Raw genomic sequence first — 56,195 nt, 5'->3', positions numbered from 1 at the left:
ATTTGATCGGTTTTTAATCAAAATATCAAGTATTTAAAACTGGAGGGAGTATATCAGGGTAGAAGAGAGTAGCTTGGACGACATTGAAATTTGACTCTAGCGACAGCAAGGGGTCAGTGACCACTAAGACTATCCTTAACTATTTTCTCTTCATTTCGTTTCCTTTCTGATTCCCTTTCCTGAAGGAAATAGTGAAGGGAAAGAAGAGAGAATCCCGTTCTGAAGGAAATGACCTTGAGAATCTCTTCGTGACGGGGACAGTGAAAATAAACCGTTGGAGCGCTAAAGGGAACGAAAATTCTTTCGCAACGAGAATTTGAGCCGTGAAGAAAAATGCTTGAGCTTGATCTTAAAGCGTTGAAAGTAACGAAAATCTCATCATGAAAAGATTCAAATCTTTAAAAGAAAATCGTTAAAGATAGTCTGACAAATTAGTGCTACAGAGAGCACACCCTACATGCAATGCATGTGTTCCAAATGATACCGCGACAAGGCGACTGGCATCGAGAATAGCATCGCAGAGACTAATCGGAGAATCTGGCTAGCGACCGTGTGGGGCAGCCACTCTAACTGAATAGCATGTGTAAATAGTGCATAATTTTAAGTAATGAATATGTGAAAATCGAGCCAACTTGCCATTATACAAGTATAAAATATACTTGGGATCCGTTTGGTTTTGCATTCCACAATAATCTGATATTGGCTTCAAATTTTTGAAATTTGGGTTGAATTTTCGTGGCCCAAATTTAAAAGGTTGGAAATTTGAGATTCTAAATATATATAAAAATTTATATTTTAATTTAAATTTGATAACTTGAGGTTCAAACAAATAATGATTCGAAATATAAAATTTTAGGATCGAAATTTTATCAAGTTTAATGAAACACGAAATCAATCGAAAACTAAAACCGGACATGCAACAAGATGAATAACAAAAGAGAAATGAGAGATTATCAACATACCAACTTGCAAAACTTAATCTTTATTACTTAGATATATTCATGAGATGCCTCTTACAAGTATCTAAAAGATTCTTCACCAATTCCTAAAACCCTGCATGGATTTCTCCTTCTCTTTTTTCTCTCTGCCGTAAAACCGACGCCGCCGTCTGCTCTTCTGTCGCACGCCTCCTCACACAACAGCCTCTGTCTCCTTTTTATATTACCCAGCACCAACACCAGCCCCTGGGTCTTTTCCTATTCCATTACGAACAACAGCTGGCCACAACATTGCCTATACAATCACGTATGCATGCAACATGCAGCCGCCTTATTCTATTCGGTCAAGTCAACATCCTTGCCATGTCCTAACACGGACACCATCCATGCCAGGTAAGCCACGTCCGGTTCACACATCACACTCCGTCGCGCGACCCACAACCGAGTCCGTCCCGTGCCCGCGCCCAACTCCGCCCCGCACGTGACTCCATAGGACTGGACTCTGTGACTCGCACGCACCGCCATCATGTCTGACCATCCACGGTTGCATCGTTCGTGCAACATCTCATCGTGATGTCATCTGGTTGCGCGCGGCCTTACGTACATCAGATTTTACCATAACAATCTCATCGCATACATGTAATCTCGTCTTCACATATATTATTTTTTATCCGAACATCTCATATAATATCATTGATCATTAGAACCTTACTTCCTCCTTAAACCTGGTTTCGATCCCTGTTACTAACCATGTTCACCCTCGAGACACACTTACACATAAAAAATCATGTATGAGCGCAAATTATTCTTAACTTGACTAAAGATAAATACATACAACATCACTCACATAAGTGTATTGTATCTATATCAAATCTATATCAAAACCACAAATATGCTACCATAAGCACATAAATCATTAATACTATGTGTAGGACTGATTACTAACTAAAAAGGTAATTAGAGGGGGCGAATGATTATAGAAGTGAAATTCAAATGTTAATTCATCCTAATAAAAAAATCCAAGTTAATCTCATATTCCATTTCTAGACACACTGTAGACATGTTACTAAAAATGATGTAGAACTAAATCTGTTGATTGATCTCAAATTTTAATAACAGGAAAAACTTACAGAGCTAACCTAATAAGACTCACGTCAATTGGATATCTAGATAAATAGTTATGAACCAAAAAACAGACCGTGACATATGATTATAAATAATTTGATTAAACCCTAATTTTGTGATTAAGCAAGAATTACGAAAATTTAACCAACAAAACTTTTCAGAACTTTCACTAGATGCCCTAAGATGGTTTTGGATGGATCAAAACATGACAAATTACGTTAAACCAAAAGATCCATAAAAAACCAAAATCGGAAAGCAAAACGAAGAACGAGGATAAAAGAACCAAATCACCAACTCATTAACTTATGAAACTTGATCTTCATTGCATAGATGAGTTCACAAGATGCATCTCCGCAGCATATTTATAAGGATTTTCACAAAATCCCAAACCCTAGATGGGTTACTCTCTTCTCCCTCTCTCTAGACAGAATTCTCTCAATTCCCTCTCTCTAGATCGAAAGCAGCCTCCTCAAGCATCTCTCTCTCTAAACCTAATCCTTAGACTCTCCTCTGGGTCTCGGTGCCTTCCTTGGTCATGACCCCTTCTTTTTATAGTCCCCCAAACCGACCTTGGCTTGAAATCAAGAGATACAAGTCGAAACCGACTCAGATTGTGCCCAACGATCAGACCGTGCCTCCTGGTGGTAAGACCGCCAACTCACTTGCGGTCAGACCGTCAGCCACAAACAGAACCTCTGCTCTAGCCAAGCAGTCTCTAGCAGTCAGACAAACCCAATGGTAGTCAGACCGAACCACGCAAACATAGACTTTTCTTATCGGACTGCCTCCTACGGTCCAACCTGTCTCCTGACAGTCAAACCGCCACCTGGTAGTCAGACTCCTGACATAGTTTGGCTAACACCTTCCATCTTCATCTTCTCCAACGATAAGACCGCCACTACACCTGGTCAGACCGCTATGCCATCGGTCAGGCCACAGACTCCACACGCTCCTCTAATGCACGTTGCCTCCATGTGCATTGTTCTCTAGCCCGAACGGACCACATGACATCCTTGATCACTCGAACCTCAGTTCCTCCCTGAACCTAGCTCCGATCACATCATCGACAACGTTCGCCCTCAAGCAACACATGCATATGAGAACACATACAAGCACAAGTTCTTCCCAACTTGACTCGAGATCAATCCATGCAACATCACTCACATGAGTATATTGCATCCATATCAAAACTATGACTATGCTACCATAAGCGTATAAACCAACTATGCTACACTAGCATATCCAAGCAACATCTTAGCAACACATGCACATCACTCCTATGCTATTATGCTAAATCACTTTGCTTTACCAATTTCATCACTTAACCAATTTTTCATCACACATGATCTCACACTATGCTACTATGTACATGTCCAAACACGCTACCACGAACGTATCCAAGCAAAATATTAGCAACACATCATCCTATGCAATTATGCTAAATCACTTTGCTATGCTAATGCATTATTAAATCAATTTTTCATCACACATGATCCCACACTATGATACTATGTACATATCCAAACACGCTACCACGAGCGTATCCAAGCAAAATATTAGCAACACATTATCCTATGCAATTATGCTAAATCACTTTGCTATGCTAATTCATTATTAAATCAATTTTTCGTCACACATGATCTCACACAGCTGCTATATTCTCATGCTCACCATGGTGATTATAGGGGATCTAGAGTTCACCCCGGGCATCGCCTTTCAAGCCAAGGTGTGGTCTCTCCTCCTTAAGGATGATGAAATGCATCTTTAAGATAAAAACTAACTTTGTCCGCTACTATTGGATTTGTCGTCTCGTGATAGAGTAACATAGGAATTTTTATTCTCATTTTAATATGAAATGCATGTATCAATTTGCATATTGGAGTCTGTGTTAGTGTCGAGAATGTTATACATTTACAAACTTTGACCATTAAAACTGGTATTCTGATTGTGATCACCAAACTGCTCAAAGCCTTGATCCTGCAGGCATGTCTTTCCACTGTCATTTAGTAGCACTAGTAGACATACACGTGCGACACGCACGAACACTTGTACAACTATGGTTTCTGAAAAAGCGTAAGGTGGGACCATCCGAGGTCATGGCAATCGAGTAGACCAACCAACCATGCTAGTGCTTCGAGAAAAAGGACAGAAAGAAGGGCAGAGGCTACTACCCAATCCATCGTATAGACGCCCACGACCTGACTGAATGCAAGGTCATGCGGGGCATCATTGACAAAGAGCTTGGGGAACGCAAACCCAAGCACGACGACGATGGTGAGGACGAGGCCAACCCTGACCAGTCAGCGCTAGGTTTCCAACAGGCTGACCACATGGTTCACCACATGTTCGGAGGCACGACAACGTATTCCTCGAACATGGAGTACAAGGCGGTGGCCCGCAAAGTATAGGCAACCAGGCCAGACCCAAGTCCTCACCTGAAGTGGTCGGAGGTACCCCTCACCTTTAGCTAGGCGGACCACCCAACATACGTCAAGCACACTGGTCGTTACCCCATCGTGGTTGAACCCACAATGCAGAACATACGATTGGGTCGCGTACTGATCGATGAAGGGAGCTCCATCAACCTCCTCTTCGCTGACGCACTGGACACCCTGCAGACTTAGAAGAGTGTGTTGAGGCTGTCTTCTCCCTTCTTCGGAATTACCCTCAACTCCTCGGCTAGACCATTGGGGCATGTCGAGCTACCCGTCACCTTCGGCTCTCCGAATAACTTCAGGATCAAGAGGGTCATGCTCGATGTGGCTGACTTCGGGACCGCTTATAACGCGATTCCGGGGAGACCCGCGATAGCCCAGTTCATGGCTGTTGGCCACTATGCATACTAGCAATCAGGATCCCTAGTCTGACTGGGGCCATCACTGTTCTTGCGCAAAGACGGCCCTGCACTACGACAAGAGGAGCCTCGACATGGTCGAGCTGACTCCCAGGTCATAGCCCGAGGATGCCGAAACCAGTGGTTGTTCGGTGAAAGTCCACGTTGTAGCCAACCCAAACGATCGGTTAAAGGCAATTTGCCTAAACAACGCCGATCCATCCAGTATGGTCTAGATAGGGGCCGACATGGACCCCAAATAGGAACTCGCGCTCATCACTTTCCTCCGAACGAACGTGAACGTCTTCTCATGGAATCCGTCTGATATGCCCGGAGTCCCTAGGGACGTGATCGAGCACAAGTTATCTGTACGAACGGACGCGCGACCAGTAAAGTAGAAGGCGCGTCAGTTCTCCGCCGACTGAAGGGAAGCGCTTCGAGAAGAGGTCAACAAGCTCCTGGAAGCAGGCTTCATCCGTGAAGTACAGTATCCTGAATGGCTAGCTAACACAGTCATGGTCCGAAAACACAATGGTAAGTGGAGGATGTGCGTCGACTTCACCGACCTCAACAAGGCATGCCCAAAAGATCTTTTCCCTCTACCCCAGATTGACTAGCTTGTTGACTCAACAGTTAGCAGTGATTTGATAAGCTTCTTAGATGCTCGCTCAGGGTACCATCAGATTAGCATGTGTAGGGAAGATGAGGAGAAGACTACTTTTGTAACTGCGCTTGAAGCCTTCGCCCGGTGTGCGAAGCATCTCTCAACTCGTGATTTGGTGGAGAAGTTTTTGGCGGCCGGGGTCTGGCCTCTTAGCCATGGCTGGGCTATTCCGGCCTTCGGGGAGAAAGGGCTCGAGGGGCTTTGCCGTCCTCATCCTACTATGGAAGGCTTCGCAGGTACCCTTGACCGTGCATTCTTACTTAATTTAAATCTTCTCGTCTAAGAGTTGTTAATTAATATTTTATTTTTTATTTTTTTTAGATTTGTCAGTAGCCGAAGTGGAGGCGAAGGCTGTGATGCTAGTTGGCAAGGTTACTCCCGGCGAAGCGCAACTGTGCACCGACCAGGGACTTAACCGTAGGTTGAACAGAATCTTCGACTATCGTGGTCTATCGTATGATGAACGGCCGAAGATTTCCGCTGTTCTGCAAAGCAATGCGGGAGGCTCCCCAGCAGCGGAAGCGGGCGAAGAACCCGCCGCTGGCCCTCCAACGAAAAGGAAGCTCTCAGAGCGATCGCCAAAAATGGGCCGTACCAAAAAAGCTGTTGCCATCCGTAAAAAACCACGCAAAGCCGCGCCCGAGTCTCACGCAGAAACGTCTCCGGAGGACTCCGCTGCTTCGCGTGACCTGACCCGTCGGGAGAGTTCCGAAGGAGCGCAGGAGGCCCAGGCGCCGAAATCCCTGTTTTGCTCGCGCGTCGATCTTCTAATGTTGATTCTGAGCGACGATGAAGAATTGACGGAGACAGGCGCAGCATCCGAGCCCGGTGTTCCAGAGGAGCCTGTAGACGAAGGTGGCGACAACGTAGAGGTGGCGGCGCACTCGTCGCCCTCCTCACCTTCGAGCTCATTTTCTGAGAGCGAAGATTCCACGGCAAGTGCGCCCCGCCGCAGAGGGAAGGGCTTGATGGGGCTCGGCGGGCTGCTCGACGCGAAGGCCCTTGCACCCAAGGCTTTGCGGCCCGCCGCCTTTGATCCGAGTGTCGGGGAGGTCAGCGATGCGAGGAAGATTTTTGGAACCTTCGTTCTTCTTGAGGTCGAAATCCCGCTTGCTCAGAAGTCTTCAAGCGAATTGATTGATGCATCCGACGTGGCTATAGCGAAGGTATATCGAATATTTTCTTACATTGACAGAAAGAAAACCTTGTATTTTACTAACTTGTATTTGACATTTCAGGTTTTGCTTCTCTCCCGAGCTCAACGTAAGCAAGCAGAAAAGTTCGTAGCCCGTGCCTGAAGCGCTCAGGCCCAGATTGACTTGCTACAAAAACGGGTGGAAAAAGCTGAGGGCCAGAAGCGCGAGATGTCGCGGTGTGCGAAGGATGTAGAGTTACGATTGGAGCGGCTTGAAATGGAGCTCGACGCCCTTTGCTCGGCGAAGGGGATCTCTGACAGCGAAGTGAGTTGCCTTCGACAGAATCTGCAGTCCTCCGAAGCGCATGTTTGCGAATTGCAATCACTTTGCGCGTTAGAGAGAGAGAGAAAGTTGAGCGGCTGTAGATTGAACTAAGTGAAGCAAAGGCTTACAATGACGATGCCCTTAATGTCATTGGGGAGCTTGAGCCGAAGGCGGTTGCCGCTTGCGAAGCAATCAGCCGTACCTTCGAAGGTATAGGCGCCTCGGCGACTCCTCCATCACTTGAACTCGTCGGACTGGGTGGGCTTATCGGTTGGATCAATGAGACCAGCAGTAGCCTCCTTCCGGTTGCACAACTTTACGGTGACTTCTGCGCCATGGTTGCCTCTTGGAGTCTCGTGCAATCTGTGGAGATGACGGGTTGCGACCATCACACTGCTCTCCAACAACCTTCCTTCCAGTATCCTTCGGATCTGTCAACTTCGGCTGTTACAAAAGCATCGAAGAGCACTGCTCGATCATTCACCACCAATTACTGGTGCAAGCATGGCCGCGAGGTCGCTCTTCGAGAGGCCGAATTGAACCGGCAGAGGGTACGGCTACCAAACTTTTGTTTTCTCTTGTCGAAGGTTATGAAAGTGGTTATATGTGGCAATAATGTATTTATTGTTATTGATTTTTTTTCAGGCCAAGGCGAGGGATGACACCTCGTCGAAATCAACGACTATGGCAGCCGAAGATACTGGGAAGGTGGGATGAATTGGCACGAAGGGTCGTGTTTATGCTTTTGTTTTTGTAATTAGCGATGTGACACACTGGCTGTGTAATACATTATGTATTCATATCGAAGTGTTATTGACCTTTTTGCGCTCCCTGCGCAGGTCCTTGCTTCGGACACTGCGCAGGTAGCCGAAGAAGCTGTGCCTTTGACTATGATGAGGGATAATTTTTATGTGTCCTGGTCCTGCTGGGAATCATTTCACCGACGTCATGCTAATATCGACTTGGAGCGGTACTGGCATGCGAAGTGTAGATCGTATGACGATATGAATGCTAGAACGAAAGCATTTTGGAAATCTGTTAGTCCTTCGACGCTAGTTAGTCGACGAGCTGAACGAAATCTGCGCCGTGCGGTGAGAGGGGACGTTGATGGCACATCGGTGCTCGTTGAGCCGAAGATTGAACCTCAAGACGAGGAGCCATTTTCACACAGACCCCAATTGTGCTATCGGCGTGGTCCCTCTTCGCAAGTAGCTAGGCGAAGTGGTAGTGATGGCGAAACTCCTATGTCGCCGTCATATTGTAATCGAGTTGGGGCCCATTCGGCCCCATCGTCGCGTTTCCATGCCAGCGAAGGCATCGATTATCAATTTTCTTTCAGTCGTTTGTATAAGCATTTTGTTGATCCAGACGTTGATTTTGATGCGGAATAAATTGGGTTTGTGTTGTGATTTGTTCTTTTGGTACACCTTTACCAGCATGACGCGCGAAGCATTTTTTTTTGGTGCGATGTGCTCTGAACCTATGTTGGATTCTCCGGGTTAGACTTTCTTGACGAAGGCCATCCCCCGATTTTCACCGTAGTTTCCTGCGATTCTATTGGGCTGATATTTTTCTTTTTATCATTGTTATTTTTGCGAAGCGCCGTCCCCCCCCCCCCCCCCCCCGACTTTTACTCGCAGGTAACTTCGGCCTGGTGGGAGGCAAGCAATCTTGGCCTCTGACATCTAGCTTTGAAGGTTTTTGGCTTCAACTCGCTGGACGGTTGATATTTGGGCAGGCACTCTTAGCCCCCTGCCCTTGACGAAGTGCGCTGCCTTTTAGTTGGCTTAGGGACACTTCGTTTTTTTTTTACCCTTTGGTGCGGGGGCAGGCACTCTTAGCCCTCAACTTTCGGCAAAGTTCGTTGCTTTTTCTTTGGCTCGGTGATACTTCGTTTTTGTGAAGGTTTGTTTTTCCCTTCGGTGCGGGGGCAGGCACTCTTAGCCCCCGACTTTCGGCGAAATTCGTTGCCTCCAACTTTTGGCGAAGTTCGTTGCCTTTTCTTTGGCTCGGCGATACTTCATTTTTGCGAAGGTTTGTTTTTCCCTTCGGTGCGGGGGCAGGCACTCTTAGCCCCCGACTTTCGGCGAAGTTCGTTGCCTTTTCTTTGGCTCAGCGATATTTCATTTTTGCGAAGGTTTGTTTTTCCCTGGCGGTTTTTATAATTCTGCGAAGGTCGCAAGTGTACGCTTGCTTGCCTACACTTCGCACCGCGTTCTAGTCGTCGATCGGTGCGCCAATCTCTTAGTTTGGCGCACTTCGACAAAAAGTACTACTACTCAAGACAAGCAATATTTTTTGGGGGGCACTATCATTGTTCACATGGGTTCCTGCCTCGTTAAAAACCTCACCCCTTGGCGAAGGGGTCCCCCTGTGAGGAAAAGAGTGCAGTACCCTTACAATGCGATTACAAGAACTACTACGAAAATTAAAAATTACATTGGAGTCTCGGACTCTAGTTGCCGATCTTTAGGCGTAGAACTTGCGAAGGTTGTCTGCATTCTAGGTGTGTGGAAGCTCTTCACCTTCCATATTGGCTAGATGATAAGAACCAGGTCTCAGAGATCTTTTAACTATGAAGGGGCCATCCCATTTACTCTGAAGTTTGCCAAACGATGCTGCTGTACCAAATCTTCGCAACACCAAGTCTCCGGGTGCGAAGGTCTTTTCGGATATATTCCTATCTCTCCATTTTCTTGTCTCTTTTTGGTAAGTGGCCAGGTTTTTTGCGGCTTGCAATCTTACTTCTTCGAGGGCATCTTTCGATGAAAATTCCTCGCATTGTTCTAGTTCATTCCCGACCCTGAATGATTTCGTTTTGCATTCCTCTAGAGTCATGGCCTCTTTGCCAAATAGTAGGCGAAATGGCGTGTATCCTGTTGGTCTTGCAACCGTTGTTCTTAATGACCATAGTACCTTGGGCAATTCTTCGACCCACTTTCCTTTTGGAAATCCTTGCAGACGCTTCGCAACCCCTGCGAAGATGATGCCATTTGCTCTCTCAACTGCGCCATTAGATTGTGGGTGGTAAACTGATGCAAACATTAATTTTATGCCCAGGCCATTACAGAAATCTCTAAATCCCGCGCTATCGAACTGAGTACCATTGTCCACGGTTACTTCGCTTGGAACCCCGAAGCGGCACACAATATTCTGCCATAGGAATTTTTGTATGTTTTTTGACGTTATGCTCACAAGTGGCATTGCTTCTACCCATTTTGAAAAGTACTCTACCGCCACCACCGCATAGCGCAAATTTCCTGGGGCTGGCGGCAGCTGCCCGACAATATCGATTCCCCATCGCCGCAATGGCCAGATCGGCGGAATAAGTTGTGTCTTCGTTGTCGGTCTGTTTGATCCCTTTCCCCAGAATTGGCATTGTTGGCAACTTCTTACCAGCTGGTCCGCATCACTTACAGCTGTTGGCCAATAAAAGCCATGTCTGTATGCTTTTCCTACCAAAGCCCTTGTTCCGATATGTGAGCCGCACAACCCGCTGTGAATTTCACTTAACAGTTGTTGGCCTTCTTTCTGAGATATGCATCGCAAAAATGGTGCGCAGACTCCTGCTTTGTACAGATCTTCGTCTATAACTTTATAATTTCTTACCCTCTGAGCCATGCGCTTTTCTTCAAAGCGAAGGGTCCATGATCAGCATTTACTCCGTGTCCACCCGTAGTGTGTCGTCATGTCGGCCATCGGCAGTTTGTTGTGGCACTGTGTCAACTTCGCAATGCTGCTCTTGTGCGGCCGAAGCCCCCCCCCCCCCCCGGCCGAGGCATTGCCTGATTCTGGTACCGCCGAAGTGGTTCTGTCGGCCGAAGGTCCGACCACGGCTCTGTCGGCCAAAGGTCTGACCACGGCTGGGAGTTCTAGTAGCGCCTCCGCTCCTCCAGGTGGCTTCGCTTTCTTCTTGGGTGGCATGCCTTCGTGGGTTCGATCCCGCAGACGGCGCCAACTGTTGGGATCGGAGTCCCAGACAAGGAGGGCCTTCGGGGGTGGAGGTGGCGAAGGTCCCTTATAGTGATGTGTACTGGAAGTAGAACAGTTTTTGATTACCTTTCACGGTTACACTGTGGCTCTATTTATAGCCCGTACCCGGCGATCACGGGCCCGGTTTACATATATTACCCCCTAACCTGCTACATTCCCGGAATATCCGGGGGTAATATGGTACAAATGAGCATGATCCCATAATTACAATCGTGCCCAGGACAACTGGACCCACTGTCAAACTGGTCGTCCAACCGAAGGATATCGAAGCCCTCTTCGTCAGACCTCTTGACGAGCTGCCTTCGCCGCCTCCTGGCGAAGGCCTGGTCTTGTCTTCGCATGGTCCTAAGGACGCGGGACGCGAATTAGGGTTTCACCCGACAATCAAGATCGGCCAGCCTTCGCATGCGCCAATCCGGTGAGAAGAAAATGCTTGGACGCTTCGCATGTACCAATCCGGTGAGAAGAAGATGCAACCAGCGCGACAGCTGTCCCGCAGCACCTCCAACTAACTTCGCAGTTGTCTTCGAGTGCGGGGATGGCGGGAGATGATCCCCAACATCAGCAAAGCCTCAGACACTACAACAACCACAAGGTGTGGGAACGGACACTGATCGTAGGTGACCTCATCCTTAGGAAAGCCTAGAATAAGGAAGGCTGAAATAAGCTCTCCTCCAAGTGTGAGGGACCCTACAAGGTGTTGGCGTCACCTGACCTGGTGCGGTCAGGTTAGCCATGGAGGACGACTATGAATTGTCCACGTAAAATACAATTAATCAATAGCTAAAATTCATAATAATAAATAATAATAAAATCAAAATTTTTATTAAGATAATAGATTAAGAAGCACCTTGTAGCTCAATATCGTCGCATCAAGCAGGCAGCAGGCATGATAAATATATTCAGATTTTGGTTTGGTTGCCTATACTTGACACATGATTTTGGTAGTTGATCAAAGCATATATAAATCGAACCAATATATGTATACAATTCGGGTATAAGTTTGGAGCATAAATAATTTTCTCTACCACTAACAATATATAATTTTCTCTACCAATATATCTCTTGTTTTAATTTTTTTATTTTGTAACTAAATGACACTAACCTCATAAAAAATCTAAAGAGACTAATTTTTACTCAAATGTTATCGTGATAAAATATTACTGCGAGACCACCTTGCTAGTTTCTTAATGCAGACGGTGCTAAAAGAGCCATACTAGGTGTCCTAGCCCCTTGTTTTTGTTGAGAAACTATTGCTACCGAGCGTAGTCCAACGGTCCCCCGAGAGCGATTGCAAAAGAAGACACAAGCGTAAGGGAAAAGCTGTCTATTCTTTATTCATCTGTTTTTCTGTATATTACAATGAGGGGTCTCCCCCCTAATATAAAGAATCAAAAACCCCTAAGAGTTGGACTCCAATCCTACTAGGATTCGAGACGGGTCCACTTCAATACGTAACCTGTTAGGTTTCCTAACACTCCCCCTTGGGCACTTCTCGCAGAATACATTTGTCTCATCAAAACTCTCCAAAAACCCAGTGGGAAAAATTAATAGAAAGAGTACATAGCTCGCGATATGGTCACACGAATTGCCTCATTAAAACCTTTTCATGAGAAACTTCAGGAAAACTCATATAAGGGAAAAAGAGTATAATTCACCCAAATGCTTCAAGTAATCTTCATGATTAACCTTGGTTACTTAATCTTCTTAACTAAGATTTAATTCTTCTTATCGGTATTATGTGAAATATCTCCCCCTGAACTATGCAACTCTCTAAGCCTCATCATCCCAATGCCACGAACACATCTTTCAAAACTAGATGCAGGGAGAGACTTAGTGAACAAATATGCAAGATTCTCACATGACTTGGAATGCATTACCTTTATTTTGTTCATTTTATGCAATTCATGAGCATAAAAGAACTTGGGGTTGATATGCTTCGTTAAGTTGCTTTTCACATATCCCATTTGCACTTGTGCGACACATGCAGCATTATCTTCATAGATAATGGTAGGGGTGTTAGTAGTGTTCAAGCCACATGACTGCTGGACGTGATTGATAACTCTTCTAAGCCATGCGCATTCTCGTGCGGCTTCATATAGAGCTATTATTTCTGAGTGGTTCGTCGAAGTAGATACAAGACTTTGCTTCGACGATTTTCAGGATATTGCAGTTCCACCACATAAGAAAACATAGCCAGTCTGTGATTTCGCTGTATGCGGGTCGGACAGGTACCCAGCATTCACGTATCCAACAAGACTTAGATTCTGATTCTTTCTGTAAAATAGGCCCATATCTTTGCTACCTTGCAAGTAGCGCAGAATATCCTTCAAGCCCTTCCAGTGTCTTTTAGTGGGCTCTGCACTGTACCGTGCAAGTAGGTTTACCGCAAATGCTATATCTGGCCTAGTGCAATTAGCCAGATACATCAGTGCACCTATTGCACTTAAGTATGGGAATTCCGGTCCCAATACTTCCTCCCCCTCTTCTCTAGGTCTATAGGGATCTTGATCTGCTTGTAATGATCTTCCGACCATGGGGGTTTTAGCGGGGAATGATTTATCAAAAGCAAACCGCTCTAACACTTCCTGAGTGTAGTTTGACTGATGTACAAAGATTTCATCTGCCACATGCTCTAGCTGCAGGTCCAAGCAAAATTTGGTTCTACCCAAATCTTTCATTTCGAATTCAAACTTCAGGTATGAACTTGCTTCTTTAATATCTTCTTCTATACCGATGATATTCAGATCATCTACATATACAGATATTATGCAAAATCCATTCTGGGACCTTCTTATGAATACACAGGGACAATCTGTGCTATTTGTGTAGCCTCGTTTTTCAAGAAATTTACTTAAACGATTGTACCACATCCTATCTGATTGTTTCAACCCATACAGTGACTTCTTCAACTGTACACTATAAAGGTGTTTATTTCCTCTATCATGATTCGACAGTGGTATTCCTTCAGGTACCTTCATATAAATGTCCGAATCTAGGCTCCCATAAAGATATGCTGTCACAACATCCATCAACTTTATTTTCAATTCTAGGTTGACTACCATCGAGATTAAATATCTAAAGGTAATTCTGCCCATCACCGGGGAATAGGTTTCTTCATAATCAACACCTGGTCGTTGAGTGAAAACTTGTGCCACTAGTCGTGCTTTGTACCTCACAATTTCATTCCTTTCATTCCTCTTACAAACAAAGACCCACTTGTATTCCACTGGTTTGATGTGGGGAGGTGTGCGGTATACTGGCCCAAAGACCTCTCTTTTGTTCAGGGACAATAGTTCAGCTGTTATTGCCTTCTGCCAGTCTTTCCAATCTGACCTTATTCTACATTCAGCGAGCGATGCAGGCTCAGGGTCATGATCTATGACTGTGGTAATTTTATTTGCGAAGTATGTGTCGACTATCGTGGTTGCTCTATTCCAGGATTCCCCTGAATTCACATAGTTTATTGCTATTTCATCATGGGCTGCACTTTTAGGTGCTTCTTCATCTTGCTCTTCATGATTTGGGGCAAGGGCCTTTAGTTTACCAGCATTGATTTCAGTGCGCGCATTTTCGCTGGTTTCTTCCTGCGTAGGAAGATTCAAATCTGGTATGCCTACTTTCTGAGGTTCCATACCATCGCCAAGTCTCAATTGGCTCCTCTTCTTTTTCCTTTGGGGCACTTTTGTGATCAGCCGTGGTAAGCTCTCATTTCCCACTTTCGCCAGACGTCTCCGGCTATTTGGGACTTGAGTAACCGGATTTCTTGTCCTTTTCTTATTTTTTGGAGCTCCTAGGATAAGATGAGGGGTACCTTCTTTTGGTACTTCTACCCTCTCCAGTGCATTGCGTGAAGGCACATGCGACTTAATCACGCTCTTCAAATCACAAAAATGATCAGGCAGATTGTTTGCTAATTTCTGTAAATCGATGATTTTCTGTACTTCATCATTTGCTTCACTAGTGCGAGGATCATGTGCCGTAATTCCTTCAGTCTGCCATATAATTTCCCGGTATTTCTCATCTAAGGGTTTATTTTCTCCCCCTAATGATGGAAAATTATTTTCATCAAAAATGCAGTCAGCGAAGCGGGCCGTATGCAGATTTTCAGTTGCTGGTTCTAAATATCGGATTATGGATACAGTCTCATAACCGACATAGATTCCAACTTTCCGCAAAAGCCCCATAGCAGTCCGCTGTGGCGGCGGTATCGGCACATAAACCATACATCCAAATTTACGTAAATGGGAAATCTTCGGGATCACCCCTTGCACTAGTTGCATAGGTGAATGGATGTTGTAGGAGGAGGGCCTGTAATTAATGAGGGCTGATGCATGCAAGACTGCGTGTCCCCAACATGTAGCAGGTAAATTACAGTGCTGCAATAACGGTCTAGCAATGAACTTTATTCTCTTGATCAGTGCTTCGGCTAGTCCATTCTGAGTGTGGACATGCGGTACAGAATGTTCAACTTTAATCCGCATGCCAGTGCAATAATCATCGAACGCTTTCGAAGTAAATTCTCCGGCGTTGTCCATTCTAATGGACTTCACTCGATGATCCAAAAAATTATTCTTGATTTGTATGATCTGCGGGATCAACTTTGCAAATGCGTGGTTACGGGTAGATAATAAACATACATGCGACCACTTCGAGGACGCGTCTACACCATAAAGTACCGAAACAGGTTAGAAAGCGGCTAAATAGGACCACAGATATCCCCCTGGATTCTGTCCAAGAATGCAGGGATTTCATCCTGTACCTTTAAGACAGATGGTCTCACTATTAATTTCCCGGTAGCACATGTAGGGCATACAAAATCTTCATGATTCGGGAAATTCTTCACATTTGTGCCATAACCTTGTGAGTTAGTAATTATGTTCCTCATCATTCTAAGACCAGTGTGACCTAATCTATCATGCCATAGAGAGAATAATTCCGCACTACGAAATACAGTCTTTAAGGTAGTGAACACTTCAGGTGCCCTAATACGAGTGTAGTACAAGCCACTGCTCATGGAGGGAAGTTTTTCTAATATTCTTTCTTCACTATCACGCTTAGTGATGTATAGGTACTCCCTATCATTTTCTTCACCAGTTTCTACATGGAAACCGTTAGCGCGAATGTCTTTAAAACTTAAGAGATTCCTTGTAGATTCAGGATACAACAATGCTTCTTCAATGTGCAAAGTAGTTCCCATAGGTAGTGTGACTGTGGCTCTTCCAGATCCAACTATGTATTTATCACTACCAGTGACAGTCATCACTTTTCCAGAGCTATTTCTGATAGAAAGGAAATACTTCTTTTCTCTTAAGATTGTATTTGTGGTTCCACTATCCACAATACACACTTCCTCCATGCGGGCACCACACATATTCTATAAATAAAGCATTCAATCATTCATATGCAAGAAAGTAGCACAAAGACTAAATACTTTATATATACTATTGAAAAAAAAATTATTTGCAGCTAAGATCCGCTCTTCTAGAGCTTACATTTATTCAATCCTCCTAAATTCAGCAACTAACTAAATAAATGGTTAATTACTCTAATTTTAGATAGAGTCTGCGAAACATCTGGCCACTTCATCTTCAATGGCTTTGTTTTTCGCTTCATTCATTTCGGCATCTACTATGGCAGTGGAAGAGGGCAAAGTGGAGGCCTCTGCATTATCCATTGGGAGGTCTTCCACTACCAGTTCTGAAGTGTTATCAACTTCCATGAGATATGCTTTCTCTTCAGAGACTGGTGCTTTGTCCACTTCTATCCCCACTGCTATGGTGAGGTGTGCTTCTGGTTGATCCTTCTTCTTCTTCCGGTATGCTTCCACAACATGCTTAGGTGCTTTGCAAATGCGGGACCAATGACCCCAAACACCGCACTTAAAGCATGTCTGGTTTTGCTCACCATAAGGCTTGACTTCTTTCTTTATCTTGCCTTTATTATCACTAGGCTTGACTTTGCCTGTCACCACTTTCTTTCCTCCCTTCTCCAGCTTCTTATTGCGGATCTTGCGCGCTTTGAAAAAGAGTTGATTGACTTCTAGTCCACTACTCCTTCCTTGCGGCTGGGATAAGAAGTTCTTGTTTATGACTTCGTCATGAACTTCATTGAGTTGCAACACATCAATCAATTCTGAATACTTCTTGTAATTTGATTGACGGTGATTGCGTGCGGACTCTGCCGCATTCGGGTGGAAAGTGGAGAGAGTCTTCTCAATTTTCTCCTCTTATGTGATCTCTTTCCCACAGAGACACGGTAGTGTGCATATACGGTGCAACGCGGAGTTGTACTCTCTGACATGCTTAAAGTCACAGAAACGGAGCCGGACCCATTCTTGCTCTGCTAGAGGTTTGATGGTGTACTTAAGGCACTCAAAACGCTTCTTCAGTGCTTCCCATAGTGCCTTAGCGTTGGTCACTGCCATGTACTCATCCTTCAGAGTGGGGGAGAGATGATGGCGGAGAAAATGAAGTGCTTGATCATTCTCATCCTCTGTGGGAACTGTTGCACTGCTTGTTCCCAGACCAATTGCAGCGCGGAGCCTCTTCGCTCCAAGTACTATCTGGACATCCGATGCTCAAGTGAGATAGTTGCGGCCATCAGCACTCAGCTCAGCGAACTCCTTGTTCGTGATGCCAACCATCTACATTTTTTTAATAACGCAAACATTACTACTAGTAAAGTTGCATCATATTGCTAAATTGAATTGCTGCAATTTTCGATATTTTCTATGCTATTATGTGAATTTTACTGAATTTAAATGCATAACAGGCAATTTAAACAACAAAATAAATACTGCATAATGGCTAAAACATATGCAAAAATCAAATTGTAGCGATACTTTCATGCAGGAAAAATATTTTCAGGATTCTCCATAAAGACCGATGTTTTATACGCAAAATTCCAAAATTTGCGTAATTTTCAGAAACCATAGGGTCTAATATGCAAAGTCAGAGCCTCTGGATAATTTTCAGAACAACCAGGGGCCTAAACGCAAAATCTAGGGGTTGCGCTTAAATACTGGAAAACCCAGGGGCTAAATGCAAATTCGGATTTTCTTTTATTTTTCTTATTTCCTACTGTTTTCACCCTTAATGGGCCGGCCTGCTTAACATTTGGGTCGGCCCGGCCCAACTGGCCCGCCTGCCAGCTCTATATATGGGGGCGGCGCGTCTTAGTGGCGGCGCGTCCTGGCGGCGGCGTGTCCTGGCGGCGCTCGCATGGGGCGGGAGCGGCGGAGCCGGCGGCGGTGGACGGCGTGGCGCGTGGCAGTGCTCGGGCAGGAGCAGCGAAAGCCGGCAGCGGCGGACGCGGTTCCGGCGGCACTCCTATAGGAGCGACGGAGCCGGCGGCGGTGCGACGCACGGCTGCGCTCCGGCGGGGGTGACAGAAGCCGGCGGTGGTGCGGCGAGGGCGGCGCTAGCGGTCGCTTCGAGCGACGGCGGCGGTGGGAGGTGCAAGGCCCACCGCAGGAGCTGGCGGGGGTGCAGCGGCGCCGCTCCGGGAGGTGGTCGGAGGGGCCGGCGTCAAAGCGCGACGTGATGCTCTTGCGTCGGGCAACACGTACGGCAAGCAACGACACGTGGCGGCGGTGCTCATGCAGGAGCTGCGGAGGCCGGTGAGGCAGCAGCGCGGCGGTGTCACGGTGGAGGCAGCCGGAGTGGGTGAAGGGGGACGACGGAGGAGGCCGTCGGCTACATGCCGGTGTTTTGCCCTTGTATTTTTTTTCTCTGTGTTGGTGGCCTTCGAGCCACCTTGTTCCTTACAAGGGAGGGCCGGCGGCTTGGCGGTCGACGGATGCGAGTCCCACCTACTCGCTGTGCGAATCTGTGTATATCAAATTCTCTAGCTACTGTTCATCGCGCTACGGGCTACTGTTCATCACGCTAGATCAATCTACAGAACGACGATCATACGATATTGCTAGTACTCGCTACTGTTCATGCGTTACCGATCAATTTGACGCAAAGAAAAACAGTAGCAACGAGTATACATACCAATCAGATCGTACCTTTCAATCCTTGCGAATGATTCGTGCCGCGTAGGGCATATAGGCTAGGCTAAAGACCTGCCCGCTTGACGACGATGTCAATGCAGTGCAGATCGGTCGTAGGCAGATTCGTTCCGCTAGCTTGTTCTCCGGCAGAGCCTCGTGCTGATAACGTGTTGAGAAACTGTTGCTACCGAGCGTAGTCCAACGGTCCCCCGAGAGCGATTGCAAAAGAAGACACAAGCGTAGGGGAAAAACTGTCTATTCTTTATTCATCTATTTTTCTGTATATTACAATGAGGGATCTCCCTCCGTATATAAAGAACCAAAAACCTCTAAGAGTTAGATTCCAATCCTACTAGGATTCGAAGCGAGCCCACTTCAATATATAATCTATTAGGTTTTCTAACAGTTTTGGCTCCTCCAAGAACACAATCAAGGTGGCCTGACCCAGTTGTGCCCCGACGATCCTCTGACGTATTACACGGCTACTGCATGCCCGCTGCCATGCGACCCGAGCCCTACGTTTCAGCAGGCGTGCAATACGTCTGTCGTGCCCTCCATGCCCAACTCTTCGATCTGGTTGAACCAAACCAGGTTCGAGACAGTCCCAAGCCAGTCCAAACCTCATCTACCTCGAACTAGTGAGACCATTTGATCTAGTTCTTGATTTATTCTTAACTGTTACTGCAGTGGAAACATAGCTCAAAATTCAGTTATACAAATGCTAGGGCCTTGCCTGCAACCCACTAAGTTTATTGCTATAATAACAATCCAATTGCCCTGAAAACATGCAAATTACTTCAGGACTCATCTTGGTTCCAGTTCTGTAATTGACACCTCATTCATTGACATGGCCTCTGACTTAGCGGTGGACTGGGAAGCTGTAGGATATGATTCAGAATAAACCCTTGAGTAGGCGCCGCTCTTGGGAATGAAAAACAATGGCCTCAATGGAGCCTGGAGAGAGACAGTGCCGCTGCTAAGCATGACGTTTACTGTTGACATCATCGGTCTATCTACCGGGTTATCCTGAACACACAATAGCCCGATATGAACACACTTCAGCATCTGTTCTGCAGGAGCATTGCCTCTCAGAGATGAATCAATGATCTCAACAATTGTTCCTGTGCTCCAATGCTCCCACACCTGCATCAAAGGCATGTGTTAGCATTTTTGCAGCAAGTTGCTTGTGTAGAGAGTTTGGGAATAATTTTAGACTTGCCAGATTTAAGAGATCAACATATTGCTCGATGTTAAAGGAGAGATCAACAGATTGCTCAATGTTAAAGGAGCTGCTTCTTCTTCTTCCAGTTAAGATTTCTAAAATCAAGACGCCGAAGCTGAAGACATCTGACTTTATAGAATAATGGCCACGCATGGCATATTCTGGTGACATATACCCACTGCAATACGAAGAGAGAGTCGCTATAGTTAATGTGCCATTATATTGTCTTCAGGGTATTTTATTTTGGACTATACTTACTATGTTCCGACAACACGATTTGTGACCTCCCATGATTGATCTCCTCCAAATAGTCTAGCCAAGCCAAAATCTGCAATCTTAGGAGTATAATCAGAATCTAATAGGACATTGCTCGCTTTCAGGTCTCGGTGAATAATCATCAACTGAGAATCTTCATGGAGATACTGTAAGCCTCGAGCAATTCCATTTATTATCTTGAATCTCTTTCGCCAATCTAGCTCCTTACTTTTCTCATGATCTGGCAGTTGAACAAGAAACCTCATGTCATGAATGTTCAATTTTTGTAGTACTTATGCTACTGAAAACAGATTATCACAAAATAGTACCAAAAAGAATGGTATCGATGCTTCTGTTGGGCATGTATTCATACACAAGCAGTTTCTCATGTTCTTGCAAGCAAACACCAACAAGCCTAACAAGATTCTTGTGTTGAAGCTTGGCAACCAAAACAAGCTCATTTTTTAGCTCTTGTATTCCTTGCCCTGAACTTTGTGAGAGCCGCTTCACTGCTATTTCTTGACCATCAGGAAGAACACCCTGCATAAGTGTGAACCTTCAGTTGTTGAAACCGAAAAACTTTATGAAGTGAAATGGTATGAGTGGCACCTTATAAACTGCACCAAAACCTCCTTCACCAAGCCTATTGCTCTCGGCAAAGTTATCAGTTGCAGCACGTAGTGTTGATATATCAAGAAGAAGTGAGTCGATGTTTTCAATGTTCTCAGGATTATTTGAATCTGTCAGAAAATTAGAAAAAACAAGTATATAGTGACAGTTTATAAAGGAACTGAGAAATTTCTGTAATATATAAACTCCTTTGAATTCACGAGTTAATAAATGTAAAATAGGCAAAGAAAACCAAGTATATGAAAGTACTATCTAATGGTGATCCCTATTAGTATGTCAAATAGCCTAGAGGTTCATTCATTATCTTGCGATCTGTTCACAACTCCAAATTGTCAAGGCAACTTACAAGATGGTGTATGCTCTCTTGCTGGTATTCTCCTCCTCAAGAAACAGAGACAAACCATAGTGATAACTAGCACTGCAGCAACTGTAGGCAATGCAATTGCTAGAACAATTCCCGTTTTGTCTCTCGTTCTTCCTGTAAACAGAAAACTCTAGATGATGACAGAATGCAGCATAACTTAATAAGAACTCAACAATCATCTGAACTACTTGGTAGAAAATTGTCATGGGTCAAGATCCAGCCCATAGCCCAATAAGACCGGCCGGCCCAAAAGCCCAACCATGGGTACTGTAGCACCAGCCGGGTTCATGCTGTTTCTTGGCCGTTAAGTAGATTAGGGTTTTTCATAACTTTCAAAATTATAATAGACTATTTAGGGACCAAGTTAGCTTTTCTATATAAAAAGAGACAAATTATCAATAAAAAGATAAGCAAGAATTAGAAGGAAAACCCTTCTTCTTGCCATCAAGGCTCCTGGCGCCTAGCCGAACCTCGTTTTCTCTCTCTCACACCGCCGCCTCCATGCGCCTAAACCCTAGCCGCCGGCGAACTCCATGGTCACCATTCCCCTCCTCTCCTCCCACCAATAAACAACCATCATTACATCTGGTATCAGAGACCACTCTGACGTCATGGATTTCGTCGGAGGATCGATCCTGCAGTCAACTCAAGATCTACATACGTAGATGCGATCGCGAAGGGCTGCATCGACCTCGACACGACAAACACGGGCCTGTTCCTCACGTGGAAAGTACCTGTGGTACTCTTCATCGCGTAAACAATACCGCGCAACAGTTCATCTGGTGAACAGTGCCCGTGTCGTTGTTCTGTCCGTAAACAATACCTATGGCTCTCCAATTTCTTCCGATCTTCATGCTCTCCTCGTCACCAATCCTACGCCTTCATCACGGGATTTTTGCAGTCAATTTGAGGAATTTCGTTGTGAATGCTGACAATGTGTCGATGAGTTGTTCACCGTCCTCAACATTCCTTGAGATCCAAAAGAGGCGCCTAAGCTTCCTTCCTCCTTACTGTGTCGACCACCAGCCTCAGATGCCTATACCAACAAGGATGATATGTAGCAGGCTGCTTCATCGCCGACAACCGTCATCCTGCCAGATGCCATCGTCCCATCAACAGCAACTTCATCGGATGTCATGACCAACACTTCTCGACGACCACTGGCAGATGAACACTCCTGCAATATCGCCTACACGTCGAACATCAGTGTTCCCTCTACGCCGATCTTCCACCCTATCTCGACACCAAGTGGTGCTGCCCATGTCTCCCTAAGTGTGCCCGACAATGACTCCTCCACCAACATCGACATTGTCCTCCACGATATTTTCTCCGATATGCACCGTGTCATCTCATCTGCTTCTCCAGAATCTGCAGAGGATGTGACCAGAGACTTCCTTTCTGCAGGTTTCGCCGTACCATCTGCTCTCTCCCATGACCTAAAAATTTTCTCTACAAATGGTCAGATCACGCACAACAAAGAACCTATTATTATGGCAGCCCCTAGTGTTCAGGAGGAACACACGGTCGTTATACAGGATTTTGTGGTGTTTGCGGTCACAACGTCCCTCACCAAGGCTTATGGCACTTCAGCAGCCGCGGACTCTCGTTTGCCATCTATGGCCGACTTGGAGATCACGCCTGGGGTAGGAGGCCCTAGGGCATCTCCAAATGCTGACCCCACAGGACTGTTACCGATCAAGTGCTTCACTAGAAAGGAGAATATGGAGATGTGGTATCTCAACATTTGCCCTCAGTGTGACGAGGAGATAAGCGACAATCATGATTGCAAACACCACTTCTTCATCGTGGTTGATCGTGACTTCATCAATAATGATCCAGACCGCACGGTACTAGCAGCAGCAGCAAGCCGTGAAGTTGCTGCAAGCAAGACCAACGACGCCCAGCTCCATGGCATGGTGCTCCACGGTGCAGCCGCAACTGTCTACAATGTTATGACGGTGGGAGCTACCAGTTCCTCAGCAACCATGACTTTGTCAACACCAAGTCGAGCATCGCTACTCCAACATCCACTTCAAGTTGCGAGGATTACTCTGTTGTCGCCTGCCGCATTCCTTCGTACACCGACGGCCACACCATTGCACGGGCGACTGATCCTGGTGGACCGAATGATGTGGTTGTCACCAGCTCCTCCATCTCCACCACGACCAATCTAGCGACCACGGTTGCTCGACCTCCATTGCATCCAGCAGCCATCAGCATTCAAGAGAAACGCACGTCTACCCTTCCCGTCCACACCATCTCTAACAAGGTCATCGGCATCGTTACGCAACATGATTTGGAGATTGTTGTTCTACCGACGATCCTGCCTACAACCATCATGTCACCAATCGCCGCCATCCGAATGTTACGCAATGCACCAACCTTCACCTGTCGGCCATTCACTGCCCTTAGAATGGTTCTCTTCGCCTACCTGCTTGTCTCATTCCCATGGGAACCAGGAGGATTGTGTGTTGTGTGCAGGATCTCCAATTCCCCTGCCCAACAGTTGACGTACTACCAGTGCGTGATAGATATCAACACCCACAAGGTACACATTAACTCTGTCTTGCAGGAATTCAACAACGGGCACAACAACGATGTATGTGGATTTCAACGACATCTCCAACACAAAACACGACGTCGTCATGATCCCCGTCTTCATAACGCTCATCGCCGAGTCTACCTCCTTCGCCTACATAAATGGTGATACAATCATCTACGCGCTCCTTCGACTCCAGGCCACCGACGTCATCATCAACACAAGGCGAATGGAGTTCTTCATCAACTGTCTCAGGCCCTGCCTCATCACGCCAGGGACCCGCATGGGAGCAGAACTCGTTCTTCAACATGAGGCTTCCTCGAGCTTCAACCATAGCCCCCACATTGCAGCATGCAGAGCTTTCCCCAATTAGCAATTCGAGGATGAGCTAAGGGTGAATAGGGGGAGAGATGTCATGGGTCAAGATCCAGCCCATGGCCCAATAAGACTAGCCGGCCCAAAACCCCATTCATGGGTACTGTAGCGGTGGCCAGGTCCACGCCGTTTCTTGGCCGTTAAGTAGATTAGGGTTTTTCAAAACTTTCCAAATTCTAATAAATTACTTAAAGGCCAAGTTAGCCTCTCTATATAAAGAGACAAATCATTAATAAAGAGATAAACAAGAATTACATGAAAAACCCTTCTTGCCGTCCAGACGCCTGGCGCCTAGCTGACCCCTCTCTCTCTCTCTCTCTCTCTCTCTCTCTCTCTCTCTCTCTCTCTCTCTCTCTCTCTCTCTCACGCCGCCGCCTCCCTGTGCCCAAACCCTAGCCGCCGGTGAACTCCATGGTCGCCATTCCCCTCCTCTCCTCCCTCCAATAAACAACCACCATTAAAAAATACATTTAACTACAGTCAAGCTTCTTTTCAAAAGATAAATAAACCCAAGCATTAAGAAGCTTAGTGCAGCTAGGCCGATACATTATGGAAAGAAACTAGCAGTGTGGCATTTGACAATATATTATTCAAGATAAGTTCCAACAGACGAAAACAAAGATAACTTTATCACACAATTTTAACTTCTGCAGCCCTTTTCCGAATTAGCAAATCTTGGACGAAACCATGGGATCGTATAAACATTTAACTTTCTATTGTGCCTACATATGCACATTGGAAACGGAACTAACCACATTGCTTTGTAGAGTCCGACCTCACCATACTAAAATAGAAAAAACATGCAGCAATGCAGAGTGCGCCCGAAATGTTAAGGTCAAGTGGGCAATTTTTGCTACATGATTTCTACTAGAGTAATTTACAAGGGTTCGCGGGGGGGGGGGGGGCTTGTGGTGTACAAGGTTGCTTTTTGTTCTCTCCGAAATCAATCATGGTTCCTACATATTTTCAATATTTTTTCACATTCCTAGACTATCAAGATGCATAAGGGCACGTACAAAGGGATGATGTCAGCTGTCTATAAGGATTGCCACCTAGGATTTCTGATGATGTGGAGGGTGTTTAATGAAGAGAGAGAATAAGATTCTTTTTGAGCAAGAGACAATCTATAGCACGCCAAACAAAACCAAATGTCATTTATTATGGGTAGAAACTAAAAGACAGTGGATTGCATGAGTTATCTTTTAAGTTGTCTCTAAGTTATGTAGATTGTGTTATAGACATCGGTTGTCTCAATTGTTGTACATGCCCTAAGGCCACTCCTAATGCTAGTATCTTAGACATTAATTAGGTGCCCACCTAAGTAAAAAGATGATGTGGCAAGTAATTTAAAGATAAAAGAGAATGAACTTGTTTCTTATGGAAGAAGCTAGCTCTTTGAGCAATCCTAGATGATTGTGAGACAATAAATTATTTTAGAAGATTATAAAAAACTAGCAAGACATATGTATTGTAACATCCTAGTTTTTAGTCAAAATTCAAATTTCAAAAATTATTCAAAAGAGATCCATTCAAACCTATTTCAAACCAAAATCTCAAAACTTTTTTCTCTTTTCTCCTCTTATTGGGCTCAATCCACCTTCTTCTCTCAACCCAGCCCACCCTTCCTTTTCTTTTCCTTTTCCTTTCCCCAACCCGTTTCTTTCTTTTCTTCGGTCGGCCCATACCTCCCTCCTTTTCTTTTCCCATGGCCCAGCTCATCCTGGCTCTCTCTCTCTCTCTCGCTAGCCCAGCCCGGCCGCGCCCCTTTCTTCCTCCTCGCGACCAGCAGCGGCGGCAGCTCTTGCTCCCCCACGCGCGCCTGAGCCCCGACAACCTCTACCGCCCGCCTACCTCTTGCTGTGTCGCCCTCGCCGACCGTGTCTCCTCTAGCATCTCTGCAAGGTCACCGCGCATAGTGCCGGCGACGAGCGCTCAGGGCCGCCGAGGACCGCTCAGCGTATGGTCGACCGAAGGTCACCGCTGCCGTGCCGCCCTACATCCTCTTCTCCCTCTCCCTTTCTCTCTCTCGCTCTCTGTGCAAGCTCGCGCGCGAGGCCACTGGCACTCGTTGACATCAACCCCACCCTTGCTTAAAGAGGTTCGCTGTGAAATCCGGCTGGTTGTCGTGCCTCTCTCTCTCCCTCCTCAGCATATAAAAGTCCAGCCAAAGCCGCTCCTCCTCCCTGCAGCTCGTCGCCCACACCGAGCTGGTAAATCCCCCTCCTCTCTCTACTCTCCATCGCCGAGCAGACCACCGTTAGCCCCTCCCCCTCGATCTCCTTGGCCGGACCAAATCCGTAGCCAATGAGCCGTCCCAATCACCGCACCGAACCCCACCACTCGCTCCATCACCCATCTCCCTCTCTCATGCTCTCTCTCGAGCTCCCCACGAGCTCACTGACCCGCAAGCCATAGCGGCTCGCCGGCGGCATTCCTCCACCCATTTCTGCAGCTTAGGAATCCCCAAAATGGATTCCCCATTCTCCCCTCGTGCCCCCGATGCTCTCGCCATCGTAAACGGCGGCCGGGAAGGCATCTCTGTTGACACTCCAGTGTGTCCGCCGCCGTGTTTCAGCGATCGAGCGGTGACGCCGCCTGTGGCCGTTCGGCCCGTGACACTGTCCATCCCGCCGTCTCCCTCTCTCTCTGTGTTAACCTGATGGGTGGGCCCAGCTACGACGCCGTCACCCTCCCGTTGTTACCCCCCTCGGACCAGAATGGGCCGCCTCGGCCCATAGGCCGACCCACTAGTTGATGAGCCCAGCTGAAGCCCATACTCAGTGAAAAGGCCCACATACACAGTAACCTTTCTCCTTTTTTCCCGAACATTCAATTTTTTGGAGAATATTCCTTGGAATATCCCCCTTTTCTTTTTTTGATTTAATTTGCCGGCCAACTTCTGAAGCTTATATCTCATCCATTTCAACTTCGATTTCGATGATTTTTTCACCGATATTTATCTAAATTCAAATACTATCTTTACATACCAGTTTCATATTTATTTCAAATTTATTTATATTTTATTTAGTTGTGTGTGTTGTTTGTGTGCTACGTTTTAGAAATCGGAGAGTTCGTAGAAGAGGAGGAGGAGGAGCCGGGAACACAGGACTTTGAGCAGGACCCTCTCAAGGATTTCAATGAAGGAAAGTCCCAATCCGTTTCCCTCGTTAATCATATTGAACATAGATTTTATCACCACAACCCGTAGCAGCCGTTTTCCACCAAATAATTGCATGATGTATTAATTGTCGGCTTAATTTAAATTGTTGATCTAGTTATGACCTATTGTAGATTAGCCGATCAAATTGTTATCACCTTGAGTATAATCTTGGTAACCCTAGGATATTTGTCTCGGCTACTTTATTTATGATAAGACGATTATCTTGTTACTAGTCTGCTTAGGACAGTAATCTTTACTGCTACTTCATGTTTAATCACAAATAGCTTTTCAAAATGTGTGAAACTTGGTATCTTGGTGTTGCGTGGGTTGTGGGATGGGAAGACTTGTTAGACAATGATAATAACTGAGAACCTGTTAGAGCTGGGGCAAATCAGGGTTTTCGTGGGAAATGGCTTGTGAGTTTGAGTGCTGCCTATGTGGCAGACTCGGTGTGAAGATGTTTTCCATGGTTCGATTAAGGATCAAGATGATGTGACATCATACCTAGTCTTTATCGTACAGCCACTCGATCCTGTATGTGGCAGGGTTTAGTCTAAACCCCGCCAGCTAGTCTACTGGTCGTCTAGAGGCAGAAGTGCAATGGGAGGCTATGGAGCAGGTGCAGGCTTGGCGACCCGGTTGGAGGCCTAGTTAAAGGTCAGGAATCCCCGGTTAGCTCCTGTAGAGGGGCTAGTGAGATGATGCTTGGGTGAGTAATAGCTTTGTTGAGTCGCACTGCCACGACGGTGGCATGTCGCTAAACTTAGCTTGTGGGTAAAGTATATCACTTTGTATAGGTAAAACTATCTGAATAACTGTGTCAACGGTCATGGACGAGTTATGGTTCGGTCATAGCAACTAGCATGTGTTGTGTGTGTTTTCTTGGAGTGTGAGTCGACAAGGTGTGCCCGTTTTTGAAAAATAGGTCTGGCAATGTGTTGTGGGTTGCTGCAGATAAAGTGTTCAACAACATTAAAACTTAGGTCTTGGTGACCTTCTATCATGGCCGAAACCCCCCTTTATTTAATAATATTGATATAATGCTTTCACAAAAACTTGTCTTATGAAAAACGAACCTTTGCATGTGCAAACTTGACAATTCCGTAAAAGTTAACCATACAACTTTATCCATGTTGATACCATATGCATGTATTTTTACCCCGTTACCGTAGGGCAAAGGTTGGGACTTGCTAAGTACATTTGTATTCACCCTTACTTGTGCTTTCAGATGACGACCCAGACTTCACTGATGCAAACGGTGGGTCATCACCGACGTAGACGGTGAGGCTGACGAGTAGACTTGGTTGTGTCCGCACCCGAATTGCCTGTGGAGTGTCGTGTTCATCATGTTGTCCCTGTTGTGCTCTCTGATGTCGTGGACTATGCTATTTATGCACTGTTGTGTAGTGTTGTATGTTTTACTAATTTGATGGAGTTATTTCACCACTCTTTTTATTGTATGACTATGATATTATCTATTGTAAGACTCTTATTTTTCAACAACTGATCCAGATACTGGTATAATAAAAGTTTTAAGCATCGGATATAACCCAGGACGCTTCATGTATCTATTGAAAACTTGTTTCTTAATATCAATTTTTTACTCTCTTTTCTCTTGAACATCACTAAGAAATAAAGTATTAGGAGTAGGCTAAGCGTGTTCTTAAGAACTAATCAATTAAGAACTAGTCGCTATTTCCCGTCAAACAAGTGGTAAATGATAGCGACGGGACTCCAGAGATGTCAAGGTCATCAAAGCAAACAGGCGTTACTAACTCTGTTGACAATCATGTAGTTCCTAGAGAATTAAAATCCCAGAAATCCAGAATTTTGTTGTTCGCTTCAAATTACTAGTTCAACAGTAGTATGCAACTAGTACGCGACAACAATGGGGAGAATTTGGGACTATTGGCCGTGCGCCGATTCATGTTTTTCTTGTGTTTTTGAGACACAAATTGTTACGTTTCTTCTCCCTGTTCTAGAATCTGAATCCAAACAAAAACATGCAAATTAGGCGAATTTTGTGTCGGACATCTCACCTTGTGGGGGCGCCGTTGGCGTCACGTTAACTGGCGGAGGAGTCGGTGCGGGCGCCGGCGCCGGCGGTGCTGGAAGCCGCAGCGTCGGGCCGCCAGTGAAGAAAGGATACACCTCGTACCTGAAATTGCACCGCACCCCGAGAAACCTGCCGCCCTGCCTCCCGCTGAGGTACTGCGGCATCATCCGAATTATATCCCCAAGACAGCTCCGGCAGTCGGCCGGCGACATGTCCGGCGTGCACTGCGTGAGCCCGTAGATGGTGGGGTTGCTGCTGTCAAAGCCCTCCTCCCCCGTGGCGAACCTCCTGGACGAATTCACCGCCGCGTAGTCGGCGGTGGCATTGAGGAGCACGCCGACTGCGGCGTCGAAGACCCGCACCGGCGAGCTCACGTTCTGCGAGTTCATGAGGAAGAGCACGTTGTCGTTGGTGGTGGTGGCGAGAAAGTTCTGGTTGGAGAAGCGGAGGTAGCAGGTGTCGTAGTAGACGGTGGCGTCCTTGTCGAAGGCGCACAGCTGCTGCGCATCCTGGAAGGCGGTGGCGACGCAGGACCCACAGGCTGTGGCGTTGGCGTCCCCGCGGCAGAGCGTGAGCGCGTACACGATGTCCGGGACGGAGCCGAGGGTGGCGGTCGCGAAGAGGGTCCGGGAGGCGGATGCGTTCTTGGGGAGCGTGGCAGCGAGGCGCTGGATGTTGGCCTGGTAGGTGCTGTTCGCCGTGTAGCTGCCGCTTTTCCCGCACTCCTGCCATGGCTCCTGCGCGTCCGCCAGCGGCGCCAGGAGGGCGGCGACAAGGGCGAGGAGGAGGCCCGCGGAGACCCCGTGGCGGCGCGCTCCCGCGGCCATGGTGCCGTGGGCCCGCGTCGGCTCGTGAGTTGTGTGGTGGTGACTGGTGAGCGGCGAAGAGGAGCAGTGAAGTCGCAGGGGTTTGGAACATGGAAATGCCCATGTGAGTTTGTGACGGGACGATGTTCCGTCTCAAAGGGAGTCACTTGATCGGTTCGACCAAGGGAAAATTCCTAGTTCAGTTTTTGACCGGTAGCGATAAAAATGAAAATGTTAAATCTCGGTATTTAGAAAATGATTTTAAAATTTTCCGATCGTAGAAGTTGGAAATGATATATCGGAAAAATGAAAACAGAAATGATAAAATTTTGCGAAAACGATCTAGACCACTTTCGATCATTTTAGAGTTCTTCTGTTTTAGGCTGAGAATTACTATCAAGAATTCTCAGATCTCCTTCCTAGCCCACCCACGGCCCAACCGGCAACAAGCCTCCCTCAGTCCCTCCCGTCCTGTCATCCCGTGTATCTAATCGCTCGGGCTTCCACCGTAATCCCATGTGTCCACTCCAGTCGGCCAGCCGCCAAACCTTAGAGAGACGGTTGCTGCTGCCGGAGCGCCCCCCTCCGTGAGGCCACCAACAGCCACATCTCTCCTTCATCCTCCCAGACCCCGTCTCCCAGATCCACCACCTCCCCTTTCACGCCTTCTTGGTTTTGCACTAACAATTCCGAGAACCCCGACGACGCCCTCGTCGTCGCCAACCGTGCCGCCACCATCGCGTGGCTCGTCCCCATCCCCTCACTACCGTCGCTGCACGGCGTTCTCGTGCTGCTTGAGGACAACATCGCCAATGAAGGGGCGCTGAACACAACAGCCAGGTTGCTCGCCATGGTCGGGTCAATGCCGGTGTGGTCGAGCGGCTCCGGCGCACCAGCGCAATTGTTCTGGGCATCGCCAGCCTCAACGAGTGGTGCAACTTCTGCGACCCTGGCAACCCCGCCGGATGGAGCGCCCGTGGCAGCCAGGGCACAGTCCGTCGCTCCCCCTTCCTTACCTCTTCCATTTTTCTTGAATGCTTGTCCTTGTTTCCAATTGGTTTCATGAAGCCACTAGAAGCAATGTTGCAATGGCAATGCCGGCTTATTTGGGGTTGGTTGTGCAAAAATCAATACGTGTCATCAGCAATTATGTGCTCCTCGAGTAGCGGGTCAGCGATTACGGCTGCTGCAAACCTAGCAGCGGTGACGATTGGGACCGAGACATATGGCTCCATCATGTGTCTGTCCAGCTACAACTCTGTCGTTGGGATCAAGTCCATCATTAGTGCATCATCCTGAGTTTTAGCATATTAATTAATAGCAATTTTTACTTTAAATTAAAAAAATTAAATCAAATAAATTTTAAAAAAATATGTATAAATATATATATATATATATACACTAGTATGTATATATTCATATATATTAAATTCACTAAGTATTCCAAAATGCACTACCTTAATTTCTAAACTTCTTCGTGCATTAATTGATTCATGTACATATGGTTTATTATTTTTATGGTTCTTTAAGTGGAGATTTGAAATTGAATGTCTCTAAACTTCAAATCTATTCTTAGATTCCATTAAGCTCAAATCCAATTTGAATTCAAATCTTTTTTATTCAAATCATCTTCCAAATCTTAGTGCTTTACTCTCATCTCATAATTTAAATATCCCCAATTGAAATTATGCCAAGAGCTAACTCAAATCCAAATTCAAATCCCTCTTTTGAATTTATCTCAAAACCCTTTTCTTTTTCCCTTTTTCCTTTTCTCCCTGGGCCTAATCTTCCCTATCTCTCTCTTTGCGTGGCCCAGCAAACCAGCCCACCAGCCCAGCTCTCCCCGCGCACGCCAGCCCGCTCGTGCTCGCCCATGCCAAAGCGCGTGCGAGCCTAGCCGTCCACGTGTTGACCATCCGGCTTGCGCCCTCTCTGCTTGATTGCCATCGCCGTCTCCCTCACCGGCGCGCCACCGCCGCGCTGTCCGCCCCGCCACCGCGACAGCTGGTGCATTCAATGAGCCGTTGACTTTCTCGTCATCTCCGCGCTTTCGCTCTCTCTCCCCTCTCTCTGCTCTCTCTACGCGCAACCGAGCCACCTGACACTCGCGACTTTCTCGCCCGCGCACGCGCGTGGCCGGCGCAGTGCGGCCATGCAACGGGAATTAAGGTGGGCGCCGCCCTGCCACCTCATCATCGTCATTGCTCACCATTGTAGCTTTGTCGTCGCCATTTCTCCCCCCGCAAGCAGCCGAGGAGTACCAGGAGCTCCCCGTCGTCCCGGTGCCGCCCCTGCCTCGCCCAGAAGCTGGACCGAAGCATGCGCACACCAGAGACGTGGAGACGCCACCGCCGTCGCCGAAGCTTCACCGCCGGTCACTGTCCTCTCCCTCTCTAACTCCAAGCTCGATGAGCTTCCCCTCTCCCTCCCCTTTCAATTGTGTGCATCGTTTCTCCTTTGGCCCGACGCTGGCAAGCCCATCCACGATGACCAAGCGCTGCCATACCTCGCTCGCATGCCATCAGCCAAGCCGCAGTCTAGTCATCGGCCTTTGGACCCCCTGGCCGAATTCCTCGTATCGCATTGCACCCGTAGGAACCTTTAGCCGGCCAAACCCACCTCACTTTCTTCTTCTCCACTGCTCCACCTCACTTTCTTCTTCTCCACTACTCCAGCCGAGCTCCGCCACCTAGCTTCATTCCGGCCGCCATCTGATGCCGCTTCAGCCGCTGTTGGCTAACGTTAAGCCCCCAAACGGAATCCCTGTCACATGTAGAGGCCTGGCCATCGTTTCTCTTCATGAGTCACTGGCGGGAGCGCGAGTCCGGTGAGCCCTCCAACGCGGCTCCACTGCGATTGCTTGCCGCCATTCCCCTTTTGCCGCTTCGTTCTGCTGGCGCGCCCGCACACACGCACGCATGTGGCTCGGCCCGCTCCCGCGCCATGTAGCCCGACCAAGGCAGGTCGTGGCTCGGCCCGCGCGCCGTCAGCCTGCCAGGTTAGCCCAGCCAGCCGAGACCGTGCCTCAGTGGGCTGGCCTAGCTTCCACAACCCGCAACACCAGTCGGCCTGACCCCAGTGGGCCGACCACTGTGCGGCCCAGGCCCAAGCCTAGCCCAATCCAAGCCCATATCTAACCCAACCCGAGTTACTGTTCACTGGGCCTAGTGTCATTTCATATTTCTCAATTTAATTTTAGATTAAATCTTCCCTGAATCATAACTTCTCTGTTCTGACTCCGATTTCAGCGATTCTTTCGCCAAAATTCATCTAAATTCGAGATCTGCCTATCTATCGCAGTGTGATATCCATTAGGGATCATTTGGCTTTCCATTTGGTTTTGTTTGATTCTTCTCTAGTATAGTTTGTTATTGATCGTAGTCGCGTTTACAGAACCAGCAGAATTTTGTGAGTGCTACGCAGGAAGCATCAGGATCTTGGAGGATCCTAATTACGACCAAGGCTTAGAGGAGAACATTAGAGAAGAAAATTCCTATCTCCTTGATCATATTCAACCTATGTTTTCAAATAATCTACATAATCAACTAAAAAACTAAACTTATTATCGCATGTACTATGTATTATGCTTTCAACTGCTTATAGTAGTTAATCCTATCAAATAATTATCATATCTTAAATGTTATCATCCAGAATATATATCACCCTAGGATTTACCTGTCGTTATCTATATTAATGTCAGACGACGCCTTGATATCTAGCATGCTTAGAATTGAATACGTCTCCCCGGAGACGTCGCTTCCAAAATATGTCTTTTTGGAGATATCGCTTGATCGTTATTAATGTTAACTCATATACTATGAATCCTTGATGGTTGTGAATTCCGCGATGGTGGTGAGATCCTTGATGTCATGTGGGATATTGCGGGTGGTGTGTAAAAATAGGTGAAAATTGTTTTGGCAAGGGCAGGTAGAGTGGTACTCTGGACGAGGATGCTCTTGGGGACTTGAGTTACCTTTGTGTTATTCATTGCCAAAAAATGTTTGCTTTGGCCTCTTAAGGACCAAATCATTTCGTCACCATGCTTAAGCCACCTCAGTACAACCATGCGTCCTGTATGGGCAGAACTTGACTTTTCTTTCATCAGACTAGGTTAAGCATCAAACTAGGAGGTTGAGAGTAACGAGAAGTCAAGTGACTTTATGTGCCTCTGTTTGAATGTGCAAAGACCGGCAAGTGCTTAAAAATGAAACCTGGCATTTAGTACAAGACCTCTAGTACTTGGGGTGTCTCATAGAAAAGCTCTGTAGGAAAGGTGATTGAAGTGTCTCGGTATGATTTGCTCCTCCGCTTGCAACAGTTGGAGGCTGAGCATATCGTGTGGGTACAGTGTACAACCTTTGCAGAGTATAAACCTATTCAAATAGCCGGGTCCACGGTCATGGACATGCGAGGATAGAACCTTTTTGACTAGTCTCCGGGTGCGTGTGTCTTGATGAGTGAGTGTTTGGACTAGATATCCGTAAGATGAGGTTGCTGACTAAATCCGCCAGGATCTGTGTGGTACTAGAGGTACACCAGATGTAATGATAGGGACTGTGGAGTGAGGTGTAGCCCCTCCCAGAACCAAAAACCCCCCAGATAAGACTTGTTACCTGGTTTTGAATAACTCCAAACTGTTTTAAGGTTAACAGTAGAGAATACAACTGAGTCCCTGCATAAACTACTTTGCACTTAAAACTAAACTGTAAAGTCATATCCTTGAATTAACTTTATGCATCTATCAAACTCTTGAAGTAGTATAGGGCTTGCTAAGTACCTTCCGTACTCACTCTTGCTGTCATTGAGATGAGGAAACTGAAGCCGACCTCGCTAGAGGAGAAGGCAAGGACGAATAGTGGACTTAGAAGTCGTGTTCGCACCCTAGATGCTTGTGGCTTCGGGTCATTGTCTTTCGCTGTGATTTTGTTGGGCGTTAGGCCATGTTTGTAATATACAATATGGTTTATAACATTTTGTACTCTGTAACTTTAATGCTTTATGTACGAAGTTTTACTGTGATACTACAACTGTTATACTATGCATATCAGCTACTTGATCCAAGGACTGATACATGAGACATAGGAGATCCCGGGAGATTGGGGTCTTACAGTTGGCCTCACACTTGCATTCTAGTTATGCACTAACAAATATGGTTGATATTGCTTTAATTTTGCACAAAGGGCGGAAGGAGGGCTTGTAGGCAGACATGATTTATTAAGTTTATTTGTCTTGCAAATAAAAGTAGGAACCTTGTTGGCAGGAAGAACTTTGGGCTTGTAGTTTGTAAATTGTAATACAGTCTTTAAGCTACGGTTTAGTGCTTTCGGGTTTGAATTATCGATTCACAATCGATACCGGCATGTTTCCGTCCCGATAACACCATTTCGGATTTTCTCGTATTATCGACGTCGTATTCGTTTCCGACATTATCGTTATCGACTTCGTTTCCGGCATTATCATTATTGACTTCGTTTTTGAGTGAAAATGTGAAACTGAAAGTGGTTTAGGCCTTTTTCGATCGTTTTTGAACCATTTTCATCTGGGATCTTATGATCATAGGAAGCCCATCTGTATGTCGGTCACAACGACATCACATCGGCCGGCTAGGAAGCCCATCTGTACGTCGATCACAACAACATCACATTGGCCAGCCGGTCGGTGCGCGGGCGTACTTCAAATTCAGGAGGCAGAAACGCACAATGCATAGAGCTTGGGTTGGGTTGGGTCGGGGTACCATCGCCTCTGCCTCGCCCCGGCCTGACCGGCTGCCGTGCCAGAGAAAGATGTGGCACTAACCATGGCATGTGTTCGGCCAGCGGTAGATCCAGGGGGAGGAGGGGGCTCTAACCCCCATACTGGCTGCACCTCCATTGGAAAAGTAGGGGTGGTGGAGGAGGAGAGGGGAGAAGATGGGAGAGGAGTAGGAGCAAGAAGAAAGCCCCCTTTACATTTGGAGGTTGCGTCTGCCACTGTATTCGGCAAGCATGCACTTCAACGGTTTTTTCCAGGAGAGAGTGGTTGTTCATTGCTCAACGACATCGTATAGTCCCGCTCCAGTGGTAGGAAGCCACTGTTCGGGCCCAGTTGTTCCTGCTGGGTATTTTTTTGCCAGTTTTGCTACAGTATTGTAGTGCAAGTAGGGGTACCACTACGGATGACGCTTAGCCTATTTTGATAGGCTTTTGTCACCGTGTCATTTTTCTTCTCGTGTGCGGTCTCATAAAGGTTAGCCCTGTTTGGAGAAAGGAGGATTGGTCCAAGAATGTTTAGGGATTGGATCTCGCTCTTTCCAAATAGGCCCTTATTTGATTGGTAAATTAGCGCTTGTAATTCAGTGTGCTTTTACCCTTTATCTTCTCTTAAATGAATGAATGGACAAAGCTCCTGTTGGTCATCTCAAAAAAGGAAAGGAAAATAAGGAATGGCTACTCAAGGACGAATCCATAATCCCTACATTTGATTGCACTTGAAACCCTGGATATATTACACTCGAACTGTCATATTCACAGCCTCTCGGTTTATCTAGGATAGGGATCAGTATTTGTAACGTTGTTCACCGAGACATTATCCTCCACAATCACATCAGACCTCTCATGTATGCAGTTCCTATGGATGTGTTGTTCCGGCCACCACTTGCTGTCTTAGTCTGAGTATGATCACCTCCTAGCAGCCTAACCAATCCGAAGTCTGCAATTTTTGGGTTCATGTTTTCGTCAAGATGTTTGTTGGAACCGAAATCCCAGACAAGGCAGGCCTTCAAATACGAGGATATCGAAGGGCCCTCAGAGTGACACGTGTTAGAGGTGGAACAGTCTTTTTGATCCCCTTTTCGGATACAGTGTGGCCCTATTTATAACCCGTACCCGGCCAACACAAGTGCGGTTTACAAATCCTACCCCCCCCCCTCACCTGCTACATTCTTGAATATCTAGGGGCATTATAGTACAAATGAGCACAATTACATAATTACAACCCTACCCTGAACGACCGAAAACGGGCCCACTGTCCCGTAGCGATTTCTGCCTCCGAAGATGTATCGAAGCCTTCTCCACTCGGATGTTCGTCAGATAGCCTTCGTCCCTCGAGCGAAGGTCGGCTTGTATCTTCGCACGCCGCGATCACTCAGGACCGCAGGCATGGATTTCGCCCGTCGGCCAAAGGTCGCCCTCGTCTTCGCCGGTACGGGAGATCGAAGGTGCGGGCGCGCCTACACCCTTCGACCGACGGCGCTCCGTGATCTTCGCCGCTTGCAGATGAAGTCCCTGAAATAAAGCTGTAATGGCAGGCATGCAATATTTTCAGTAGACTTCGTGGTACCCTCCGAAGAGGGGGGCGGGAAATTATCCCTAACAGTAGCCCTCTACTGGTAAGATTTATCTGCAAGATGTTATTTTCTTTCAAATCCCGGTGAATGATCCTTATGCTTGAATCTGCGTGAAGGTACAATATTCCCTTGGCGATTCCAAGAATGATATTGTACTTCTGCTCCCAATTTAGAATTTCTCTCCTACTAGTATCTGTTTCAACAAAACATGTGACTAGAATTAAAGAGAGTTTGGTCATACAGAATATATACAATGCCAATTTACACTTATGCAAGAAGTTATCCAGTAACGACAACTTCAAATTGTTTGTACTAGTCCTGTCTGCAACTAGCTTGCCAGAAATGCTACAGTGAATATTTAGTACTTGTTCTGCTACCCATGGTGCTCATGCTAATTCAATTCTCACAATTTTCTTGGCATGGTTGATTTCAATTTTTAAGTGTAGTTTCCAAACACCATCATCATGTACACCTGACCAACAAATCAACATTTTTTTCTGAAATGTAACAGAGCACAGAAAAGATAATTTGCATAAACAAGAAAAAAATGTGTATAGCAATTGTAGAAGAAAATACCAAATAGAAATTTGTCAAGGCTTCCATTCTTTATATGTTCATAAACAAGCATCATCTCGTCCCGGTGCGAGCAGAACCCCAGTAACCTGACAAGCTTCTTATGCTGAAGCTCAGCCAATACTTGCACTTCATTGTGTAGCTGGTTCAGTCTGTCTAGTAATCCGGGATAGCTTCTTCACTGCTAACTTTTGTCCATCAGAGAGCTTTCCCTGTAAAACAAATCCCTTATAAGCCCCAAAAAAGGTGGGCGATGCTATTGTTCTCTTGTTTGCTGTGGTTGCTTACCCTGTATACGGTACCGAACCCGCCCTCCCCCATGGAAGTTGCCGGTTGCTTCTTGCAGGGTAGGTAAATCGAATGCCGCCCATTTTCCCCTTTCAATCTTCTTCGGCGCCGCTGTTGTTCTTGAGATAATCGGCGCTGGAGCTATAAAAATATACTAAATTACATCAGCAAATTAGATCCCCCTTGCAATGCACATGGAACACTTAAACCGTCAAACGGTAGGCTTCTTACTGTTTTTGTTCTTGAAATGCTTCCTTCTCTTGAAGCAAAAGAAAGAAAAAGCCGAAAGAATCATCACCAAGAAAAAGGAACAAGCAACAGCTGCAGAAATTTTCGCTGATCAGCCTTTTTTCCTCCCTGCATAGGTCAATCGACGGAAAGCTCAATCAGTACTGAAAGAAACGGTAAGCGTGGACTTCTTACGCACCGCGTACGGGTCCTTTTCGCTGGTTAATGAAGCAACTGATTTTGATGGGACTGAACAAGTCAAGATGGAACAAGTTAAGATTAGTGGATCATGTATACGTGTAGGTGATTCGCATGTGAGCTGCCCGACAAAATCTTATCACAATGGTAAAACAAGTATCGCAGGTAATTATTTCTAATTGATTTTCTCGAACTCACCTGCTACGTTCGCCGGATGCGTCAAGTTCGCCAGCACCTGCGTGGGCGGTGGTGCCGATGGCCGCGCCAGCATCGGGAGCTGCATATTAGGGTTTGTGGGTTATACGGTCTATCCCCTATTCCTCTGTTTTATCTGTGTTGTCGTTCACAATACTATCTGGGATTGGAGGTTAGAGATATATTTATAAACACCACTTTCAGTGCTACACCCATTTTCAGATAAACCGTTAGACTTCTTAACCATATCACCAACCATATTTAGATATGCCAAACCATATCACCAACCATATTTAGATATGCCAGTTATATGAATCTACAATATACTAGTCCCTAGCACATATATATATACATATAACTGAGTCATATGCCTTGATCATACTATATATGAGATTAATTCTAATATGATCATGTGGGCCAACAGCCTGCGAAACCGATCTTGCATAGCAAACCCAGCTATTCCACCCTGTATTGTATCTGGGCTAAAACATATACGTACATATTCTAGTAGAGTATATCTTAATCAATTCATCTACTGTATTCCAGTTCAGTCGTACTCGACACCTCAAGTATTAATTATTTGAGTTAAATTTTATATCAAATATTCCCCGTCACATACAACGGTTAAATAGATATTTCCACATTAAGTTGAATAGACAAAGACCACAATATATATAACTCTGAATAAATGTTAAAAGCCACATAAAAGTCCAACATCTCGCACTTGGCTAAAACATTTTAATCAATAAAATGAAATCTCATGTCTCTAATATGTTGAGAAAATAATTCCTGATTAACTATCTTAGTTAGTGGATCTGCAACCATACTAGTACTTGGCAAATAAACCAAACGAACAAACTTATGTCTATTTATTACATCACAAATATAGTGATACATTCCCTCAATGTGTTTACTTTTACTATGAAATTTGGGATCCTTAGAGACCTTGATCGCTGCTTGGTTATCACAAAATATAGTGACATATTGTGATGCAGTTTCCATAACCTTACTTGATGCAAGAAATTCCCTTAACCATACACCTTCCTTCACCGCTTCAGATACAACAATATATTCAGTTTCCATGGAAGAAAGAGCAACTGATTTTTTTTTTTGCTACACCAAGAAATAGCACCTTCTGTCAAAGTGAACATATAACCTGAAGTAGATTTCCGATTATCCAGATCTCCTTACCAATCAGCATAGTATAACCCTGCAGCTAAAGATTATGACTGTTAAAACATAATGAGTAGTAATCCATAGTTCCTTTAGCATAACATAATACATATTTCATTTGTTTCCAGCGCTCTTCCCCATGATTCTTTTGATATCTACTAATGATTCCAAGAGCATGGCTGAGGTTAGATCGTGTGAATAACATAGCATACATAAGACATCTCAAAGCTAAAGAATAAGGAATGTTAATCATTTTATTTTTTCCTTATGAGTTTTTGGACATATTTCCTCACTCAGTTTTGTTTCCTTTACTAAAGGTATATTAACAGGTTTGCAATTTTCTATAGAAAATCGTTTTAAAACACTACGAAGATAAGACTTTTGGACAAACCAAGAAATCATTTATTCCTATCTCTATGTATTTCCACTCCTAAAACATAGGAAGCTTCTCCCATATCTTTCATATCAAATTTAGAAGACAACCAAGCTTTAACTTTCGTCAATGTAAATTTATCATTAGAAGCAAGAAAAATATCATCAACATATAAAGATAGTAGCATAAATTTTCCACCAATAACTTTTGAATATATGCAATGATCACCTTCTATCATTGAAAAACCATATGACGTGATAGCATTATTAAAAACAATATATCATTGACATAAGCTTGTTCAAGACCATAAATTGATCTATTCAATTAGAAAATCTTAATTTCATTCCCCTTTTCTCCAAAGCCTTCCGGTAAAAGCATATATATTTCCTCCTCCAAATAACAATTAAGAAAAGCAATTTTGACATCCATTTGGTGGAGTTCAAGATCATAACAAGTTGTTAAAGCACTAATAATGCGAATAGAAGTAAACTTTACAACAGGAGAAAAAGTTTCCACAAAGTCAAACACTCCCTTTATGTAAAGCCTTTAGCAACAAGTTTAGCCTTATATTTTTCCACTTGGCCTGTTGCATTAAGTTTCCTTTTAAATATCCATTTAAACCCTATGGGCTTGCGGTTATTTGGTAAAGTAACAAGTTACTAAATTTTATTCTTCCTCATTGAGTTTAATTCTTCCCACATTGCTTACACCCATAGTTTTGATTGAGGACACTAATGACTTCTTTATAAGTCTTTGGGCCTTCCTCTAAATCTGAAATTTTAGAGTGTTGTCGAGGGTTAATCCCTGACAATGATTTCGGGGTGTATTAGACGACGGGTGCGTGATCTATGTTCTGGGTGTGCCCGCGGAATGTGTGTGCATGTGTTGCTCAAGAACACCAGAGATATCCAGGTTCAGATCTCCCGTGGGGTAATAGCACTACATCTTGTGTCTTCTTCTTCTTCAAAAGTCCCTTTCTCAAAAGATATCCTCCTTATATTTCAGAGAGGTAGGAGTCTTACATGTGGGCCCAACAAAAAGACCCATGTCTACCTAGATGATCAATATAGGCTATGTGTGGTGCTTGCCCTGGAGCATTGCGATGCCCGTCCCATCCATCGGTCGTCTTCCTGCTTATCACGCCTGGGTCATCCAGCTTGTCCTATCCCACCGCCGGTTTTCCACGCACGCCTGCCACGCCCCCCCGTTGCGTCTGCGAGCCCGTCCCACAACAATTAATGTTGCGGGACAGGACACGGTAACCCTGTGCTGGCCATGCCACCTCCATCGGAGTGAACCATCTAGGAAGGAAAAATGGCATGAGCAGTGGCATTAAATAAGGTTTGACTGGCCAGACGAGTACCTACCCCGCGACCAGCATGGGCTGGTTGCGGAAAATCCCCTGAAGGTCAGGGTCATGGTCGTGCTGGCTACGACTGGTCGTGTGCTGGGCCAGGACCAGAGAAAGAAAGCTGATACTGCCAAAACTGGCCATTATAGGCCATCACGGTGGGGGACCCCTATATTCTTTATATCAACAATAGCCCCCAAACTCCATCACAGATATGGTGATTTGAGCTATTCTTCATAAGGATGTAGTTGGACCTGGTCATACCACTTGGGCCCTGGGTGGACAAGAGTTTTGTCCAGTGAGTGGTCGGTGACATGGTCCACCATCGTGGCTAGCTCAGGAAATCACATCCTGAGGCACTAGAAAGGAGCCTAACTTCCCCAAGTCCAAGTGCACCACCGTGAAACTGAAGCATATGAACTAGAATCGCATGCTTCCATGTCGCCTGTCTTCTGGATATCGCCCTAGGGTGGGGGGAGGTCCCTGCTCCCCTCCAGGGAGAGATTGTGATCTTCGTCTCATTCTTCTTGACAGGTCTCGTCCCCCCTTCTCTGAGTTCTTTACCACCGTCATCTATTTTACAACATCTGTCACCTCCATCTCAACCCCAACTCCATCATCATGTTGAGCATCTTCGCTCACATGTGTGAAAACTTCATTGGGATCGAGCCATGCCTTGATCTCTTCCGGTTTTTCTACACGGGCAAGTTGTAGCCCGGGCCGGCCATTGGGAGCTGCGGCTTTCGTCTTCATGACGGCGTTGTGAGCTACTATCTGGAGATGAATCTAAAATCATCGTGGTCGGGTTGGAGGGAAGAGTTGTTCTACCTCACGACCGATGACTCCTTGGACAACCTTTGGGTGCCAGATGCGCCAGCGCGCCTTGCAGAGAGATGGGGAAAATCTCCCACGTGGACTGCAGAACTGCTGTCCCTTGCCGGTCGGGCCAGGACGCTCGCGGAAGGCAGCTTGTCGGGGTCGAACGTTGTCCGCGACTTCACCAAGTGCCGGCTGTGTCCCCTACGGCGAAGAGCACACCCGGTGTACTTGTACACCGGGAGTGATGATGACACCTGGGAGAGCTCCGTAGGTAACATCACAACCGTCCCCATGTCACTAGGTGTTGGTTGAGCAGTGTCTTTATGCCTTTTAATAAGATCTTCTCGACGAGGTCATCGACTTGCGGGTCAGGTCACTGATGGCGGTAGCCGCTAGGAAGGGTGGTCCTCTGTGTGTCCCCTTGTGTGATCTCCCCCTGTCGGAGAGGGGTCGAGTTAGACTGGTATGTTTAGCATCTTTCCAGAGTTTCCTACTCTAATCTTTTTCCTTGGTCAGGGTCTTATGGTTCGAGTTATTTCAGCATCTTCCCGAGGTAGATGTCCTACGATCAATAGTTGACGAGGTCAAGGAGTTCTTCTGGGACATTGAATGTGAGGGCTGCCAGCCCTCCCCATCGCCTGTTGCTGCCCTTGGTACCCACCGACCTAATCGTGACACCAACCTGTCAGGTTGGAGAGGCGACTAGTCTACTCTAGGTCAGGTGGCGATCGCGGGCAGCGGCCCTACGAGCGGTGCCGGCCAACAGGAGGCTGACCCGTAGCGCCCCGACCAGTCTCTCCATGACCCGATGCCCTGCAACCAGACCCAACCAAGCCAGGCGAGCCCCGACCAGGTCAGGTCTGACCAGAGGCCTCACGACTAGGCCCGCACCGACCAAACACGCTCCAACCAGACCATCATGGACCAAGCATCTATGCAGCATGGGAAGAGGCCGACGGAGGACGTGTCTACCACGGAGGCATCCAAATGCACTCGCGGAACCCTGAGTACTAACGGCCCCATATGGGGGGTTGTCTTCCCTGACCAGCCGATTCGGTGGCTTCGTGAGGACCAGACTTGTGCTTAGCTCCCCTCCATCACGGTAAGTTTCTTGGGGTAGGTATAGATACCTTGAATTTCCTTTCCTTCCTGATTCTGTAACTTTGTTATTTGCCGCAGGCCTGTGTTAGCTCTAACGGCTCTCGTCACAACCCCTCCGATGGCACCCCCGTAGGACGTTTTGGTCCCTCTACCAGCTCTGGCTTTGTCCCTTGGAGCGTCGGTGGTGACACCAGTCCCCGTGGCACCGGTCGAGGAGCCCGTGCCGGCCCCCGACTTTCTCACTTTGGTCAGCCGTATCCCTTCTTTTGTTCGTAGACTAGTCGAGGAGAAGGAAGCGGCGGCTAGTAGGTGTGCTGAGCTGGAGAAACAGCTGGCCCACAAAAGAGAGGCTAGGTGTTTGCTGCATCAAAGGTGTGGCGAGCTTTCCGCCGAGCACTGCCAGCTCAAGGAGCATGAACGCCCTACCCTCAGCATTCTCTGGGAAGCTTTCAAAGCGCAGGCGGATCCCCTGGGGAGTCTCGGCTGGGAGTCACCAAGCCGAAGGACAACCACACGGCTCGGACCTGGGCCAACGCCATCAAGGTCCTGGTAGAAAATTTTTCTGAGCTCCCAGCTAGCCTAGCACTGAGGGGTGTAGAGGATGTGGCACATGTGGTGAGGTCGATTGCGGAGTACATTTTCTGGTACTACCGCAGCCGTGACCTCAACTTCAACCTGAACCTTGTCCGTGAGGGAGCTGTGGTCGTCGGACCCGAAGCTGAGAAGAGACTGCAGTGGGAGTTTCAAGGAGCGATGGACTACGTGACGTCTGTCTTTCGGGTGGAGGCCACCGAGGAGTAAAGAATCTGATTGTAACTTCTGTTCTGTAATATATTTGAATGAAGCCCCCCCCCCTCTTTTTGTTCTCTAATGAGTTTGTGTTATTGTGGTCGTAGAGTTCCTGGAGTGTCTGAACCATCCACCCATACCAAGCCCCCACCTACGCTGACTAGGCCTCAAGCTCTCGCTGAACCCCCGACCATTCCCACTGATGATCCTGTCGACCGGTGTATTTTAGAGGCGGTGGCCGAATGTGAACTGGGGTTTGCGGTCGAGCGGGTGAGTACGCCGAGCGATCTTCAAGGTGTGTCATTCCAACCATCTGAGCCACGTGCTGGTCCTAGGTTACCCATGCAAGACTTGACCAACTGACTCATGTGTGGCTTACGACCTATTTTTTGACCAGCCTGCCGGGAGGAGCTACTCGCGGTGCAAAGGTATCTAGAGTGGGTGACCAGACAAAGCGTCCTACAGAGAGAGGAATTCTGTGACCACCTTCGCCATTGTCAGGAGGATCTATTTGCGGCACAGAAAGACCTAGAGCAGATGACCAAGGAGAGTGACGAGCGACAAGTGACATTCTACAACCATCTTAGTCGGGCCTTTACCCCCTTCGACTCATTGCTTTGGTCCATCAGCGTTCAGGTTCGCCTGACACCCGGGAACACCGTGATCAGTCACATTTAGTGCTTTCTGGCAGTCTCCGAGGAGGCAGGTGGCCTCGAGCAGAGGATTCACGAGACCATTGGTGACCACCTTTTTGAGGTCGGAGTCTTCGGTGCCTACTTTGCCCTTGCTTGTGTCTGCGGCCACTTCCTGACCTGGACCTCTTGCTGGTAGTCGGTGCTAGTTTTTAAGGTATTCGGATGACCACGGAGGAGCTCAGCGCCTGTGCCAACTCACTTTTGTATGCCATTCGTTCCTTCCTTTGGACCGTCTGGTTCAACCCGCTTAGGGGTATCTTTGGATCCTAGGAGTATTATCTCGAGGTCGTCTAGAACTAGCCCCCGGGGCTTATTCGAGTGGTTACTTTGTAATGAAGAATGCTTGTCCTTATGTGGATTTTTTCTTTGCTTGGGCGGTGAGTAGCCTCTAAGTGCTCATAATGCCTAGGGAGGATCACGTCAACCTGCACGCTAGCTAGGTTCCCGGCACTAAGGATGACCTTTAGCCCGACAAGCCTTTCGGTGGCGACCAGCTCTTGACCCAAGCTCGGGCTTGTGGCATCATGGTCATTAACCCTCGGGCGCCTTCTCCCTGGAAGCGTGCGAGTGGTCAACTTTGGATCTCGTTCCATCAACATGAGTGAGTGAGCTAAACAAACCTGGCTGAAAAAAGAAACAAATCGCATATCCTAATAGTTATAGCCCCCAACTATCTGGCCGGCAGAAGAAACTGCCGACCGGGCGGTCAAGTTCTTGAAACGGAATTGCTTACAATTTGGTGGGTCCACGCTCGTCTGAAAGGTCCTGCAAAATAGAAGAATAGGCTTGTCATCGAGCAGCCTCATACACAAAACCAGCATTTTGCGGGTTTTGTAATTCGGAGTTGACCACCATGGCTAACATGGCCCCGTTAGGCTGGGGAAATGTAGGTCGCTTTGGAGTACCCCTCCCTCCCCGGGAGGAGCCTATTACGACCTATCCAGCCTTGGACTGAATCCAAGTCGAGGTCGCCCATGACCACTGTCACTCCCATGCCCAGTGGTCCCGACGGCGCCTGAGGCCTTGTTGGGACCAGGCTGCTCGAGACTCAGAGCCAGTTTACAAAACTCTTCCCTCGAGTTTTTATCATCATCCTCACCTGGCCACCTAGTCAGGCCCGAATGGCTAGTCATTCGAGGAGACTAGCATGCAATTCTCAACTGGCGAATCGAGTTACGTTATCCGTATTTATGCGACTTGGACTGCCAAGTTGCACTACCAGCGCTCGTATGGACTTTAATCGATGTTGTGGTAGTGATCTCCCTAACGGGCTTGGTTTCGATCCACCTCATGAATTTGTCGATTGCCATGGCTCCATGATGTCAAGCCTCCAGACAGTGAAAAGCTGAGAGAGTGGTATAGTTTGCAGTGCCTGGGCTGGTAGGTTGGTATTTCGGCCGTGGTATTGCACGACTTGCACCGTTTTACCTGCTTGCAAGCATCCTGGAGGGCAGTGTGAGGTTCGGCCTCCATGTATGCCTCTGAGGATGTTAGAAAATGTTGTGCTCCCCCATCCCAAGCGATGTATTTCAGTAAAGAGTCATTGCTCCCTTGATGGTAGAGACGGCCCTCTACCAAGGAGGATTCTTATGGTCTGCCCACGTGACCCTTTCCGCTGACACATCGTTGTCAGGGGCTGCTTGATTCTGAAGATCGTCCAAGATCTGATCCATTCAGGTCACACCCGAATGAGCAGGGTGACCATATGATGGCCACTCAAGGTCGACGGCACCAAGGAAGGCATTGCCTCCAAAGGCGTTGCCTCTGGTGTTCCATTTCCCAACAGAGCATCCCTTCCACATGGCCCGAGGCCGAGGTGGTTGGTCATATGAATCTTTTTTCAAAGTCTCCGATCGAGGCCGGTTCACAAGAAGAGATTAGATGGACCAACCCATCAGCCAAGGAAATAGTCCTTGCGAGGGACGTGCGTGGCATCCTGGTCGATGGCGTGTCGCTCTAGCTTTCTCATTTCGGAGTGGTATGTCGCCATCAGCTAGTCCGAGTACTGGAAAACCATTTGGCACTAGGGTCATCCCCAGTAGCGAGTCCCTCATCGCTAGTAGGCATTTCCCCCTCCGCGCAGGTGTTGCTCGCGTTCCAGATAAGAGACCCTCATAATCTGCAATGCTATTACTAATTGGAAAATCATAACTGAACTATATACCTAATGATGCAGGGTCTTGTGCTCGTTCGTTCCTGGTCCGCGTGTGTGACCCCTTAAAATTCTGCAAGGTAGGACAAGGATTCCCTCTTCTGATCGATAGGTGGTCAGCACCAGGGGAAGAGAGGGTTACCTTTCTGAGATCCTGGTAGGCTACCTCCCTTTTTGGTATCCCACGAGAAGTGGTCGTTACTCGATTAGTTTCTGGGTACTCTTTTACGTGATCAGGTCATACCTGGTTGATGGTTTCGGTGTGCGCCACGGGGCTGGTTGTTAGCTGTCCTGATGCAGTGAGTGCTCTTCCAGGTGGGGCTACTGTTGATGAGACTGGTTCCCCGAGGGCTTGCAGTCCATGAGCTCCCCTCAGTGCCAGGAACATGGATGCCTCTGCTTCTCTCTGTCGAATCTCGAAGCCTTCAAATCCTAATCCAATGTCCTGAATCTGGAACATATCGGGTTCGTCTGGGTCATATCCAATGAAGAACACCTCGATGCGACTCGGATCCTTGGAGTAGGACTCGTCAGTTGCCGGGGATTCAAACATGGGTAATCCAAAATAATTTAACAGCACTTACTAGAACTCGAAAACGCACCCCCCCTACCTGGCGTGCCAAACATTGAGGGTTAATCCCTAATAATGATCCGCGTTCTAGGTGTGCCCGCAGAATGTGTGTGCATGGGTTGCTCAAGAACAAGAGAGATATGATTCAGCATGAGGAAAAGCAGTGCCACGGAAAATAGTCTACACCCTCTTCGCCACCGGTACGATCGACACCACGCCGGACATAGTCTACGCCCTCACGCTCTACCGTGGCGCTCATTGTTAGGGATTAACCCTCAATCATTGTTAGAGATATGATCACACAAGAGACAGAGCGCGCAAAACCCAGTGTGCACTACTTTTCCTCAATATTTTTCTTTCTAGCCTGCAGCTCCAAACCAGCATCAAGCTATCAACCTTGCATCACGTTGGATTGCTAGCATGACAGCACAAATATGCGCTAAAGCCAACCCAAACCAGCTCTCTTGCATGTGCATGTACTTGATCGTTTCATCCACTTCCAAACGATGTCATCCTTTCGCCTGGCAGCCAAGGCCGGCCAACAAAGCTCGAGTTAGTGCTCAATCAAGACACATTGACATCCATTTATCCTCTTTCAATTCCTAGAAATTCATAGTGAAAACCGCAGCTTAAATGGCCATAATGGCAATTGAAGCTGGCTACCAGCTACTCCTCGTCGTTAGCCTCATCTTCTCACACAGTTTTGGAGTTTAATACGGCCTCAAACGCAAATCATGACAATACCAAAGTTGTAGGTCTCGTTGAGAGCTTTGATTTGAACCTATAGAAGTCCCCTTTTGGATAATGGACCTAGGAGTTATAGCCCCCGAAATCAGTGCTGCGGAGATAAGTTTGAGTTCAAATAGTTTATCTTTTGATGCATTTTTGAAAATCAACATGGCATTTTTTGACATTCCAATGAATACCAACATTTTAGATATTTTTGAGTAATACAATTTAGAGTCCAGAAACGTCCAATTTGGAGTCCAGAAGATGGAGATATCATCCTTAGAATAGAGAGCTGTGAAAAAGCAAAAACCGTAACCGACTCGAACTCGAATCCAATTCGTGTTCGGCTTGGACTCCACCTCAACCAGCCACCCCTAACCCTATAAATAGGAGTTGCACGTCCTCTCATATCCCTATTCCATGCCCTTAAGCCCTAGACATCGTTGATGCCCTATCAGTGCGCTGCCGCTCGCCACCGCCTGTGATGCGCTACCTCGTCATCCTCTCCGCAAATCCTTCTTCCCCCATCATCGCAGCAAGGTGAGGACCCCAAACTAGCCCTTTCCCCTCCTCCTTTACCCTGTGTTGTCGTCCCATGTGATCCTTAGCCAAACCCCCATCCCCTCGAATCCACCGTTGTGCCGCCACGATCGTTGCCGTCGTGAATGGCATCAGCGTTCCCCGGCCGATCAGAGCTCGGATCACTGTGCCCTTTAACTACCACGTACCCCTGGATGTCCCATAAGCCCTCACCAAACCGTTTGTCCATTAGAGCCCCGACGCCACCGGGATCACGATCGCTGTGCCCGTTGCCCAGTCTGGAGTTCTGCGCGTGCAGCGCGGGTTCAAATTGTGTTCCTAAATGAACTAGCACTCCAATCCATGAGTCCTTTGGCCGAGATGTGCCCCTGCTAGTCCTCTACATCCTCCCAAAATTGGTTTATCCAAAGCTGCAACAGAGCCCCCGTTCTCGACATCGCAATCCCTGCTTTCCAGTCCTATACATGTTCTGCGTACCTAGAATGTCAGCCGTGTTCCCCAATGAACCGGAGCTCCAATCATCGATCCTTTTGGCAGAGACATGCCCTTGGTTATCCTCAACAATCCCTAAAAGTAGTTCAGCCAGAAGAGCACCGACGCCAATGATTTTGTGGTTGCTACACCACTACCCCCATGTGTGTGAGTGTTCTGCGCGTGCACCCGGAATGCATTCGCATTCTCCATCAATTTAGGAGCCGTTTGGATGCACCGACCACATCACGATGTGTCTCATCACATATTTTGTGCGGCCACATGAAGGTTCCCTTGTATCTGTAGAAACACCACTAGGAACGTGATCCAAACTTCCAACGTCGTTGCGCAATCTCGCCAAAGTTCCAACCGAGTGATCTCCTTCTCAGTTGAAGCCCTATCCAAACCATCACTGCAGAATCATGTTCTAGAAAATATGAATATTTCTATTCAAACTATTTGTTGAATATCACAGCCAATCTCCGAGAACGTGCACGTCTTCTTCGCTGTGTCTGTGCGCGGTCACCTTCGAACTTGGGATCATTCGTCTCTCTTTTGCCGCTACCTTGGAACTTCTCTGACAAGACCAACCATAAATTGATCTTGTCTTCTCACATTCTACGCCCGTGCTCTCCTTGATTTGTTGAAACACTATTGTTTCCCAATGTCAACATCAGTGATTGCCATTGCTATCGCCATCTAATCGTGCACTTTGCCGCCTTCAACTCGCCGGTGTGCGTGTCCTTCTGTACCTCATGCCAAACTGATCCCTTCATGAGTTCATGGCTGCAATGCGACCCCATCTGCACCATCTCCGTCAACCCTGGGCCTTTTCCCTCACCGACAACGCCGAGAGCCCACTGTCGGCCGACTCCTCCATGCCAAACTCCCTTACTCGGCTCTCTGATCTCGCTCTCTTGGTGAGAATCCCAAATAACCCCTCCAGAAATCCTTTATTTCTATCTTTACTTTCCTGTTTAGGATGTTTACACGTTAGCCCCTGCCTTCTATAGTTAATTCTATTCCAGCCCTTATTATTTAAATAGAATCATCTATTCAAATCTTGTTCAGCGAATTTCATTCAAATCCAAGCAACACTCTATGAATTCACCTAAATCTCGTATCCTATCCAACCATAGAGTTTTTTTATGATGTGATGCCTCTATTTGATGTACTGTTCTTAGTTATTTGTGTTTTCTCTTTTGTCGGTTGTTTCTGCGAGTAGACGACTACGTTCCGAAGCAATATGAGGATCTCCAAGAGCAACAGTTCAGAAATCGATGATCTGCAAAGTCAAGACTTTGAGACATGCTAGAACTGAGTTTACGAATATCACTGAGGAGCAGACATGCAAGTGTCCTTGAACATCTTGCACCTATTTTAGGACGTTTGTATTAATTATTTATCCTTCTTGCGTGCTTGTCTAATTTGGAATCCCATGATTAGGGTTTATTAGATTTTGTATGATTATCCTTGTCGCCGTTGGTGAGTCATGGAAAATGAAGGGTAGATATGCTAGTTGCTGTCATGGTTGGGGTAAATGTTAATATTTACTAATGTTTATGCAACAAGAATTGGGTATGGTAATCTTGTAGTAACATGGTATAAAGATCCTAATAGGATGGTTGGTATGTGGATGGTGCATGAAGGCGCATATGTTGTACCGCATGATGTGAATGTGTCTGTTCCTGTGTGGGGTCCTAAGGACCAGTTCTTGAAGCCTGTAACCTGGTTGAACAGCGTAACCATAAGGCTTATATGGGTATGGTCTGACCAATTAATTAGATTTTCTCCTTATTCCGTATGCACCCGTGGACGGTTGAGTGGCACAAGAGGGGGCATTTGCAGTGGGTGAAATTCCTGTTAACGGTGAAACCTTAGTGGGTGCATATGGATTTGGAGGCGCTTTGTAAGGCCTTGTAGTGAGACCCCGGCTCTACACCCCGGAAGTGTGAAGGAAAACGGGGATCACGACTCATGGGTAAAGTGTGCAAACTCTGCAGAGTATAAAACTGATCGATCAGCCGTGCTCACGGTCAAGAGCGGCTTGGACTTCTTCTTGATTAGTTGGGATCAGGGTTCTGGTATGGATGGTCGGGTAACCAGGTAATGGAATTACCTGGTGAGTTATGGTAGCCGGATATGGAATATCCGGTGAGTTTGGTAGTCGGATGGAATCCGATGAGCTGTTTTTCTTGTTTAAGTTATGTCTTCACACTTAGTAAATAGGATGCCTGATTCTGGAAGTTATAGGTTAAGGTTGCTTAGTGAAGTAAACTGGTGTCTAACCCTTTCTTGACATAAACCCCATGTCATACATTCCTACACTTGCGAACTACGATATGTACTCACACTTGCTATTTTCAAACATAAATGTTGCTCAATTAGAGAAGACCTCATCAAAATCAAGGAAGCTGAAGGCTATATGAAGACAGAGCGTTCCAGGTCGCATTGCCCCTAGTCGATTGCTTGTGGTGTCCCTAGAAGATCCTTAGTAGTCCTTTTGTGTTCTTCCGCTGCTGTCTTGTAAACTCTGGTATTTATTTCAATAAAATTATTTTTATTTGATATAGAACTGCATATCACTAATAATGTCACCGCATGTATGATGAAACTGATCCTGTCATATATGTGGAATGTACTTGGTTATTCTTTTGAAAAACTGGGTGTGACATCACGTTTCTTTCCCGAATGCATCTCTCCCCATAATCATCACAAGCATGCATACATAAAAATAATAAATCATCACCCTTCGCGCGAAAAGAAAATGCATTTGCGCAAACGGTGCTTGTGCCACTCGCCGCACAAGCGACGTTTCATATGTGGTTGAGCACATATTCACATCTCGTACCATCGCCATACGGGACACACCGGGTCCCTACCTCGCAACAGTTGAGCCCCCGATACTGACCACTATCGGGATGCGTCAATGCAACATAATTATCCAACGCATAAAGGAAAAGACATAATGCATAAGCAAACACGCAAATGTGCATCACTTAAACATTCGTTATACTTACGGGCATAGTATAGCAAGTTCATTCATATTAATCATGAGGAGGAATAAAAGATAAAATTTAGTGGGTTGTTTTAATGGGTTAAACACACTTGCTAACCTACGTTCTAAGCATCTTTAGGCTACTTTCTTAAGTCAGGCTCTGATACTAGTTGTGGGGGAACCGTCAAAGCAGTATTATAGTTAATCACCAGGAGGATCGTTATTCACAATCACAACCTCGATGATTAACCAGAATACCATTCTGGTAGTCCTGGCACGTGTTTACTTCTAGGATCAGAACACATGCCTTTACAACATATAGCATCACAACACAGCTTAAGAAAAAGTAAGTAATTAAAGTACATTACAAATTCTTAATTCTTAAGTATTTACCAAGTTATTACAATTTACAACAAAAGAGAACTAGGTGGAGACTAAAACCTGCTCAACTCCTAATCAGTAAAAGAAACTACACAGCGGAAGACTAAAACTATACAACAAAAGCAGGATGGAGCCACATGCCCTTAGGCTCCATCACAAAAGCACGCCAACAAAGTAGGATGCACTACTCATGCCCGCCACCACCCTCGACAGGCGTGAAGTAGCCAAAGACCAACTCCTCCTCACCTGAAAAATATGTAGAGTAGCTGAGTAAGAAGGTACTCGCAAGATTTAATCCATAATGGGCAACTTATAATTAGACCAACTCCAAGGATCATGCATTTGGATGTTAGCAAGAAAACGGCCACATGATTAAATAAAATTTACATGCAAAAGCAACTTGACACATACATGTGTGAGCACCTAAACTTAACCAACAACAATACCACTATACCCTGCAAAGACCAATTGTACATAATTGTAACTGAAACCATAAGAAACATATAAGTAATACGAATCATCTCCACCATAACCAACATAACCAACCACAATCTACAACAGAACTCTACGATGGTGTCTCCATGGATAGAAGGCATGCTCATGACCGAAAGCGCGGCATTCAAAATGTTTTTACACCCTGCAGGGGATACTCCTTTACCCACACGACACGATGACCATTCGGCTTGTGCTACCCGCTAAAGTGCACACAAGGGGGGTATTCGTGATAACTTTTCCCAATAAACCCCAACCATTTGATACATGCATCACTCGGCGCGGAGGTATCTAGAACTACTCCCGGAGCAAACTAGATACCTCTTCCAAGCCCGCCCACTCACACCGTCAATGTTCAGACTCAAATGATCACAACTACAAAGGTATTCGGCTCTCCTTACCATTAGATTGGCATGCAGTGAGTATAGTAAGTGCTTAAGCCAACGACGGCCCACGATCGGTGCTTAATCGATGCAAAGCGGTCTACGGTATCCTCGCTCCTTCCCTGAACTACCCTGGGAACCTCCTCCAGGGCAGATGATACCCCTAACACCGCTCACATCTCGTCTCATGCTCACCACTCATCAACTCATCATCAATATCATTGTGTAATTAATTATTAAGCCTATGCTCGCGAACGATGAAACATTTCACCGCTCGACTTCTATCGTAAACCTATGCAATACTAAGAAACTCGTATCATATTTTAAGTTAGACATTAACATGATTATGCCAGGACTATAAGGATATGGATCAACAACAATTGAAGAAAAAGACCATGCATCTACATAGGTTCCACCCACCGTATTCCGACATCGACTCAAACTCATGCATACATACATAAGTCATATTTATTAATTTATACCATACGAGATCCAAAGTATTGGGATAAGTATGCTTAGATGTGTGCCTTGCTACTCTGGAGTTTGCCTTATGCTACCCGCGCAACACTCGCAAAATTTGGGGAGATGGACGTTGTCTTAAATCACCATCGGGTCACACGCCAGTTCTCCGCTCACTAGAGAAGAACATATGCAATGATGAGTATGATTGAAGTGCAACAATGCATGCCATGATATGCATAAAAACAAGTTAGATGTGCAAGACACAAGAATTAATGTCACACTAAGCGATCTAAATGAAGTCAAAAAAAATATTAGGAGGTTGGAGTATCTGGGTTGACTCGGAGTATCCGGGTTCCAGAGCCTTTAGGCCAACCTCCGGGAGAGGGTACTCTGTTAGCCATTTTTTATTTAACCCTGAACCTCCGGAGTTTGGACTATCTAGGTTGTGCCGGACACTTCGGGTGAGGCTCCAGGTAAGGGTGCTCGGTTAAATCCGTTGGTTTAACTCAGAACCACCAGGCTAACCCGAATTATCCGGGTGGGGTAGACTTAGACATTCTCAAAAAATTTCCTCAGGCAATTTGACTCGCATGACAGATCTATGCTATATAAACATGTATATGCCCTATCCAAAGGATTCTATACCCAACTTGCACGTTAAACCCTAATGATTTTTTAATACAATTCAATAGGCTTTCTCCTGTTGAACCCAGAGTATCCGGGCTGTCCATAACAACCATTTTTTAGGGGATTTTAGGGTCTATTTGATTTGTGAGCCTCTCTAAGCCTAAAGGAAACATGCTAGGGATAGTTCAAGGAGTCTGGAACTTACTCATCAACCTAGCAACACGATTTCATAGCTCAAATTCACCCAAAACTACATTTTGCTCCAAAAACTCAAGAACATCTAAAGAACTTAAGAACAACTCGATTCCTCCATGAAAACTATAAAGAATTGGATAGATGAGTAGCTCATGAGCTTGTGATCGTGTGGACACCTGGCCCTGCAGCTGCTCCTTTTCCATACTGCCTCTTCCTTATCCAGCTAGAGGAAGGTGCCCCCTCCATGCGACATTCATGTACCTGTGGATATCATACTACAAAAATTACCTCTAACAAGTAACCTCAAGAAGAGACGATGAAAGAAAAATGCAAAAAAAGGAAACGCCGGAAGGACTCCAAGAAAAATAAAAAACAAAAATAGCAAAGAAGACTTTTAAATTAATATAGTGATCATAGTAAGACATACGTGCAAGTGGCTTCTGCCTGCAGGTCACTACAAATCATGCCCACAAAGCATGTCTTTTCGGCCTATAACCATTTATTAAGTCCATAGTCTCATGTTCCTTATTCTTACGTTAAAATCAATCATTTCTACAAAGCCACAACAGAGGGTTATCCTATCGATATGAGGAGTAACTTCTTATCATATCATCAGTTGATCTTAGTAAATTTTATTGGATGGTGGAAATTTTGTTAGCGTAAACAAT

At 46.3% G+C, this 56,195-nt stretch overlaps 3 protein-coding genes and 1 long non-coding RNA gene across 5 annotated transcripts in view; 1 reads left to right on the top strand and 3 right to left on the bottom strand.

Moving 5' to 3' along the window:
- The first annotated feature begins 18,174 nt into the window (after positions 1 to 18,174).
- On the top strand, positions 18,175 to 18,558 carry LOC133890328 (protein argonaute 18-like). Its single transcript, XM_062330734.1, has one exon. The coding sequence runs from the start codon at positions 18,175 to 18,177 to the stop codon at positions 18,556 to 18,558; it is 384 nt and encodes a 127-aa protein (XP_062186718.1).
- A 1,164-nt stretch (positions 18,559 to 19,722) lies between these two features.
- LOC133891055 (cysteine-rich receptor-like protein kinase 6) lies at positions 19,723 to 30,543 on the bottom strand. Of its 2 annotated transcripts, XM_062331749.1 has the most exons (8): positions 29,597 to 30,543; positions 21,466 to 21,597; positions 21,099 to 21,229; positions 20,819 to 21,029; positions 20,493 to 20,730; positions 20,289 to 20,412; positions 20,232 to 20,258; positions 19,723 to 20,155 (listed from the first exon to the last, which is right to left on the bottom strand). In XM_062331749.1, exons 1-8 carry the CDS (start codon positions 30,438 to 30,440, stop codon positions 19,817 to 19,819), a joined length of 2,046 nt encoding a protein of 681 aa, XP_062187733.1. In that variant the 5' UTR covers positions 30,441 to 30,543; the 3' UTR covers positions 19,723 to 19,816. The 2 variants fall into 2 exon arrangements, with proteins under 2 accessions (XP_062187733.1, XP_062187732.1); XM_062331748.1 differs by having other exon boundaries at positions 20,232 to 20,412.
- Positions 30,544 to 37,408: 6,865 nt separating this feature from the next.
- LOC133891068 (uncharacterized) lies at positions 37,409 to 39,134 on the bottom strand. Its single transcript, XR_009904144.1, has 4 exons — positions 38,836 to 39,134; positions 38,605 to 38,745; positions 38,320 to 38,528; positions 37,409 to 37,936 (listed from the first exon to the last, which is right to left on the bottom strand). It is a non-coding gene; the product is annotated as an uncharacterized LOC133891068 (long non-coding RNA).
- A 14,349-nt stretch (positions 39,135 to 53,483) lies between these two features.
- Positions 53,484 to 56,195, bottom strand: part of LOC133891051 (ethylene receptor 4-like) — a 7,251-nt gene continuing 4,539 nt past the window's right edge. Inside the window, exons 4-5 of the transcript XR_009904141.1 lie at positions 55,704 to 55,788; positions 53,484 to 53,614 (exon numbers count right to left, since the gene is read on the bottom strand). The gene's annotated coding sequence lies outside the window, so the exon portion shown is untranslated. The remainder of the gene's footprint in view (positions 53,615 to 55,703; positions 55,789 to 56,195) is intronic.

The sequence above is a fragment of the Phragmites australis genome, chromosome 14 (assembly GCF_958298935.1).
Source record: "Phragmites australis chromosome 14, lpPhrAust1.1, whole genome shotgun sequence".
Classification (NCBI taxonomy): domain Eukaryota; kingdom Viridiplantae; phylum Streptophyta; class Magnoliopsida; order Poales; family Poaceae; genus Phragmites; species Phragmites australis.
Note: the sequence above shows the minus strand (reverse complement) of the source record. Positions and strands in the feature narration are given on the sequence as shown.

What these genes read in the sequence shown, in the direction of transcription:
- LOC133891055 (XM_062331748.1), bottom strand. Translation starts at nt 30,440, where the DNA reads ATGGCCGCGGGAGCGCGCCGCCACGGGGTCTCCGCGGGCCTCCTCCTC. An exon ending in GTTTTGGTGCAGTTTATAAG is followed by an intron (nt 21,030 to 21,098) that starts GTGCCACTCATA and finishes ACACTTATGCAG; the next exon opens with GGTGTTCTTCCTGATGGTCA. An exon ending in AATCGTGTTGTCGGAACATA is followed by an intron (nt 20,413 to 20,492) that starts GTAAGTATAGTC and finishes TTCGTATTGCAG; the next exon opens with TGGGTATATGTCACCAGAAT.
- LOC133890328 (XM_062330734.1), top strand. Translation starts at nt 18,175, where the DNA reads ATGGGGGCGGCGCGTCTTAGTGGCGGCGCGTCCTGGCGGCGGCGTGTC.